This window comes from Periplaneta americana, chromosome 13 (genome assembly GCF_040183065.1).
Source record: "Periplaneta americana isolate PAMFEO1 chromosome 13, P.americana_PAMFEO1_priV1, whole genome shotgun sequence".
NCBI lineage: Eukaryota > Metazoa > Arthropoda > Insecta > Blattodea > Blattidae > Periplaneta > Periplaneta americana.
Genome location: NC_091129.1, coordinates 47,103,846 through 47,175,934, shown reverse-complemented (window position 1 = coordinate 47,175,934; position 72,089 = coordinate 47,103,846). Strand labels below are relative to the sequence as shown.

Below are 72,089 nucleotides of genomic sequence, written 5' to 3'. Positions count from 1 at the left end.
CTGTGTTGATGTAATTTTGCCCACATTAAGCGTTTTTTTTGCACATAATAGGGGTTAGCAGTGGCTTCTTAATAGGCTTACGAGCCCTTCGTCCAGCTTCCAAAAGCCTACGCCGCACTGTTGTGACGTGAATATTCGCCCCATTGGTAGCCATTAACTCGCGGGTTAAGTCGACAGCAGTTAGTCTAGGATCTAATTTATTTTCCTGACAATTAAACGACCATCTGAAGGTAAAGTCTTCCTTTTCCGGCCACAATATCCTTTTATCTGGGGTGTGATGGATCCAGTCTCGCTGTATCGTTTTATGATCGAATTAACAGTAGCCAAACCGATGTGACATTCTGCAGCAATTTGCCTCTGTGTCATAGAAGAATGCTCTGCTAATGTTATAATTTTAGACCGTTTTCGTGGAGTTGTATCCATTTGTGAAGACTACAGAATGTACACAGGATTGCAGTATTAAGTCTTCAACACAACTGAAATGCTTATAACTACAAAACGACAGGCAAAATGTCACATATTATAAAAAAAATAATAACGACAGACCTTCAACACTGGAATTATACGTGCTACAGATGTCAATTAAAGCGGTATGAGCAGCTGTGAGGCAACAATGACAGAAAATGTAAAAATAAGTCGTGTTCGGATTAATTTGCACGCTACTGTAGATTAACAATTAATTACGTAGTGGAATTAACATCCTGAAGTACTATAGGATATTCACTGTTAGATCATGAACAAAACAAATATATTATACAGGAATTAGGCATTTCAAATATAATTTATGTAACACATAACTATATAAATATATGGCACGAACATGTAGAGACAGAGTTCCAAGGAAACTGCACAACTATAGAACCATGGGAAGACGGGATGTAGGAAGACCGAGACGACGATGGAGTGACCAGTTTTAGACTTCAATTAACTATTGGGACGGAACAGACCGGACGGCCTAACCCGTGATGTTTATGATGATGATGATGATGATGATGATGATGATGATGATGATGATGACGTACTATAGGAAAACACGTTTGAGTCCGATCTTGTTCTAGCAAAATTTTGTTTCCAAATTCGTGTTGAAGAACACATAACCACTGCTCCGAGAACATCACAGACACTATCTGCACAAGAACATTTAGACTTCCTTAATTCCTGACCAACTGATGCTTCCTTTGAAGAACTGTCGTCAGTTCCGCTGCTAACACTTGAATCTGGTTTAAGAGAATAAGAAAAGTGCAAGACTCAGATTAATAACGTCTGAAACCTAAAGCAAACAGATGGAGGAGACTAAACAGAGAAAGGAAGTTAGAATTTCTCACAGAAGGAAACCTTCAAATGTTCGACTTGTAGAGGAAGAGAGATAGTTCACCAAACAATCTGGACAATCCAAAGAAAAAATCTGTTGTGAGTATTAGTACGATGTCAATTCTGCAAAACTTTGTATTGAGTGTGCTGGAGATTATCATAAATGGTTGTTTCACGAGGCAAGTTTCAAAATTTTACTGAAAAAAATTCGCATCTGAGGAACGCGAGCAAAAGTGGGCCTACTATAAAATATGTATGTTTTAGGAGCAAAATTTATGTTGTAAGTGTTGGGTGTTAAATTGTTTCGTATGTTTGTAGTACTATGTCGAAATCTCCCCCATTGTGGAAACATACGATACTCGACACATCGGCATCACTTACTATGTTTTCTTAATAGAGTGATATAAATTGATCACATTACAGGCCTACCATATATATATGAAATGTACGGAAAACGTCCACAAATATTAGTGGAAAAATTATAATAAAATAAGCAAAATTGGTTCGAAGATTGCCTTTTTTTGTTAGCGTGTCGAGATGTCCCTAACCGACTCTACAACAAGAGACGGAACTATGACATAATGAGTTAAAATTAAAATCTTTACGTTTACACACATATTTATTACACAAAGAAAACTTTAAATTTACAGCTAACACACCCTTTTCGACAAAATTTGATTTTGGGGAGCAGGCTGTTTGTACAGGAATTCCTTCACTACATCCTTCAAAACCACGAACTGATCTTTCATCTTGTCGATCCGATATCTTGAATAAAAGCTAGAAATTACACACTTTGTGCCCATCATTACAAATCATATTCAGTTACTTCTACAACATCAAGAATATTCTTTGTATCCGTTTTGCTCCTATCCTGGCCCTGGTACCATTACAGTTGAACTTTGAACGATAAACTCAGCCATGATGGTATCTACAAAAGTGAGACACTTCGGAATTCAAAATCATTTCCAGTATAGCAGCGGAATTGTTAATTGTAACTCCCATTAAATGCTACAGTGCCAGCTTTCAAACTATTCTTACATACCGACTTCCTGTAAAAGATTAACCGGACTTAGAAGTACGTCAGATATTATTGAAGAAAAAATCCTCAAAATCTAACTTATTTCCTTCATAAAAATGAACTCACAAATATGGAATCCTATTAACAAGTTACAAGATTAACAAAATTGCGAAGTCAAATTGAGGAGTCACAGAGAAAAACTTCACATATCCATCGGAAAAATAGATATATACACATATCACATTGTTAATGGCTTGCACAAACGAAGAACTGAAAACAATCGGTATGGTATACGACTTCATTTTTCGCAAGTTACACAAAGGTTTTCAAGTTTAATCCGAGGCAAACTATCAAATCTGTGCACTCTCTTTTGGACCAAACTGTCACATATCACGCGCACACAATGACAGTGCTTTATTCGACAACATGGCCGCTCCAACAATACTAACGCGAGGTACTTTCTTACAATAAATACATAATGGTGGAAGAGATGGATGTTTTAGTATCGTCCGTGCATTATGTAACAAGAAAGTAGCAAGTAATAAGGAAGGAGAGAGAATTAGAAAGAAAGGGATAATATGCTTGACATTGCAGTTTTATTTGTACACTTACACTAAATGCAAGTAATGGACTACTGTTTCGATTCCGTACTAATTTCGGAATGTGATAGGCCTACTATCATTCCAATGCCCTTGTACGCATATTAAAATACTTATTAGTCTGCATCAGTAGGCCAAAATGCAAACAATATCTTGGAATATCAGTTATTCTTTATTACCTTAGTTCAAACATTTTTGTATGATCACTATGTACATGATTTAGCTAAACCCTATTATGAAAGAGTGATGGAACGGAGAAAAATTTTCTCCGGCGCAGGGATTTGAACCCGGGTTTTCAGCTCTACGTGCTGATGCTTTATCCACTAATCCACGCCGGATACAACCCCGACGCCGGTCAGAATCGTCTCAGATTAAGCTCCATCTCTTGGGTTCCCTCTAGTGGCCGCCCTCTACACTACGTCATAGATGTCTATGAACGCAGGACCGAAGTCCATACATGTGTTGAGGTGCACTCGAATGAGTGACTGGTTGGCCGGGATCCGACGGTATGGGTGCCGTCTTAAATCACTAAGTGATTTATTACGCATATCATATATATATATATATAAAAAATATATAAAAAAATATATAAACCCTATTAGCAACATCCTTCTCATAACAGAAGCAGTCTCTATGGGAGCTGAAAGCAAACTCCTCTGTACCTTCGGTATCACTGCTTTACTTTAGATTGTTAATGTACAACTTCCGCAAAGGATTACCTTTGGGCCGGTTCTCCTCAAACTTTTCCGCAGTAATGTTGAAAAATCATTGTTTTTTATTTCCCTTACCCCCTGAGTTTTAGTCGGAAACTCAACTGGTTTGAAGTTAGCCTAGCCACGTCGGAACAGTATCGAAATCTGTAACGTAGTGCTTCACTACAGAATATTAGAATATGGGAATTGGAAATTGGCAGGATTATTAATGAAGAAATGCTGATTGTACTCCATGATAGAAGTCACTCCTTCCTTCCTGTAGATCAAGTATTCGGGCACGTCCAGAAGACTGTTAGGAGAACTGAGCAGCTTCTGAAGCTTATCAAAGTATCTACCGAGATGTGGGTACGATTCAGTGTACTGGACAGGACTGGAAACTACTTGGAAAGTATATTCAACTGTCTATAAAATGTTACATATCATCATCATCATTATCATCATCAACTTATATGAATTAAGCTTTGTCCTCTTAGCGTGCCTGGGAAAAACCCAGGAAGGAAAAAAAAAGGATCTTATTGTTCAAGGTTTTTGGTTGCCTTTAACAATAGTACTTATAAGAAAAGCCATCATGAACATAACAATTTAATAAACCACAAACAAAGTAGAGAGAAAAGAAGTTACAAATATTATAGAAGTAAGAGCTGTGAATACATAAGAATAACCCCAAGCAAGAGGGTGAGGATAATAGAAATACATTAAATACTAAAGTCTAATAACGGCATAAATTGCCGAAAGAGAAAGAACTAATAACTAACATGGAATAAGAAGTGAAAAGATGGTAATATACACTAGGAGTGATCAAAAACCCACAAGAAGGGTACAGTTCCCCGTGGCACACGGGCTCTGATAAATCCAATAAAGTTCAACACTCCAACCTTTAGCTGAATGCCGGTGCTGGTCCGTGTAGAATACGCCGTCGCCGACTCAAAAACTATTACCATTAATACCACCACAGCCTCGAAGAAACTTCACTGTCGTATAAAGGATGTTAACCATTACACACTGTCTAGAATATTGTAATTAACAGAGCTGACCAATGCTCTGTTAGAAATGAAGCAGACCGTGAATGGGTCTATGTAACTGCAATATGAAAGCGATGTTCTATCATTGATGCGTCCCAGGCATAATCAGAGTCGTTCCCTTTCAACCATGCGGGTCGACTCAACCCCGACGATGGCGAAGAGCAAACAAGCGACGAATCCTCCAGTGAAGGCTGGAGACTGGTCGTCCTCTCTCTGTCTCGCTGCCAACAAGAGTGCCGTCTCTCGAGGCCGTTCCTAGCTCCTCCAGCAGACAGCGCACCGCTCTCTTCTTCCTCCAATCAGAAGAGGAGAAAATGGGGGTGCGTTCACAAAATAAAAAGGAACAATGTAGCCACCACTATAACATAAAAATCCCCGCAGCATAAACTACACCACAGCTTGTAGTCTGTTCCAGTCTCATCTAGCCATCTCTCCCGATGTCTTTCAAAATTCCTTCGTCCCTTGGCTGATAATTGAGAACTTTCTTTGGAATTCTATTTTCATTCGTTCTTTGAACATGGTTTAACTTGTAATTTTTTATATCAATCATTCTATTACTTTTAATTCATTCCGTTTATCATAGTTTTTATTCCATTTTCTCTAGTGTAGCCTTTCACTGCTCTTGGCATTTCTGCTGCTTGAATATTAATTTATTTATACTTATCGACGTTTTAAAATGCGTTATAGTATTACAGTCATGTTTGTGAGATGTTAATGCGTCTCAAAATGACACTGTCAACCAGAATATCACAAGTTTATCACATTTTTCCCCCCAAGCTGAACATGTAATAGTTTGATATCTTTGATATATCTATTTTGCTCCAATTTACTTCCTCATATAATCCCTAAAGAAGGCATCACTTGCCAAGAATCAAGAGCATCTCATGTAACGTGAATAAAAAAATGTATAATGGAAATTTTCCTCTTCGCATATGTGGTGTTTTGCACCGTTACTCCTCAAATAACCTTTACTAAAGAGAGCAAAAGAACAAGCATTCAGCATCTTCATAAGAAGATATTTTCCAACCGTAATGCTGAATCCTGATTAATCGTTTTTCACGTCTTTCTAGAAATTATTTTATGGCTTCTTGCATTGCTTTTTATTTCACTGTTTTCTAAGTTTCTTGGAAGATTGGATTTTCCCTCCTCCTATAGGCACTAACACTAAGGTAAATAAATGGAATACTAATAAAACTCGTATTTCATATTAATGGCACACTGATGTTGTAAGACATAACCTAAAAAATTTTCATAATTTCAAAACCAAATCAATTAGAAATACATTACTATAAATGTATATCATTTCCCTTTTAGAATGTATGTCATTAATATTATGAATAAAACTGTATATAGGGCTTTCATTTCAAAACTTACCAGTCTAAATAACTACCGGTACTATAATTATGTAAATTGAATTAAATTTAAAAAAACATGTCAATTTATATATTAAGGGAGAAGTCTGAAACCAGTCTTAATTGCTTTTCATATTCCATCCCCACCCCCAGTCACCCCCACTTTGAAATTTCACATGACACCCCTATATTTTTATACTTAAATATGAAAGAGTATTTAATTTTTTTGTTTATACACCTCATTCATTTATTTCATATCTTTTGTTTATTATAGTTGCGTGGCAATCTCGATGTTGTTACTGTTGATAAGAGCTGAAGTTGCATATAAAGCTGAGTATAAACTCCTATTGTATTCAATAACTTCAAACACAATTGCTTTGTTATCGGAGAATCCTGAATGGACGATCTTGACATTATAGAAATTCGACTGTAAACTGGTAAACACATAATATCTAAGCATGAGTCATCTCTGGTTCGTTCAAAAAGAGTTCTATAACCACCATACATCCTAAATAAATTACATAGGCATTTACTTTCATTTGAGTTATTCAAAAAATTATATTAAATTCATTAAAACTCAAAAACTCCCGTTAAACTCAGTTAAATAATTTAAAAGATTGCCTAACTTCTCATAAAATATATCAAATGATCCACTAGATGGTATTATTTACATATTGTTTAGTGTCGATTTTGTTATGCTATTATTTTTTATAATATATTAGTATCCTGTTCGTTAACATTATCTTTAATTTTCAAACATTGGTAATTTCGTGGCAGTGGTTATTTCGTGATACTTTTTCTTTGCTCTTTTGTGAACTAACCAATGGTGTTACGAGATCCAAATTTCCGCCAAGGGATTGCATATGTTGTCCCGTTTCCAGAAACAAACAGCTGCGTTTTGTATGACTATTATAGCTGCTTCAGTGAGCTTTTATGTTTGGAGAGAGCAAGTTTGCGTCGACTTCTCAGGCATACAAATTTTGTGGATGTTTGTAATTACATTAGAACCTTATTACTAAAGGTAAGCATATGATATTTGGTACAAAGATTTATTGTATCTTCATGAATTTTAGGAAATGTTTTTGGAATTTTAGATACAGTTGTAGTCGCCATATAGACTTAGCTTTACTGATAGAAATCTTAGCTGTTTGAGGCGAAATTTTGTTGAGCATTAAGTGTTACATTTTATACTATTTTAAAAATTGTATTACAATAGGAATTTTAGAAATCTGAAGACAAGATGTGATAACAAAAAAGAAAACGGAGACGAAATGGGTTCAGTGTAGCTTCTGTTTGAATTGTTATCATGCTAAGTGTGAATGATAAGTGCTAGATGACTTACTTGCAAGAATTGTGACAGAAGGTGGAACAAGGCTCCACCAATTTGGACCGGAGACAGAGGCATACAATGGAGTGGCATCATAAAAATTCACCAAAGAATAGAAATTCAAAAGTACACCTTCGGCAGGAAAAGTTATGGCTACTGTGTTTTTCGATTCAGAAGGACTCTTGATTGTGGACATCATGCCACACGGAACCACCATTAATTCTGACGGGTATGTTGCAAATCTCAAGACTGAGTCGTGTTCGACGACATCGGGAGAAGCAGGATGTTCTGTTATTGCACGACAACGCACAGCCATAATATGTAAGTCACAAGACCACAGACCACATCAGAAAATTCGGATAGACAACACTGAAACATCCGACTTACAGTCCTGAACTGGCACCGTATGATTACCATCTGTTTGGTAAACTGAAGGATCCCTTCGCGGAACGAGGTTAGAAGATGACTCCCTTGTGCACGATGCTAAAGAGTGGCTCAGACGTGTTGATCCAGACTTTTACAGTGCTGGTCTATAGGCCCTCGTTCCTAGGTTACGCAAGGCAGTTTAAAGGGACGGGGATTATGTGGAAAAGTGACATTTTGTTCCTTAAGGATGCATCTACATTCTGTGAAAATAGCAAAGCTGTAGGATAAAAATATAATTTTTAAATAAACGTTATGCATTACTTTTGGGGTTACCCTAGTAATATAGGCTATAGTAAACTCCGTAATAAAAGTGTTCACCCTTTCAGGGCGAAGAAGATCCCGTTTCAATTTCAATTTTTACTTTGATTTCATTCTTATTATGTGTTGATATGTATTTCTATGTTTTCTTGCTATGAATATTAGACGGAATTACTATGTTTGAAGTCTTGTAACAATAAATGAGAATTACATTTGAATTTAATGAATTTTTCCACAATTCTTCTACCTCTCACGAAATTATCAATGCAATATCACGAAATTACCAAGGTTATCACGAAATAACCAACCTTTCAGCTTAAGTTGTAAAAGTGGTTTTTGGCACATATTCAAGAACGTATCCAATTTTTTATGTCTCCAGATTTGTACAGCAAGTTATCGTCTTTTAGATGAAAAAATCGGAATAAGGATATATTTACACATTTGCATTTTTAATTAGTTTTCATGAAATTATCACGAAATTACCTATGTTTACCCTATACTTTGTCACCTGGTAGTGTGTCAGAGAAGGCCCTATGGTCTTAACTCTGCCAGTATAAAAAATAAATAAATAAATAAATAATAATAATAATAATTATTATTATTATTATTATTATTATTATTATTATTATTATTATTATTATTATTAATATTAGGTGATTTAAAAATATTGATAATAATTAATTCAATATGTTCAACATAACCGCCAAAGACTTCTAAGTGTACTCCCTCACAATAGTCATATAAGCTAATAGCTTTGTGTGATAATTGATTTTTGACAAATATAATAATGTCTTCAAATTATAAAACAGTTATATTACCAGTTGTTTTATATGGTTGTGAAACTAGGACTATCACTTCGAGAGAGGAACAGAGATTAATTGTGTTTGAGAATAGGGTGTTTAGGAAAATATTTAGGGCTAAGAGGGATGAAGTTACAGGAGAATGAAGAAAGTTACACAACGTAGAACTGCACGCATTGTATTTTTCACCTGACATAATTAGGAACATTAAATCCAGACGTTTGAGATGGGCAGGGCATGTAGCACGTATTGGCGAATCCAGAAATGCATATAGTGTGTTAGTTGGGAGGCCGGAGGGAATAAGATCTTTTGGGGAGGCCGAGACGTAGAAGGGAGGATGATATTAAAATGGATTTGAGGGAGGTGTGGTATGATGGTAGGGACTGGATTAATCTTGCACAGGATAGGGACAGATGGCGGGCTTATGTGAGGGCGGCAATGAACTTGCGGGTTCCTTAAAAGCCATTTGTGAGTAATAATGTCTTCATTTTTAATTAAGTTCTTGAGAATGAGTTTGCAACTGTGAAGCCCTCTAAAATAGTAAACTCAATTTCATCCTGTAGAAGCCAGTGTTCACAAAGACAAATTATACTAAAATTTAAGAGATGTAATTAGGCATTTAAAAGCTCCATTTTATTACGCAAACATTGGACATTCATAAAAAATATTTTCAAATCATTACATTTCTGTTCAGTACTATGGTTGTTTACATATTCTAGATCGCTAAGCACTCGTCTGTTTAAAACACTATAATTTAATATAGAATAATGATTTTTTCGTTCTGGGTCCGAACTGTCTTTTGTTTTGTGTTTGAATATATAAAAAAACGTGTTACATAAGTATTTGTCAGGTCAAATCATTGAGTCATGGACAGTTCACTGTCATTAACACAACACTTCACATATTTTCATCAATCCAAGTAACGTCACTAATTAATTTTGCACAACTGATGTGAAAAACATTATCGCAAACACTGCATTTAACACTACTAACAACTCTAGACTTACATCGCTTACATACAGAGAGCAGACGAAGCACTTGCAGAACCAACCATGGAATGACTGTGGCATGAAGCACGGATCACAGAGAGAACACGACCTCTCAGAACGACAAGTACAATTCACATCTCAAATTTTGTGCAGTGCAACTGGTGGCAGCTTTGTTTTTTTAAACATATGCTATGCTACGTATAAAAAAAGAAAGAAATTCACATTCCTGATCAGGGTCTCAAAATTTACAGAATACAATAAGTTTCGTTTAAGTCTCAATTTGTCTGTTCTCCAGTATTATTTTCCACATTTTTATTAATGAGGTAAATATAACTAAGCAGCATGTACTTGATACTTGATGAGAATCAAGCATCTGAACAAGCATTCTTTCGTTCAAAGTTCAGTACTGTAGACCATCTCCAACAATTTATTAATCAGATATTTGAAAAAGCTGAAGAATACAATCTCACACTTTACACAGCATTTGTATAAAATAAAAAATCTTCGAATCCGTAGAACTTGATAGTGTCATTGCAGCACTAAAATATGTAGGAATTGAACATAAATATACGACATATTAGAAATTTAGGTAAAATAAATGGGAAAGTTTTTCTACAGTAAAAATAGAGATTGAAGGCCTAAACTTCAAACTGCAAAGCGTGTAAAGAAAGGGGATCAAATCTCTCCTAAACTGTCTGTATGTCCTTGTTAAAGAACTGCATGGTCAAAGAAGAGGCTATGGCTTAAATATTAATGGACATTTACTGTTACTAATGTTTGCAAAACTGTTGCGGAACTAGAGAAAATTCTCTAGGAACAAAGTTAAAGGAGTAGTGAAGTGAGTCTAACATTGAACCCCAAGTAAACTATTGACAAATTCCGAAGAAAGACCAATGTTTATAGAAAGTGGATGCATAGGATTATGTAAGTGACTATTTATATCTTCATATCCCTATTTATTTCTTAGCAGTAAGTCCCCTGAATCGCACAAATTATTGAGAAAGATTTAAAGTGATCTTGTGAAAGATTTTGAACTTTGAAATGGTCCATATAATATCTTAATGAGGTCTATTACCTGGTATATTCTTCAGCCACGAATTTTTCTCCCTTACACCATTCCTTCCAGTACATCCTTCAGTAGGCAGTTTCTTCTAAGCCAATGACCCAACCAAATCGTCTTCCTCTTCGTGATCCCGAAAAAATATATATATATATATATATATATGTCAATATTTTGAGATCGTCCAAAACATTAGAACTAATATTTTTCAGTTGAAAGCGATATTTTTTTTATTTTGCAGTGATGAGCATGACTTAACAGTAGATCGGAATATTGGCTCTGACCCTACCCCTGAGGATTACAAACAATTCATAGATATAAGTTAAGTAATTTAAGGATAAAAGCTATGTTACACCTCTAGTCAGCATTAAAATCGAGAGTGCTGTTTGCTCATATGGTAAACTGATTGGTACCATCTTACTTCTACCACGTATACAGGGCGATAGACCTGCCTAAACAAAACCCATTTCCCTTCTTATCTTCACTGGATAAAGTTCTCTTGGAGGTAAGGCTATGCATGTAGTTGCATCATGATTTCCAACCAGCATATTACATACATAACGTCAATGCATTCCTGGACATTGTCATTCCAGACTGGTGGATTGGATGTAGCAAACTTGCTCCTTGGCAACCAAGATCTCCTTACGTTATCAGCCCAAAGTTCTTATAGGTTCAAGTGGCTATGTTAGTGTACGCACTTCTGTAAATGATGAAAAACTAAGAAACATGACTCTGGCCGCAGCGGACTCGATAGTGCTATCCCGAATCCTTGAGATTGCGACAAGGCAATGGTTAATCGCTGTGAGCCCTGCTCTAAATTCATTTGTACTCACTTTGAGCACTTCCTCTAATTGTGCACACGGTGAGCTGACAACAGCTCTATCAAGCAGGGTGATGTTCGCTCTTAACTCTAACTCCGTCTATATCAGAAAACCTAAGTGAATATTCAAATTGCGATTGAAAAGAAATTTACAACATTTTATTAAATCAGAACAACTGAAAACGAATATAACATTAAGAGTTGCAGATTTCCTCGTATTATTTAATACAGCATATAGTTTAAATCACATAGTTTTCACCAGCCCCACTATGCAGAACTTGAAAAGAGGACTTCAAACATTCGTAAATAGTAAGTGCCTTACAAATCTCTCATCAGAAAGAGAAAATAAGAACTGTAGATACCAATTCTTAAGTTATTCAGTTCTGTTTGTATTGTTTAACTATGATAGGTAGTTCGTAGTCTAGCGGTTAGAGATTTATTAGGATTCCTTGTTGAAAATTAATATACGTACAGGCCTTTGTTTAAGGTCAAGTGAAATTTTCTAATAAGAACTGTTAACTGTGTTGTAAGATAAGGCCCTACGACTTAATCCTGTCACATTAAATAAATAAATAAATTAATTAATTAAAATAAATAAATAAACAACTAAATAAAGAAATAAATAAATAAAATAAATCAATAAAAATACCGTTAATAACGCCACGTAAATGTGTAAATTGTGACAATTTGTGCTATGTGGTGGTGTGGCGCTGGCTTCACAAATCAAAAGTACTATCCCTATCATAATTCTTGCTTCGACATAGGTTATCATAACACAAACAGAGCGCCGCATATATTCTGCAATACTTCCTAAACTACTTTTGCATTGCCTAAATCATTGGACGCCACCTAAGACTAAGCCATTTGCAATACCAATAATATGGACAAAGCCTACGAAAAACTCTGGCCATTAAGACTCCAGCATAAATCGAGCTAAACAAAATACATTCAGTAAGACAAAGAATACTATCACTTATCCCAATACAGTATCTACCATTTGTGCTGTGCGCCACTGTAATAAACTTCTTGTACTCATACCCCCTGAATCATATTTTCTAGGGACCTAGAGTTAGAAGAATATTAACTCTGTGATTCATCCTAGCAAAAAATCCTCTGAGTCATATAAAGTTATTCAGAATAAGCTATATGACCTAGTTAGAAATCTCGATCTTTCAAAAGCATAGTAGGAGGTAGCAGCCTCCAGATTTCAGCTGTGTAAATCACTACTCCAAAATCTCAATATGTTGTATTTATCAAAAAAACTTTCGGGAAATATTTTTACTTGATGAGGAACTTTTATTTTGATATAGTTTTTGTGATTTTAATGGCAATTCTGAATATTAGAACTAAGCTTATCCCTAACAAGTTGAAATTTTTCAGAGACGCAAGGTAATCTTTGAAATTATGTTCCTCCATAACGGCAATGAGTTGCCGTCAATTTCTCGTCGTTTATTCAGTCTACTTGATGGAATCCTAAGAAATTCTAAAAACGTTCATTACTGTAACACATTATGTTTATTATAAGTGGGAAATATATTTTCAGAATTTAAGATATTGGAAGAATAAGATGACTTTAACAATACTACACATTGCATTGCATTGTTTTTTCCTCTGTGTACGGGGCAGTAATAGAGATAGAATTTCTCACGGCAAAAATAAATGGAATTCACTGTAAGAAATGACACATGGAAGGAATGTTCACCGAGAGCCAGTAGTTGAATCTACAAACATTCTAATCCCTCTCCTTTACATTAAACCTGGTGTTCTGGAAACAAAGAAGTTTTTAAATCTTTGGACCGAAATGGATTAGCGTTTAAGTATCTGCGTAAGAAATGTTCCACGATATGTGAAACAAACATCAAAGAGGATATTTTCATTTCTTTCAATGCAAATTGCATCTACCTACACAGAAGAGCAGCTATCTATGAAGTTCACTAAAGATGTTATTAATTGGGCCAACAGAATAATATCTGACAATTAATATTAATATTTGAGGAGAAAAATTCACTCCGGCGCCGGGGATCGAACCCAGGTCTTTGGTTCTACGTACCAAGCGCTCAGCGTAGCTCAGTGGTCAGAGCACTTGGTACGTAGAACCAAAGACCCGGGTTCGATCCCCGGCGCCGGAGTGAATTTTTCTTCTCAAATATTAATATCTACGAAGTGCTTGTAAGAAGACTTTTGATATGATACCGTAAAATGGGTTGAAACTAATCCCTTAAGTCATACATTTTGGGCTTCCATTTGAACTATTTCCCTGCAAATTGTGGAGCAATGAGTAACAAACATGGCGAACATTTCTACCAAGATATTTCATTCTTTAAAAGAAGTTATCATCAGGAAGTGGATTGCAGCTACTCCTCCAGATCTCTCTTTGATGATCACTAGGAATGTCCCAGAACTAATTTACGAGAAACAAGTAATAATTTTGCGGAGACATTTAACGTAAGTAACTTCTAAATGTAATCTTGTACTTTTGTTTACAAAATAAACGATAGACTAATTGTCCAAATCCTTAAGCAACCTGACATTTACATAATATATTCGCGTTCAGCACAAAAAGTCATTAGGCCTATGTATAGATAAAGTTAATTGTTGTCATAAATAATATTTAATTAAGCTGACCAGTGAAATAAGATTCATATTCTAGAGAGATAAGTCATTCATATATTTATGTTCTTCTGTCCTCAGATAATGATAATTTATTTCCATGTCTCTGATCATGAATATCTATCATTGCAGATTTAGTCATTCTCACAGATACTTCATCAACTCTAAGTGAACGATGTTCCTTTCATTCTACTTTTGCTATTTCATAATTTAACATATTTACTTCTTCATCAATTTCGTTCCTCTTACTCTATAAATCTACCTCTACCTTCCAAATAAATTATCCTATATCGATGGTGTTTCGATAAAGGGAGATAAGTCACAAAATTGCCGAGTAGTTATGAGTTAAATTAAAATTGAACATCGGATCCTTATCCCAATTAATTTTCTACATAAAAAAATCACATCAGTGCTAATATTCTTTTGTTTTTTGCACACCTACTTGTACATAGATTTTGACTTGTGTATTGTCTTGATAACGAAACTCCATTTGCACAAAAAATTACTTAACCCCCTTTACCCGAATACATCGATATCATCTATGTCTTGTGTATCCATAAGTACTTTCGTCTTATTACTCACCACAATGTAAGACTAACGTTCTTTTAGCCGTCATGTTCGTTTCGAATTCTTAGTGTATTTCATCCAGATTCTCTTTAGTTCGAATTACACCATATTGTTACCTACTTCATTTAGCTAGTATTTTCCATTTCTGCCTCTTTTCGTCAATTAAATCTTAAATAAGATTCTCCATGTCTAATTTTGCTCTTTAACTACCAATTTCATACCTTCGTTCTCAGATGGTGTTTGTTCATATCTCTTTCTTTTTCTTGTTGTCGGATAATTTTCCGCAGTTTTCACTAAACATTTCTTGAATCTTTTCCATTCAAAATCAATTGATATAATTCCATCCTTTGGAACGTGACCTCACTTTGTGATTACATTCTTTCCTTCATGATATTGATATTTTATATTAAAAAAACTAGGTATATGTAGCAGTAATTACATCAATCACAATTTTCATACAAGACACAAATCAGATCTCCAGCTGACCTCTGTTAGTCTAAGGTGTTATAAAAAAATGTAGTTCGCTATGACAGTATTACTCTCTTCAATACATAGCCTTATTATCTTAAAGTTTTGAGGGGTCAAGAGAAAAGTTTCAGAACAGAATTTAAAAGAATCCTACATACAATACTTACATAATTTGCACAATTTAAACAATTCATGTTATGTTGAAGATATTTAATACTGAAAGTTGAATGTTGCAGAAATGCCTTCATACTCAGCAAACAATGTCTCAGTTAATTATGACAAACACTGCAGTGTCTTTGAAAAACTGAAGGAGAAGAGACGTGATTTAATGAAAACCAACTGTTTGGCAAATGTTTTTCACAACTGCTGCAGATATGGATATATTATGAAACTGAATATTGATACTTGAACCTTATTCTGAAGATGAGCAAGTATTTTCTATAACATTTTGTGTTCTGTAAATCGCTTGAACACATCAAGCAAGGCTACAATACAAACTGCTGATAATATAAAATAGAAGGAAGTGTAAAATACTGTCAGCGCTATAAACATAGATAGCTGCTGCCATCTCGCATCCGCTGCATAAACAATAATGGTCCATGACTGCTGTTGTTTATGTAAAGAACATGAAAATGAATATACACTGACGTTCCAAGGTATATGATCCTACTAATTGATTGTGATCGATAATTTGTTGGTGTAAGTGTGGCTTCTGAAGTTATTATTTCTATGAATACATGGCGAAGATATAGTCAGTGTTGCCAGTCATATATAAATATACCCGCATTATAGAATTCAATTTTTCATCCCACTCTACTGATTAATAAAACAACACTGGGTTTAGCTGGAAACCGATGATATTTTCAATTATGAGAATATTTTAGACTTAATCTACGTACTCATTTTTCCTGACACATTTTTAACCGCCTCAATAATTGTGCCACTTATTGAGAACTAGCGGAACTCTTTCAAAGTTTGTCAATTCTTTTATATTTTTTATTCTGACTTATTCCGTGGTTGGAAAGTTTGTTTACACGATCATAAAATCGTAGGTCAGATATCTTTGAACGTCAGTGTACAAAGTTATCCATTTGAAATACAAAAACTCATGTTACTTATGCATGAAGACATGCATCTACAACATATGAATGCTGTATCTGCAGCACTTAAATCAATTTCGATAAAAATTGTATTAATGTTGTTTATTCATGCGTTTTACATTATTCCTTAAATTCAAGGTAAACCATATTTTATTTTCCAAACGGCTATAATACAATTACCTTGTTACATTGCTTTCTGTTCATATTACATTTAATTTTATTGCAGTCTCAACAGATTCTAATAAATTGATCACTTATTAAATGGCATATTTACATAGTTATAAGAAAGTTTTTGAAATGTTAACAAATCTTTATCTGATTTTAAATGTAAATAACTCAGGTAAGGTTATAGGTAAGTAAAACTGTGGTATCTTAACTTAATGGACAGAAATCAGAAAACGTCTCACACAAAGACAGGAGGCAATAATTTAAGACCTCCCTCGAATAAGAGTGTAACAAATCTACAATACACATTTCAGGAGAAAAGAAAATAATTTCAGGGGCATGTCTCGTTAGGACCATATTTACTAGCACAACCATTTGATTAGTCAAGGATACAAGTATATGGATGCACTCATTTGTTGTTATAAATGAATTCTTCAAAATTACTTTTCCCATCGAAGACACATATTCAATTGATTTTATGTTATACCCTAGGGGTTCTCAAACTGTTGAAGATTATGAGCACCGTCCACTTGTAATACTAAGTGGGCGAGCACCAGGAAAGAGGATAAGTTTAATACGAGTATATGAATACAAAAATAAAATAAATAAACACAGACATTTTTGAAACACTCACCAGGATAATGACATCCTTGAACATGAATTTTATTCAGAACTTCAATGATATCCAAGGTGAAGTCGCTTATAGCTACACGTGAGCAGGTCTGTATATGTGAATTAGTTAATAGTAATCGTGCTTAGTTCTTGAGGTATTTCATCGTGAGAAAGTTTTTTTTTTTGCATAGGTACTGTACGTTGTCTCAAACATAGCCAGACGTTTGACAGAAACACCCAGCATTATTGTATCTTCTGATTCCCAAAGACTATGATTTCTCCTTTTAAAACAAATATTTCAGATCTGAAGAGGACTGGAAATCTGCAATTTAAGTTCCTCACGTGCAGCCATATTATTCTCTTCAATATCATGGATGAATATATAGTAGGATGCGAAACTGAGGTCAGCACCATCTGGAGGCGGAGGGCTGAAGTAAGACGATCAGCTCCCAACGTCGTAGGTGGTCAACATTAGAACTACGTGTTGGGTACATTACCCACTGTTCTCTATTTATCCATTCGAGATATTGTTCGAGGAGACAAGATGGCAGACAGAAACTTGTTAATAAGTGAACATAAAGTGATACTACGTGTGTGTATAAACAGTGATGTTTATGGATGTTGTAAAAATAGTGTTGTTGAATGTATTGTAAAGTAATAGTAATATAATAAATTGAACTATCTAAGTAGTTCTTGCAGACTTTTCCATTGCGCTGTACAATAAATACCCAAAGAATACAATCCCAATTATCCAATCTTTATTTCTTGTCTCTGTCTGGTTATATTTTAATTGTGTAGTGTGAAGTAGATAGTCTCTTTTATGTTCCTCTTGGCCCTGGTAAGAATTTTCAGTGGAAGATGGTGTGAGAAATAAAGTAAATATTTTATTTTAAATTGGGTTAGTTGGGAATATCGATGACAGTAGGAGGGAATACTTTCTGCACAGTTTAACATTTTCGTCACCAGGTGCGCTGCTAAATGCATGGAATAATTAGTTACTCTTTTCGCTACTTGGTGCGCTGCTAGATGTAATAACGCCTCTCCTCCCAACAGGTGGCAGCAAGATAAATTTCTACAACAGAGCCTCTAGTATGTGTTACGGGAAACTCAGTAAGTTTCGCATCCTATTATATATTCATCCATGTTAATACCCTTGAATTCTCTGTTTAAGTTCACACTGAACTGAAAGGGGCTATACACCATGAATGAGAAGCCCTATCAGGTCTATAAGATATAGGCCTAATGGATGGAGAGAAAAACTATTTATTCCGCTCGTACATCAAGGATAAGCTAAAGAAGGAACTATTATATTATAAAGATTTTATTCGTACAACAAAGTTTGAATTGAAAAAAGAATTTCAGGAGCGTTCGTGCTCGCGAGCACTTTTTTACTCGCATGACGAGAGCATCAAATGCCATTCAAAGAGCACTATCGTGCTCACGATCACCAGGTTGAGAACGCCTGTTATACACTTTTTCGAAGGAGGTCTTCAATTAAAGAAATACATGACTACTATTTCAAAAATAATGCACTATACTATAAGTAACATGAATATGATCAGTGAAGTTATCACAGAACAAGACAATAAATGTATTATTACAACACTCAATTGGGATAAAGCATAGGGCCTATTGTACTTTATTGAGTACTATTAGAGATACAAAATATCATGTTTTATATATCATCATGCCGTTTTGCCTCCTGCCCCAGTAAATATATGTACTACAAAGGAAACTATCGAAGAAATTGCGGAAAAGAAGCCGGCTATTATTCCGATGGGGAGTTTTAGGAGATTTTGTGCAATTGACAGGATTCCTCTAAAAATGTCTCCAACCTGTGAACATAATACAAAAGTTATAAGAGTATTCAAATTGTCACTTTCACAAGTTTATAATATGATTTATATTATTTTCGTGATTGCAGTATTTCATAATTTGTTTAGTAAGTGGTACGAGTGTATAACTTGTTTTCTCGTTTTTTTTTAATATTTTATTTTAGTAGGTTATTTTACGATGTTTTGTCAAGATCTTAGGTTATTTAGCGTCTGGCGTCTGAATGAGATGAAGGTGATAATGCCGGTGAAATGAGTCCGGGGTCCAGCATCGAAAGTTACCCAGCATTTACTCATATTGGGTTGAGAGAAAATCCCGGAAAAAACCTCAACCAGGTAACTTGTAACGACCGGAAATCGAACCCGGGGCATCTGGTTTTGCGGCCAGACGCGATAATCTTACTCCACAGGTGTGGACTTTTTTCTCGCATATTCTCATTCTATGAGTCGCAATCACCATCCCGGAGAACTTCATAACATTTACTAAACTTTGCCTTTATTTCTCTTACAAAATAACAATTCGGCCCTAATGTTTGGCACTTTAAGTATAAAATTAAAAACAGCATGGAAAAGTATTGGAGAAGTAATATAGCTTAACATTTGCATTGTTTTAATACAACACAATACTGTACTACGGTATGAATTTATGGATAACTTATGAAACTTAAGTTCTTTGCAGGTCCTAGTCGAAATTTCTGCATACAATAAATATTTTACTCTCTCATTGAAACAGAAAGCAATAATCTTATTGCAGAATCAGCGATAACAATTTAACTAGTTGAACTGAATTTCCGGCAAATAATTAAAACATTATTTTAAATGTTTATGAAAAGTTAAAAATGATGATTAAGTCTTTAAAAGTAACTTGAAAGGAACAATCACATTCAGAAGAGTAAAAATATAATAAGGCTTGCTTACAGATAATTTGCTGTGGCGTTATAAATTTTCTGAAACTTTACAGGTAAAATTTATACAGGTGTATATTTTTCCACTTAAAAACTAGTATGAACATATTTAACATATTCACATTCAATATAAATTCTGTAGAAATATTTGGGCTTAATTTTTACGAACAATTTTGATGACGGAGTTAGTGAATATATATTAAGTTTTGAAGTGCGATGTCTTTTATTTTTAGGTAGGCACATTTTATATGTTCTAATTTTAGTTAAACGAAATGTGTTGCTCAATTGAAATTAAGCTGCCCAAGCATATTATCTAATGATAACATGTGAAATAAAAAGTTATAATTACTAAAGTACTCAATTTTGATTGGGTGGTAAAAATACTTCACGGATGAGACGTCACGAACTTGCAAATGTCAAGAAACCACATGATTAGTTTTTTTATAACGGAGTAGGTACTAGGTACAGTTGTCAAAAGAAAAAGTGGCCGTTCTCTAGACACAAAGTTCCCTTCGGGTATCTCCGCTACAATTCGAGACAGGCGATGTAACATGTTGTTGGACCACGTGGCCTGATATCTACAGTCAGAATTAAAGTTTTTGCGTGTTGATCTTTAGCGTAATGGAAACATTTCGGCCAAGTATTCGTAAGTCATGCGTTCGAACACAACCTAATGCATTTTTTTAGGAGAGAGAGAAAATATAATTGCTCTTGTTTCTTTTATGACTGTTTTAGTAATTAACATCAGGTTCATGAATGTATTATGCCATGACTTTATCAATAATTATTATGACATTATAGCTGCAAATAGAAAGAAAGATTACATTCTCAACAAAAATATCTTTCGTGGCATAAGCAACACCTTACAGGCGTCTGCCTTAAAAAATTTAAACAATTAGAAGTTCAAAAAACAAAGAAATAAAATCAAGACCAAAAAGCCACGATTCAGAATTTAGTTCATCTTCCTCCCATCTCGATCACATCTTGCAGTCGAGTGGGCATGGAATAGACTACTGTTTCCAAATACAGACTGTTCTCAGCCACAGCATCCCAGGAATCCTGAACGAGATTCTACAAATCATCAGGACGTCTTCGAGGGAGATTGGAGCAATTTTTCCGCATATACTTCTTTACTTGTGCTCACATATTCTCCAAAGGGTTCAAGTCCGAAGAGCGACGAGACCAGTCTATCAATTCGGTATCCTGTCTCCTCGCAAAACCAGTCCCGAATCAATTGAGATGTGTGGACTGGATGATTATTCTGCTGAAATTCAAGAATTCAAGCAGGATATAATAATCTAGCATAAAGAACCATATAGCGTTTCAGCAACCGTTGATATTTGTGCTGGTTAAATTTCCCGCGAATACGATGGATTGTGCCCATTCCATGACGAGAGATCCACCCCCAACACGACACAGATACTCTACCACTGCGGGCACGCATGACAGCATATCTGTGGTCCAATCGGGTACCAGGAGGACGATATACAAGAGTGGGTCCTTCCTTGTAGTAGAAAAAGTGACTTCATCAGAAAAGATTACCCTTTTCCAATCCCGATCACCATTTCCCACTGCAAAGACTAAATGTTCCTCTATATGCCCCTCCTTATGAACTTCCCTAGGAATGGCACATCGAGATCTCAAATTGGCTGCCCTTAAACGATTTCTCACGGTCTGGTCGTGGCCAGGAAAATTAACAACTGCCTTCAAAGTAGCAGCGGTATGAAAGGGATTCCTTTCAACCTCTGCCACTAATCTGGCGTCCTGTTGTGGTGTAAAAATTTTCCTTCTACCACTCCCAGATTTTCGGCCAAAAATTGCCGAACGTTGATAATTTTGCACCCATCTCCGAGCTGTCCTTTCTGAAACGTTGAAACGCCTATCTGCCTCGGATGCCGAAAAACCAAGGTGAATCACAGCCCTTAATACACTTTCTTTCGTTCCTGCACTTCTTTGTGAAGCCATGTCAGTCAAAGTCGCAGGTAGAAATGACGTCATAGTTTCCTCAGAGACTTAGCCTCTAACTAGATCTTAAATTATTCACTATAATAAAAATACGTATATATTCTTCAATAATAGGAAATTGCAAAATAAATACTTGTTAAAGTCTTGTTAATAATTATATAATTTTCAAACATAAAGTCCACAGAGTTAAAAAGAATATAATTCATAATCTCGACCTCAGTGTCGTAATTAGTTTTCGAAAGATCTGCATTGAACTGTATCCACACAATACGTCCTTAATCATTGTTTTGGTTATAGTTACAAATACTACTGCTGCTGTTGTAGCTGATATTACAACTACAAATATTATTGTCATAAAAGTAACCTTTTTATATCATTATTAAATATTCAGAATATAATCTACAGTAAATGAATGTTCACTTGTAGTGTTTGTGAAAATGAGTTGCGTTAATACCAGGTAAATTACATACCTCAGTCGGAAGAACGTAGAAGCGTCGGACGTTGGGAAAGTCGGAATTCAAATATCAACGTATCAGGTTCAAATCCTCTTGACTATTTTTCAATGTATTATGTTACAGGATAGTATAATGTAATAATATAACAAAATAAGAAGAAAAAACTAACACACGTATTAGGCAGTTGTATTGTTCCAAACCTAACATTGAATTTATATTGTTTATATCGCTAAAGAATGATAACAGAATACAAATGATCATTTCAATATTATTTATAAGCAGGGAACGGATTTATATGGACTAAAAATATATGAAATATGTAAATATATATGTAGTTATTTTTACCAAAATATGGAATTAAATATGGATTTTTACCAAAATATGGAATTAAATATGGACTTAAAATTATAAAAAAAATGACTATGTACGTTAAATATTGGTACATTTTAATCAAACTAAACAAAAAATATAATGGACGTACCTTACCTTCCAATGTAGTTTCAACAAAACACAATTTTTATTGTCTGTTACCATAACAATAGGTTACAAACATTTCTTTCAAGTGCTGAAAAGTGAATCTTCTTCTATTGTCTCTGAGGATAGATTTATACTGACTAAAAGAGCGTTCGACGTCACAAGAAGTAACTGGTACATAATTCAATTTCACAATGTCTGCTGGGGATAAGTCCAAGTTAATCTTCACTGTTGATTCACCACTCATCACAGCAACAACCTTTTGTAGTTCTTCATATCCAGGGTTTTTTGAAAGTACAGTGTCCACCTTAGCTCTTACTGCATCTGCAACTTTACCTCTACCACGATTCAGTTGTTCCACAGTACTATTTATAATTTCAAAACTTTCAGATAGTGAAAGGTGCCTATTTTGGAGACTTTTGAGCGTTTTTATGATGCATGAAAATGTATGCTGAATGTGAGCTAAGTCATTCTTCACACTTATGTCACAGGTAACTGTTTTCGCAGTATCAATTGAGACTGCATCTTCAGAGTCCAATGCAAGGAGAACATTGTTAATAGAGTCTATATGTTCGGCATAATATTCAACTGCTTCTAGCCATGTACCCCATCTAGTTAAAATTGGCTTTGGTGGCAATGGAATTTCAGGGTACATTTCTTTCAACACGTTAACTCTACTGGGAGCTTTGAGAAATACTTTTTTCACTGATGAAATCAACAAATCTACTTTAGGGAAATTGTCTCTGACCACTTCTGCCACACGATGAAATGCATGCGCCACACAAGTAAAATGAGTCAATTTAGGATATACAACAGATAATGCTTGTCCAGCTTTGTATATATAAGGGGCAGCATCGCTAATAAAGAATAACACATTATCGTACATAATACCCTTTGGCCACAGGATACCCATAGCTTCGTTGAACAGTTTAACTATAGTTTTGTTATTGCACTTTTCTAGAACATCACAATGTAAAAGAATTCGTTCAGAATATTGTTCACTTAACAAACCGATAACTACATTACCAACAAGTCTACCTTCTTTGTCGGGAGTCTCATCAAACCCAAATTGAACTATCTTTAATTTCATCTCTTATCTTCTGTATTGTCTCATCGTAGATGGATGGAGCATACGTCTTCCTAAGTGTTGACTCATCCGGGATTGTATGTTGAGTATATTTTTCAAGGAATTCCCTGAAGACCTTATTCTTTAGTTTGTAGAGAGGAATATCAGCAGAGATGAGAGAACGGCACAGGTCGATGTTAAACTCAGATCTTACATTCGATGTTGTTGGTTGTGTTAAAAACAATTGTCTCTGCTTGGAATTTAGTTGTTTGTTGGCCTGATGTTTACTAGTTGTAATGTGTTGTTGCACCAGGAACTTTTGTGTAGATGATACTGCACACTGACACAAATTACAAAATAATATTTTATTGTCAGTTGATAAACCATCTTCTTTAAATTCTGAAATGTAACTTGTTAGTTTTGATTTTAAATTGACTGAATGACGTACTTTTGGCATATTTACCGTCTTTATAGTATGATTTACAAAACTGAACCTATGTGTACTCTGACTGGCATTTAACTGTTGAGCTGCACAACTGAAGTCTGTTAAAAATTTTAAATTAAATTAATACAGTTTTGTAACTTACTTTCCCATTGTTGATAGGACTGCTAATTTTCAAATAACTCTGATGTTAAAGGGATTACTGAACATGTGTTTAAATCTCTATTGTTGAAATGTATTTTTAAAAGTTCATGGAATTTTGTTTTGTTTTATTGTTAAACCTAATATAATATGGACTGTTTTATATGAAATATGGAAAATATATGGAAATTAACGAAAATATGTACTAAACTCTAAAATATGGAAAAATATGGAAAATAAAAGTAGGATTTTTCAACCCTACACATTGTGAAACATAAAGATAATGCAAAATATAAATTATATTAGCTTTATAAGTAAATATGTATTTACATATAAATCCTTTCCCTGTTTATAAGGCTAGAGAAAAATAACAGAATATAAATGATAATTTGAATATTATTTATATTGCTAACGAACGATAACAGAGTACAAATGATAATTGGAATATTATTTATATCGCTAACGAACGATTAAAAAATAAAATGAAAACTTGAACAAAGTCCGAACTCACAACCTTCGAATGATTAAGCGAGCACTCTACCGCTGGTCTACGAGACACATATGTGGAAAGATTTCATAGTTCCGGAACTGCTTCTATAAGCAAATGCATCGTGTAAATCTCAGTGATCCGAAGTGGACTTTGAAAATATTCGCTGTTCACGAGTGCGGCCACTTTTTTTTTTTTTTGACAGCTGAATTCAATTTTTCATTGCACTCTACTTATTGTAAAACAACATTAGGTTTAGCTGCAAACCGCTGATATTGTCAATTATGAGAATAATTTATGCTTAATCTACATAACCATTTAACCTGACAATTTTTAACGTCCCCAAAATGATGTCATCTATTGAGAACTAGCTGAATCCTTTCAAAATGTTTTAATTTTTATGTCTTTGGTTCCTACTTATCCCATGGTTAGAAAATTTGCTTACACAATTATGAAATCGTAGTTCAGATATCTTTGAACGTCAGTGTAATATTGTGCCCTGAGCACTTTTGAGATTAAATACGACGAATCTAAAAAGCAACCCTGAAGAAATGTATTATCTATGGGTAAAGAGGGACAGTGCTTTGATGGTTACAGCATCCAGTGTGGCAAACAAGTTATCGTTTTGAAGGTTTTGGAATAAATCATGATGATTAAAGTATTTTTAACGATATATGTTGCGATCTTGATATATATTGTATTTCATGTGTGCTGAATTTTCTTGTTTACTAGAATTTTGGAGACTTGGTTACAATAATTGTTATCGCATTTGCAGGCTACTATGATTGGATCAGAATCGAATATCGCACAGTGTACAGTTAAGATAATTTTATGTTATTTTGAAGTCATATGTATTAGTAATTACAGAGAAGCTGTACTTTCAAAAGGCAACAGAGTTTTGCTATTGCCGTTTTAAATCTATGGCAATATTATTACTTCCAAATGAAGGAGAATAGAATTACTTGAGAATTTACAGTCACATAAGAAAATGAAACTGTATCTTAAAAAAATTCTTTCCAGTTATTTATGAACCTAATGAATCCAAAATACAGATATTTTATACCACACATAAAATATTGCAATACACCGTTACTTTTTGCATCAGTGCTTGCAAATGTTACAATGCAGGGCTTGGAACTTATTGATTTCGTGCGCATGTCAATTACGTTCCACAAACTTATAGACACCCATACAATACAAATGAGGAGAGAAGAAAATTTCCATAGTTCATGTTAGACATTCTTTTGAGTCTTACAAAGAAAGGATGCGTATAATAATCCGTAATGAATAACCAAGATTCCGTTCATACTCAACAGGCTACTTACCAGTTCTAAAATAAATATTACAATGAGTTTTGAACAAACGTTCTTGTTTTAAAATATATTATAGTAATATATAAGAAGACTAGAAGTTTAACCCATTTATACCCACTGGGTCATTTTCGATTCACCGAAAATTTTCAGTTTTACTCCAATTATTAAATATCTTTTATCTTTAATTGTTGAATTAGACTACTAGGGACCATTTTCTCCAGCACAATTTTCTGCTTATATTAGCATTGTCTTATGTGACTTAATTGCACTTTGCATTTAGCACTACAAATAAACTGAAATAATCGGAGATTGGTAACAAACCATTACATTATTTTGTTGAAATTAGTATTCCTTGGCTAAGAATGAAAACCTCGTATCTCAAATTGTTTAAACTGGACTTAACAGTTTTAATAATTATTTCATCATGTGAATGTAAATTTCAACAATAAATGTTTAAAAACATTTTCTAGTACTCCTAGTATATTGCGGTACTAGGTTGATAAGTGCTCTATAACAGAGGCGAGAGAAAGTCTGAAAAAAGAGGTGCTTGCGCGGAGTATTTTTAATTTCCGGGAGTTTGTTATGCACTTAATGTCCATGTATGGAATATTATTTTTGAACAATCATAATTTACATATTTGTCTTATTATATTATGTATTTTAATTATGTATTAATTTTGAACTGAACGTTTGTCATTTTGTTAATGGTAATATGCAATTTTCTAGGTCATCGTGTTTTTATATTATTTCATTTTATTTGCTGAATACGACTGTCTGCATTGTTCAAATTAATTACAAACTATAGCAATATACGAAATTGAAGTGTCTGAATCTTTTTTCATAAATAAAGAGAATGGCAGACTTTATCCCGTAACATTTAATAATTATTCAAATTCACGTTCAATTTTAATGTTAATAAAAAAAAGTTACATTTTGTTCAGTCAGAGTTCTTGTTTCTTTTCAATTTACAAGTGACTCTATGTCAAGTGTGTAGAGGATTTATTTACAACATTGGAGGTGCAAATAATTTACTTACCGCACTGTTATTTTCACCGTTTCCGTAGTAACGATTGAATGTGTTGTATCTTCAAGTTACATGGCATGCAACAATGATGATAAGTATGCCAAAAGAGCAGGATTGAGCAAAAATAATTTTTATTTATGTTCTATTTGTTTCAATTAAAAACCCATTGAATTTAAGTTATTGTTCCTTTATTACACTTCCATAACCATACGAAGTACTTGCTTGTGGGTATACAGAGTGTAAGGTGTGTACTGTAAGTGCCGTTCTTTTCACAGTCGTCGGGGACGGTCTACAGGATCAAAAAATATCCGTACAACATAGGGTCGAAACTTGATAGTTTTCATAGAAAAAAATGTTTCTTTTTATATTTTTTTGCGTTATACTGCTTATATCGTTAGTAAAATTACGAAAGCAATTATTACAGCAGACGGTACAGTATATCTAACAAAGAGTTAATATTAGTTTAAATAAATATTTGTGTGTTCTATTACGTTTTCGTCAAATTAAATAAAAAATGTATGCTTAAATTTGTTAATATTCTGGAGAGACGTAGCAACGTGTTCAGTAGGCAGTACTCTGCACAGACGTAAGTACGAGTCAGCTGAGTTCAAGCTCCCTGTCCATAGCTCTACTCCAGATTGGATGACAGTTCAGTACAAGGTATTCGATAACAACTTACAATGCCATTTACAGTTTAGAAATATCATATGTTATTAATTTATGGAGAAAGTCGTCGTAATTCAAGTCAGACATGAAGGATGTACCGCCAACGTTTCCTTGAAAGAAGATTATCTCATCGGCGAACTTTTGTAGCAGTTTGTCAACGATTTTTAGAAACTAGGAGTCTGTTACACCGTTTCGAAAATCACACAACCAGAAATTTGTTTTAAAATGATACTGCTTAACGGAAGCGGGAGAGACTAAAATTTTGCATTAGAAAAAAGTTCGTGTAATGTTGCGTAGAAAACCATTATCGTTTATTTTTTGACATACAATAAAAAATGGAGTAATATTTTTACATAAAATGTAAATTTACCATAATATTCTATTAATGAGACTGAAAGTTTGTATTTGCTGCTCGTTTTATGTAAACAACAGTATTATCATGATCCCGCTCCTGCATTAGAACAGAGCATTTGTACCGGTATGTCTGTACACGCTTGAGCTGTAATGTGTACTTATAAACCCCCTCTTCCCCATCCAGCAACGTTACAAAACGTCTAATTTTGTAAACCTTAATTAGTTAAAAATATTACAATTAGAAAAAAACTGTAAGGACATTTTTTCTTCATTATGACATGAATAATCATCAGTTAAAATAATGACAGTTTTACTCCATACACCCTGTAGAATCTGAAGAAAGTAATCGCTCTCAACACATTCAGATTTAGATATATTTTTTATTTGGTTATTTATCGACGCTGTATCAACTACGAGGTTATTTAGCGTCAATGATATTGGTGATAGCTAGATGGTATTTGGCGAGATGAGGCCAAGGATTCGCCATAGATTACCTGGCATTCGCCTCACGGTTGGGGAAAACCTCGGAAAAAACCCAACCAGGTAATCAGCCCAAGCGGGATCGAACCCGCGCCCGAGTGCAACTTCAGACCGGCAGGCAAACGCCTTAACCGACTGAGCCAAGCCGGTGGCCAGGTTTAGATATGGTATGACGTCTTTCTTTTAAAGTAAAAAATGTTTATTTGAAATACTATAATTATCTAACATTAGGCCTAAAATGGGAATTTATGAATTGAGTATGAGGATCATTTTGCCACTGTTTTGTATGAAAGAAGCAAAACTCTTATTGCAGTGTGCAGAGACAACTGGAGAAATGGACACACAATTACCTTATGAAGAAAACAGCTTAATTTGCACTATCCTGCCTGGAATCAAATTATAATCGTTTGTATTTCTAACCATATAATTATAGATCGGATGATCGAAATTTAATGTATTAATTTATGTGGTATTGACTTTTGCGCCGGTTTCTCTGACATCTGTATATCACTACGAGAAGTAATTGTAATAAAATTAGATTTATTATCACTTATGTTTTGGTTACCACTCACTATATTCAAAGGGTTGAACGCTGAATTATCCGTCTTCTCTCCAACAAACGTCGTGTGTGCAGCCGCTCCTTCTACTTCAGTGAATCCAACTGCAAGAAAAATAATATTGTTTCAGTTAATCTTCTGAGTTCCTTTCCTTTTCCTATTATATGAAGCGGTGAGAATGAGATAGTGCAAAGCCACACTTTTAACAAAATCATTTTCTGTACGAGTACATTTCCCACATACACGGTGATTCAAAAGATGAGATCAACCGGTGAGGAGATGATTCAGGGCGACATTTACAGCAAGAAAGTCCTTTTTAGTTTTATTTATTTGCAACCGTTTCAGAGTTACAACAGATAAAATTTATTCACAACTAAGGTGACTTACTTATAACAATTACTAATTTACAGTACATGATTGGCGTAGCTGTTCAAAATGTCCTTCGTTTGCATGCAAACATGTCCAGGCGCGTTCTTTTACTACGCCGTCCAAAAGATCTAACAGAGCGTTTCGTAATCTGATGTCTGTTGCAGTTACATTAATTCCTTGGAGCAGAAGATCTCTGTCTGTAATTTCCGTAGCGTACATCTTTTTTTTCATAAAACTCATACAAAGAAGTCCAGAGGGTGTAAGTCAGGGGATCGTGCTGGCCAATCACAACATTTTACCGCGTGTGTTATATTGTCATTCCATCAATGGTGAAAATCATGCTTTGTAAACAAACCTAGTTGAAAACAAATGACGGAAAATTAGTATTTATTGTAAGTATCATGAGATATTGAATTAACAGTTTCACCTGTTGTAAACCTATGAAACTGACAAAGGACTTTCCTGCTCTAAATGTCGCCCTGAATCATCACCTCACCACTTGACCTTACCTTTTGAATCACCCTATATATATGGAGAAACTACTAGTAAAATTTTATAAAATTACTCAAAATATGACGTATTTAAGTGTACGCTGTAGAAATTATGATCTTGCATCTAATAACATTGGATTCTACATCTTTAATACGCTCTCCTGCATAATTTTGTCTCTGTGGCGATATCATTCTCATCCTCTCATACGACAATTGAGTGAATAGCTCTTCTGGACTTCGCTCAGCTTTCTTGATGTATAAAATGTGCACCATGTGCTTTACGTTGCAAGAAGATATAAAACCTGCAAGAAAATCATGGAATAATACGATAATTTAGTCTTCTGCAAGACACAGAGTACGGCAAAATGACGATAAAATATGTTATGAATTTGACATTTAATATTATACATAATTGAAGAGTTTAGAATTGTAAGGGTATTAACTAGGGTGCGTTAATGTTATATTTTTTTTAACGAAGCTCGCAACTGCAGAGGTTATATCAGCGTCGCCGGATGTGCCGGAATTTTGTCCCGCAGGAGTTCTTTTACATGCCAGTATATCTACTGACAGGAGCCTATCGCATTTAAGCACACTTAAATGCCATCGACCTGGTCCGGGATCGAACCCGCAACCTTGGGCATAGAAGGCCAGCGCTATACCAACTCGCCAACCAGACTAGGGTGCGAATTATGATTTCTGATGAGGGGGGATAAAATCCTAGATAGAGAATACCATACATAAAATAGTAATATTAATAATAATAGTAATAATAATAATAATAATAATAATAATAATAATAATAGTAATACCATACTGAACTGTTGTAAGTTAGGTGGAAGCGACGCATTCGCCTTGAATCAAGAGTTGTCATACGAATAGCTTTAGATTGGTCAGTGAGAGAGACATCCAGAAGTGCTGTTGCAGATGGAGTCTGCCGTCTTCTAAGAATTTGGCAACGTATTGTTGACATGGCAGAAGACATTATTATTATTATTATTATTATTATTATTATTATTATTATTATTATTATTATTATTATTATTATTATTATTATTTATATTATATACACTGGCGTTCAAAGATAGCTGATCTAGAACTTTCTGATCGTGTAAGAGAACATTTTACCCACGGGAGAAGTCAGAACCGAAGATATAACAAATTGACAAATTTTGAAATAACCTCGCTAGCTCTCAATAGGTGACACAATAATTATTGGAAGGAATAAAAAAGTGTGGTGGAGGAAAATCATGATGTAGATTAAGTACAAATAATTCTCAAAGTTGACAGTAAGTGGTTTCCCACTATATCAAAAGCTTTTACTCTCTTTAATGGGGAATAAAATTTTAGATTCTATAATGCGGGTATATTTATCTAAAATTGGCGACACCGGCTATTATATTCGCCACCTACTCGAAGAAGTAATAACCAAATAAGTTACATTTACACGAACAAATTATCGATCACTATCCATTAGTAGGGGTCAGGTATCTTGTAATTTTTGTTATTTTAATCTTAGGAAGAACATGAGCTCGAAGAAGATGAGTATTCATCCAGAAACTTATATTTTCAGAACTGTTCACTGTGTTATGTTTCAATTCGTGTTTATTCCATTAAAATAGTAAAATATTTCAATTAATCTACATAATTACCTATATTTGAGTTTCTTTTTGGGAGGGGACAGACCTCGTGAATAATGTTCCGTACAGCAAAAAAAGATGTTCAAAATTAACTAATTTTAATGATTTTTCTATTTATAATATTAATGTTAATTTAGTTTTATGGCCCATTGTATCTGAACACCTACTTATTTTGAATCAGGTCTGAAGGCTATTGAAAGAAGTTTAATTAAAATTTAAAAGAATATTTAATAACATAAATGAGAAATGTGTTTCTCCGTAATATCAATATTTTTTTTTCTGGTAAATAGATCGAGAGAAAATGACAAGGAGTGATCGACTAAATTATTTCATGACAAATCGCTTGATTTCTTTCTCCAGAGTCAATTGAAGTCCAGAGTGTATCGGTGTAGACGAGAATACATTTGAATATGTGAACGAAAGATATAGATATTAGATGCTACAGATCAATCATGTGATGGTGAAAGAGTCACTAAACCGTATTTTTTACGAACTGGAACATTGTGTGATTTGAATTATTCTAATTTAGAGAATATTCTGTACAGATTTTTAAATTATTTTTTCTGAGGCGCTTAGAATGGTACTGACGTATGAGCCGATTTGCCTATATATAGAATTACGAGTAGAATGCAATATAATCTTAACCCTGATCCTTTAAATACTGTAAATGCCGTAGTTTATTACGTTTTCTAAGTAAAAGGAATTGCTTTTCAAAGGATATAATTTATTCAGTCTTACGCAAGGAATTGAGTTTTGCTAGGAAAGAAACGGCATATTTCCCGGTGACGAGTGGAACCGGTTGTACATTTTACAGTGGAGAGAGAAGATATTTAAACAGGAATGTTTCCTTAAAACTTTAACAGTAAATTTTATTACGTTAATTAAATACAGTAGACTGTTTCTAATCTAGTCATTGCACGGAATTGTGCCCGATTAACCAGAATGACGAATTACTGAAAGTGCTTAAAAATGTTACTAAATTTAATGTTACAAGCTTTGCAAACTATTCCACTTGCACTTTTAAATCGAAACTAGGACGTTCCACACATAGCCGACACGTGTAAACGTTATATAAATACATATGTGTATAAGTATATTACAGTAGAACACATGGCACTGGTGCAAATTTCCCAAGAAAAAATATGGTAGGAGTGATAGTGAGTAGGGTACACTACAAAAAGGTCGGATAATTGAGAGGTCCGATTAACGAGAGTCTAGTTTATGTCCAGTCATTTTCACTAAGCCCGTAAAGTTGTTTTCCTTTTCTGTTATTTATTGCCATTCATAATTACTCGGTGGGTGTTTGTTTGTTCCTCTCTATCTGTTTGTCTTCTTTCTTGTTTATCTCTGACGATATAGTCTTTTTTAAGAACTGCACACTAAAAAGAAGTCTTAATGTGGGCTGTTTTATTCTTGGGTTACCTGTTAAGTAACTTGACACGATAACGAGTCCCGTTAGTGTTCCTTCCAATACACATTAGATGTGGTTTTTAATCTCGTCGTCAATCTTTCGACTAATCAGGAAAGTTTAAAATAGTTTACTGTATCATCGTGTCGCAGAAAGTTGCTGCGTAAAAGTTTACATAAATAATACATATTGAATAATTTCAAGGGAAAAATTGTTCCTGGGCCGGGTATCAGCTTCACAATGAGCTATACATGAAAGCTTGAATTGCACAATACACGTTACTGTCCGTTAACACAATTCAAGTCACACAGAGTTTGTGTGCACTCTATGTTGGTTGCTTGACGGTTTTCAGTCCACTTTGAGGTCTGTGGATATATAAGGGAAAAATTGGTTCCGTATCTGGTAAAGTGTCTTTGGCAGCTCAGTTGGTAGACCGTTGGTACGTTTACCTAATGGTACGTTTAACTAAAGGTTTCGGGTTTGATACTTGGTTCCAGAACAATTTTTTCCCTTGAAATTATTCAAATCATTTCACAGAGAGCTATACCTGAAAGCTTGATTTCAATAATACACATTATTTTTTTTTATTATACGGATGTTAATAGTTTCAATTCACTTAAATACAAATAATCCATCATCCCAGTCATTGTAGGAATAGCTCTATCGAAATATCGAAGTGGAAGATAATAGTCTGGATAAACAGAAACAGCCACCGGCGATGCTCAGTCAGCTAAAGTGTTTGCCTGCCGATTCGGAGTTGCGCTCGGATGCTTGAGCTGATTACTTGGTTGAGTTCTCTCCGAGGCGAATGTCAGTTGATTTATGGCTAATCCTCGACCTCATATCGTAAAATACCATCTCTCTATCACCAATCCCATCAACGCTAAATAACCTAGTAGCTGATACACCGTAGTAAAATAACCAATTAAAAATATAAAATTAACAGAAATGAAATCATCGTGTACACTGACGTTTAATAATATGTGTTTTGTGGTAGTGTAAGTGAACTTTATAACCACCGGAGAAGTCAGAACCAAAAACATAACTCATTGACAAACTTTCAAATAGTTCCACTAGATCTCAGTAGATGACACTATTTTTTAACGGGTACAAAAGTGTTTGGGAAGAATGGTAATGTAGATAAGTTTAAATTATTCTAATAATTATTGACAGTAGCAACCGTTTCCCACTAAACCTTGTGCTTTTTACAATTATTATTATAGTAAGATGGAATTTTGAATTCTATAATGAGAGTATATTTATGTGCTATTGGATACTATGACTTTTTACGTAGGTTATTTTACAACGCTTTATCAACATCTTAGGTTATTTAGCGTCTGAATGAGATGAAGGTGATAATGCTGGTGAAATGAGTCCGGAGTCCAGCACCGAAAGTTACCCAGCATTTACTCATATTGGGTTGAGGGAAAACCCCGAAAAAACCTCAACCAGGTAACCTGCCCTAACCGGGAATCGAACCCGGGCCACCTGGTTTCGCGGCCAGACGCGCTAACCGTTACTCCACAGAAGTGGACTATATGACTTTTATCCGTACTATCTATTCATAGAAGTAATAACAAAGGAAGCCACTCTTACAGGAACAAATTAAACGATGAGTATCGATTAGTAGAGGTCAAATATTTTTCAAAGCCAGTGTACCACTATGTAAGTCTGACATTAAAGGCTAGAAAGTAGAATGTTCATACCTGTGTGCTTGCTTTGTTCAGGTGGGAGGAACAAGAATTTATGAGATATTTTCTGATTTCTGGAGATTTACCATTACAAAATACAATAAGGTTATTTAAACAATTTTATGAATAACGTGGAATTTAGGCCTTAACGTAGACTGTGTACTGAAAGCTACCGAGTTCCTAGCACAACAAGGCGTCTCTACGGTACCTCATCCGTATTACAGTCCCGACTTGGTTTCGTGTGACTTTTTCTCAACCTCATGGCCAAAAAAGTCCTTAAGGGACGTCGGTTCGACACCGACACCCAGGCAGTACAAGCTTTAGAGGCGACCCTGAAGAGGATGTCAAGGAATGGCTTCCTGCACGTCTTTCAGGAATGGCAAAGGATCCGGGACCAGTGCATTGCATTGGGGGGGGGGGGGAAGTATTTTGAGGGGAACAAAAGTCTATATGAGTAATCTTTGACAATAAATTTTTATATGAGCATTATTGCCAGTCTTAATTGAACACTCCTCGTATCTTTAAGTCGCGGACTTTTTACCTACAGAATATCTTAAACTTTTAGGGTCAAATTTCTACAGATGGTAGAGAACTATAAACTAAGTATTTTGAGATATTATGGGACCAATTGTCGTAAATGCATATTTATGAATGGTAAGATCTCTTGCTAGTAATAAAATAATAGTAATGATAATAATAATATATTTCTACAATATTTATACTATAGACTATTATTAAAGTAACAATGTCTAATTTCTAAATAGATTCATGAGTCGCGCAAGTATGGACTTGGCAAGAAAGGTTGAGATATCCAGCTTTAGTTCTTCTCAGTAACAGTGGAGCCGTTGGCAGGAAATAAGCCATGTTTGGATTTTAACCCAGATAAGCCTGAAATATTTTTTTGCAATTTTTGTGTATTTTTCAAATGTCATTTAATGCAGTATATAGCTGAAGTATTTGTATGGTGTCGAAACATTCTAGTTGTAACTGGTTGAGCTAGAAACAGGTGTCCTTTTAAAAGGACAGTAGGCATATGAGCATACATTTTGAGGAATAATTGTATACTATGCTTACATGAAAGGAAACAATGGAGTTGTTGTAATTTACAATTATCATTGTTGTTATTATTATTATTAATGTTATTATTATTATTATTATTATTATCATTATTATCATTATTATTATTATTAACAAATTATTACGTTGTTATTTTATTATAGTTTCTTTATTATTACTACTAATATTATTCTGAAGAATGATGCATTGTGGCTAAATTCGTTTTAACTCTGGAATGCTTTCGTCATTGAATAGTACCGTATTGCTATTGATACGTAAAAATTAGTAATAGGCGAAAAGAGTGTTGAAGTTTCGAGGAGGAGGTTATATTGGGAGAGAAGTGACGGTACATATAATGAAGCAATTGCTGTGGCAATGTTGAAAGACAGGTTTCAGTTCATTTTCTAAAATCTATATTGTTATGACAATGACAATTTAGATAGAAAATAAGACCTCTTCCAAAAATACTAAATGAAAAACAATAGAAACTTACGTCCGTTCAATACCTCCCTCCAGAACGTCACCAGTCCTCCAAATGTAAACAGATCTTGCTGTGCAAATCTGGCTTTCAGGTATATCTCCCTGTGAAGCAGACTTGAATAATTTCAAAGGAAAAATTGTTCCGGAGCCGGGAATAGTTCCCAGGACCTTTAGTTTAGCGCACCAACGCTCTGCCGACTAGCTACCCTGCAACTACACCCGGCACTGTCTCAACTTTTCCCTTCATATCCACACGCCTCAGTGGGTTGACAAGGAACCCAATTTTGAGTGAACACGAACTCTGTGTGGCATTTTTAGGCTGCATTAGAGTGATATGTCTGTATTTGAGATGAAATTTCGCCCGTAGCATAATTTTCAAACGTAGATAGCATTTCATGCAGGGAAAATCCACTAAAATTGAAAAAGCGAAACAATTTCAAAATATATGGGAATATGCCTACTGTCCTTCTAAAAGGACACATAAGTTTTTTTCATTGTCATGTGGCAATGAATAGATATTTCGAACGCATTGTGGTTTCACGTTATATTTATGTTCATTAGGAGTCATTTGATCTACAACAATTTGTGAAATAATTCCGAACTGTAAAAATATTTAACATTCTTATCTGATTTGCGTCTCGGACGCCATAGCTGAAATAAACGAACGATTCTCACGTCCACACCTCAAACTCAACGATGATCAGAACTCTAATTACCAGTCTTAACACACCTAGCAAGCCTCTAATTAAGACCAGTAATAGTGACACCTGTGAAAAAGTAAATGCTTTGACTGTAGAGAGGGTAATTTGAAACATTGACAACTCACCATTTAATAGGACAGTAGGCATATCTGGGTTAATTACAGTTGATTATTACCGGTTGGAATTCCTATTGACGAAATGCTTAATATATTAGAAAAGAGATTATTGAGACTTTGATCAATAATCCTGGAAAGGAGAGTAAACAACATGTCAGAGAACAACGATAAAGGAGATCTAAACGAACCACGGAAAGTTATAGGAAATTAAGAGTGAGAATAAATTTTCAAATAGTTTAGATTTTAATTCCCTTATTAAAGTTGCAAAAAAATTTTGATTTTCGCTTACTGGTTTTAGTTCTCGGATGTTTCAAACTCATTGATTTGTGGAAGTAGGTCGAGCTCAGTTGATTTTCATATTTCTGTCACTGAGACAAAACAACGCAAATCAACTGGAAAAGAAAGGGATCTAGGTAATGTCTGCATAAAAAGTAGCTGTTCACTAGTTCATAAAGGACCGACTGTACGTGATCGCATACCATATCAGCTATACTCGAGGTTACCCCGAAATCCACTGGCAATGCTGACGGAAACTGAGAATAATATATTATAACTTTTGTATTTACATATTTCGTTATAACTAATTTTTTGCACGATAGTGAATTTTGTTGCATTAAGTACAACTAGTATTGTTAGGCTTTGAAATTTAGAATTCCCAATCAGAAACTTGTTGCTAGGGAAACCATTCTTAATAACATAAAACTGAAATAGACCTATTACAGTGCACTTATTGTTACTTAGTTACCATTACCATTACCCGGGCAAAACGAATAACCCGGGCAAAGAAAATAATGCCAATTTCTTAGAAACGCCAACAGGTAGCGATTTCTGCTATGTTGGGGAAGAATCCCTACTAGATTTTGCTGCTGGAACTGACATTCTAGCTAGTAAGAGAAGAAGTCAGCGTGTGTTTAAAGAAAATTGACTGTTTTCGAAAAATATTTCAAGGTAAATATGTACAACAAACAGTACCGCAGAAACTCTTTGTTATGTGATAGCAATATATAGGCGATAGAATTAGTTCTAAAATACCGTACTTACGAAGAAGATTATTGACGTTTATGTTTGTATAACATTGAATGAAAAGCGAAGTGGCGTCTGCGGGCAAAGTGAATAGGGCAAAGTGGATAACTTATCCCTTTGCCCTGCGACCTTGTCAACTGTATTTTTTGTATGTATTTGTCCATTGTAATAACGCATGTTAGATCATTTTACATAGTGGAGGCATTAAGTCACAAAAATTAAATTATAAATCAGCAACACTGATCTTAATTTTTACTTAAAAAGGTCGTAATATGTTTTCAGATGGTTTAATTTTCAAGAGAAAGACGAAGCAAGCCAAATTGTCTGAAGAATCCATGAAGAAAGCACTTGAAGAAATAAAATCTCCCAATCAGTGGTTCTGCTATCTGACCATAAACCATAATGTGTTTGTTGTTGAAGAATTTGCTCCTGATGAACTTACAGATCGCCCACTTGAGACAGAAATCAGCGAAAACACAGCTTGCTCAGGTTTAACAAATTCTGCTGTGCCTGCTTCTTCAGCGGCTGAAGAAACAGTTAATGCTCACTCAGAATCAACCACATCTGTGATGTCGGCATCTTCAGAGATTGACGAAATATTTAATACATCAATTACACTCTGATTTTCAGTTTCAACATCGTCAGCAGGAAAACCCAAGTCAGTTCTTTTGATTTAGACCAGTGCCAAAAGTGGATGCTCGAAAGCTACGAGTTCAACGAAGAAAATGTCAGCACTCTGAAGCTCTTACATCTATACAGATTAAAAACGTTGAAGAAGTAACTCATGGGCAGGAGGAAAAGCAGAAGAAATCCAAGTCTTCAGTGCCAGTGAAACGTCGACTTGTTCAAATTTGTATTTTGTACTAATCTAACATGCTGTAAAGGGCTGTAATAACATTTCTTATAGTCTCATACGCCTCATTAACATCGTGTTTATGTGTTGACTAAATTTTATTATCAATTAATATAAATTAAACAGAAAGGTAAAAATGTTATAGGGATATTCACTTTTCCCGTGTACCCGGCAAAGCGAATAATTAACTATATTTTCTTTCTCAAATCATATCACTCTCCGTAGGTACGAGAAACGAATTGCTGTTTCGTAGATATGTGGACAACATATGTCATAACCAAAGTCATGAAATTTTTATTTCGGGAGCATCAAAATATAGCCTGTGACATTGTTTATTCTTAGCTTATCCGCTTTGCCCGGGTTTCCCTTATAGTTTTACGAAGGCTTTGGAATAATATTGCTCTATATTTTCAATCCAAAATACATTATATTTGCAAGTTTATAAATATGATCGTGCAAAAAATGTTGTCCAATAGACGGAAATTGAAAAACTATCTCTGCTCGTTTTTCAAACCTATACTCGATTTTGTAAAAAAAAAAAAGCACTTCACAACGTTGTATCGTAATATACTATTTAAGTTCAAAATATAACTGAATACTACTTAGGCCCTTAAATGACATCCTTTCAGCTGCCCTAAAATACGCTTGATAAATGCACTTAAAATGCCTCACTTCGATTACTGCGACTTTCCCTTCACAGACCTAATCACCTCTTTCACCCAACGTACCCATAAGTAATGTACCATAATGTTTGTGTGTATTTTGTCTGTAAAACTCGCCAGCGAAACCGTATTATATCACGCTTAAAAATGTTATCGTTGTTGCGCTTAAAGGAGTGTCGTTAGGTACATGGTCTATCAATATTACTCGTAATTCCACATTCCTCTACTTCCCATTATCTTGCTTCACGTTTCCAAAGGTAGTCAATTTCAATAGTAAGTAATTTAGTCTACTTCTAGACCCTTAACGTAGAAACTGCATATTCTTCATCATTGAATGCTGCACTGTTTCGACATTGGTATCTTCTATTGCGGAAACACAGTCCGGAAACCATATAAAAATCTTCATATCTTCATTAAATTTCAGCAGTTTTATCTATTATAAAAAAGATACAGGAGTGTTTACACCATTCTTAAAACCATGTACAGTGGACTCTCCTAAGTTCGACTGAACAGAATTGAAAGTTCAGTCCAATAAGATTTGTGGGTGTGACAGGTGAAATGAATACAAATTCTTATTGGTTATCCCTCAACGAATACAGTAGCGGTAATGTACTTGCATTTTCTGCCCGCCCCGAGACTTGTGTATGCGCTTCTACTACCACAGTGGGTTTCGACAGTTCCGTTTCACAAACGGCACATTTCTCAAATAGAAAAAGAAGAGTTCGTTAATTTAAAATCAGTGATTAATATGGATGTCCTAATCAATGAAATTTTCTGTTATCCTTTAACTAAAGTATTACTACAAGACACAGAACCAATTCCCATTCAAATGACAAACCCATTTCTTAGTGCCCTTACAGGAGCGTGGCTAATTCTCCTACGTAAGCAGTCGAACTATAGGATGTCGAACTTGATTTCTGTCTAAGTTAAGAGCCTCCACTGTACTTTATACTTTCTTTCTTTATTTATTTTAGTTTAACCTCTCTCTTTTAGATTCATTTATACGACCCACGCCACAAGGGCGTTACAGGGCCGCGACCTGTCAGGAGAGGAATTAGGCTATCAGATCACATACTCTTTTGACTACACAAGGACATGGAGGGTCTCCCCGGATGAGGGATCAGCTCAATGCCAGGGCCACCTCCGATACAACACAAACATTTAAGACATTACACAGCATTCACTCACACATGTGAAAGGATTAAGGGAAAGTTCGTCGTCCGTGGCCGGACATTCAAGAGGTACAATCCCGGCATTTGCCTGGAAATAACTGAGGAAACCATGAAAAACCTCAGTTAGGATTGCCAGCCCCTGGTATCGAACCCCATACATCCAGAATGCAAGGCTAGTCCTCTACCGCTAGATAGTTCGGTGCATTTTATGCACCTGGTAAAAATGCCCAATTGCGTAGGTAAATTGCCATCTGCGTACAAGACATTTGACAACAGGACGCGTTGAGTCAATGTAGACGTTTTCGTGTTGTATCGATTGCCTATCACGGCGTGTTGTACCTATAGCGATGTGACGTGTTGCATTTACATTTCGAGGGGGAACAATAACGTCTGTTATAGCGATAATCACTGTGATCTTGCTCGGTGGAGGGTTAAAAATATTTCTGAAAATATTCTTCCAAATTACTTCAGTTTTGGATAATATTATTAACTACAGATCTATGGAGACAGGATTTTGTCAATTTGTTATCTTTTGTTCTGACTTATCCCGTGGTTAGAAAGTTCACTTGCATCATCAGAAAATTGGAAGTGAGATAAATATCTCATTCACAATGTTTTAAAAGATGGAACGTCCATTTGTTCTTTAGAAGATACATATTATAGATTCAATGCTCGCACAGTTTCCTTTTTTTCAGATCATAAATCATAAAAGACAATTATCCTTTTGAAGTTAGTGGGAGCAATATCTTTATACTGAACGAAGTATGTAGTCCTGTCATTTGAATTAATTTTAATTTACTGAAATTGAAATAAAAAATACCACATTATACATATTTAAATTATAGAATTCGCACCCGAAAAAGCAAATTCTCCTTTTGGTACAGTTCCATTTACAAAACATAATATCACTCATCCCAGAGGAAAACAATATAAGTAAAAAAATCACATTTTTCAGGAGGAGCATTTTTTTTTTAATTCCAGTAATTCTAGGTATCTCATTTAGTTAGGGAACCATATAATTGTTTTGTTTGAAATCAGAAGTCAACAGGTTAGTGAAATATGACAGTAAAACAGCCATTTTCCGATATTCATGAGTAGGCTTCGTATTCCAGCTACCTATAAACTGGAATGAGGTTGTCTGATTCGAAGTATTTGTGACGTCACATCGCTGGTACACGTACGTTCGTATACAAAATAGTCACGCATCCTCTGCCCTCTTCCTCTAGAAAATCAAAACCGGACGCAGTCATAGTGAGTAGCGTTATCGATCACTGCTCTTACTAGTCGTATTATTTAAATAACTACATCTTTGTGGCCGATTGAAGGCTCATTGCAGAGGTAAAATGCCTTTGTCAAGACGCTCAGGCGTGTAATATTGCAGGGCATAGTTGAGGATATTTTTTAACTAATATTTTCAATGTAAATATAGACATCATTACATATAAATTGTGTAAAATAAACGTAAAAGTGACAAAAACTGTGCATTCAAAGACGCTGCAATACCAAAAGGCACAAAAAGTGTGTTGAGCATAATCCAAAAGAACCAGTACCATCAAAATCTGAAAATTATGAAGATATTAACTCGACGTTAGCATGGATTTGTGTAGCCTACCATGATGTTCAGTGCCAACATCCCAATTAATAAATTATAGGCCTATAATCTACATTTTAGGGAATTTCTAGAAAAGTACATGAAAATTAGAGGATTTTCAGTGATGAGTGACATATGCAATATCCTAATGAAACACGAAAAAATATACAAAATAGGAATATCTTGTACTACATCATGCACCAATAACGTCATGTGCTATTGAAATAATTTCTTGGAATATAAAATAATTTCAAGTGACATCTGCATATGTTCAAGTTCCGTAACTTACGAATGCAAGTTATTATTCACTGCAAAGATCACGACGAAAATGAATATTATGGATCAAGCATGTGTTTGCTAGTATAGCTTCAGAATGTTGGGAGTTGACTGTATTCCACGAACACGCAGCGACGACTTTTATATCCTTATCCGTTGCATTACCTGTGTTTGACGTACTAGATACCCAATGTTTCTTTAACTTCCGTCTTTAGGTAGCTGGATTACGAAGCATATTCATAACTTATCTGTTTCTGGCCTCTATCAGAATTGTCTTCTCTCTTGAGATCCAGGGGTATTCATGACTTACTCTTTCTGGCCGCTATCAAAGTTGACTTATTCTCTAAATATTAAGTGTATGCGTGACTTACCTCTTCCTGACAGCTATCTGATCAAATTATTCCCTTCATGTTAGGTGTATAACATATTATTACATTATGATTATTTTGGAATCAAATTTCTTGTATATGAAGTATTGTGTGTTTAAATGATACACTGTGATATTTACATTAATATTTATTTATAATTGCAATACTCTGTTCACATTATGGTAAAAATAAGGAATTAAAAGCTGTAAATCTACCGGTATCTATAACTTCCCTAGTTTAGCTAATATTAGTGTTATCCATATCTAAATAACATTTCTTTGCATTTCAATTATTATTCTTAACTTAAATTAATCATATTAATAAGAAATATACTTCAATTTAGATCACTGCTTTAGAAACCTAAAATGTTATTTAAAATAGAACCTGACCGAAGAGGTACTATGCAAGGAATATAGGAAGGTATAGTAAAAAAAATGTAATAATTGTGTGCATAATATCAAGAATAAATAATTTGAGAAATGTGTAAAACTGTTCCTTGTTAGTAAAAATTAATATATGTGTTTCATTGATTAGACACAGAAGAAAACTTAACATCAATATTCCAATATTAATAATAATAATAATAATAATAATAATAATAATAATAATATTATTATTATTATTATTATTATTATTGTTACTATTATTCACAATTCTTCGTCGCTTGAAATTAAATCTGGGTGCATATCCTGAATATTACGATTTGTTTTCTAATTCGCATAGATATTGTGACAATCTGGATCATGCACTTGAGTGAATGGAAGAGAACTTTCTTTCTTATGCGATATTAAATTATGTCCTTCATGATATTCTCGGTTCAATCAATGCAGTAGTTCCATGTCAATTTGTCAAAATTTTAGCTCTCATAAAGTTTTCTTTCTTGGAGGCATTTTTATCATCCAGTTTTACAGTATATGCCTTTTCTTCTTCTTCTTTGTGATTTATACACGCATTATGTACAGCTATAGTGCCATTCGTATATCATTCTGAAGAATTTTTAATCTCATCTGTAACAGTCACACTTATGATAAGTATCAGTCTTTGTTTTATAAAGGAAAGAATAAATGAATGAAATATTGCTTCATAGATTGTTCTGCTTAATGGTTGAACTCTTTTCACAGTACGACTTGTACATTATTGATATTATTAAATGTGCGGAATGTATTTATTACTTTGTATGGAGTAATGACTCTCATGCAATGGGGAAGACAAAATATGATTTCGAACTTCAGTCTTATCTACTTCTGACTACTTTTTTCATCGTGATTTTTCCCCCTCTTTTGTCTGTGTTTGGTATATCTTATGTATTACCTAATTTCTTTTCTAGTATCACTTCAATGAATGAATTAGTTTCACCTGATTCTTCTAAGAAGTAGCCTTTGCATAACTCAAAATTTTCACCAGATGTATTTAAAGTGTTCTCATGAGTAAGAAAACTGTATTTTTTTCATTCCTCAACATTTATTAATCTGCATGTCGCTTTTTTATCAATTGCTCAGATTTTCGTGGAATGATTGAGAAGGCACTTGATGAACTCCTACTAGAGTCTTGCAAAACCGGTTCTCAATAATTTTAATTTTACAGCAATACTGAGCGCTTAGCGCTGTAGGCAGTATGCAAAGCTCTTCCACCATGCGGACTGCCTTAACGTCAATATGTATCCCACTGTGTTGTTTTTTCATTATTAATCAATTTTTGTGTACATTTTATTCAATTGTCGGTTTCTGGTTTAATTATGTAAATCCTACTTAATTGTAATCTAATACTAATATGTATACCAATGTGTTTATTTTTATTTTTTCTGTGTACATTTTTATTGAATTATCAGCTTCTGTTTTTATGTGATTCGTATTTGATTCTAACAACATTAATATGTATTCCACTATGTTTATTTTTAATTTATGAGGTAAATTTTATGTAACTACCTCTTTTGATCTCATTATGTACCTAAATTGTATCAGTATGTAATTATTTAATTCCGATCCAGTTTTATGTTCAACTGTGTAAGCAAGTTTTAATCCTGGTTGAGTGTAAGAGAAGGCCTTACGGCCTTAACTCTGCCAGGTTAAATAAAGCCATTATTATTATTATTATTATTATTATTATTATTATTATTATTATTATTATTATTCGGTTTACCGAAGGCTCAATTTGTTTCGCTCTCTTTGTGGGAGAACGGCTGCGGCTTTTAGATACAACAGGCAGATCACGTCACTGAGCCATCTAGATATTAAGATTACCTATCTTCAATAACAACAACATGAAGCGTAAAACTACAGCCATCAGGAATTAAATTCTTTCTTAAAACTTACATTCTATCTTCTTAGAAATGAATTCTTAACGAAATAATAATAATGTATGTGTACTTACAGTAGTTAAAAAGAATTATATATGAATAACAACTTCTTTTTAGGTATACATTTTCATTTTGCTAATAAACTATGCATGTATAAAGGTTATACAGGACTTTTACACCGTTGGAACGTAAAACGTGACTAATAAACAGCGTATAAGCTGTTGTATATATAAAAGTTGTACAGGGACGTCATTTTATTGTTACTGACATTTTTAATATTAACCTGGCTATACCTTTGGATTAACGGTTGAGAACCGGAAACACCGTTTGCTACCCCCTTCCACGACTAAAGTTCGATGATACTGGCGTAAAATACAAACAAAAAGAAGGAAAGAAAAGTAGTTCATTCGATTACGTAAACTAGGAAATATCGAAATTTTGAGTTTGAAAATTTTCATTAAGTTTTTGTTTAATCAAAATACAGTACAGCATTAACAATAAGTATTTTTACTCACGAACTGAGTTATCCATTATGCAGTGTATATTACTCGTATACTGTCTACAACACATTAGCGTAAAATATAGAGAATGAAGTTAAATTGAAAAATAATCATTATATGGATATTTAAACATATTTTTGAAAATGGTGACCGTTCATTTCGATATAGGCTTCAGTTCTTTTGTTCATATTATCGCACTATAGACTATTGCATTTAATTCCAATTACCAGTTTCGTCCTTTGTACTAGTAACTCATGTTGAAATAATTCTGTACCTACTCTATAAAAGAGTACCTTACGTACTGTAAATTCAATTTTTACTTCTGCCCGACCCGCACAGATAAAATTACTCAGACATGCTATCTACTGTCCGTGCAAGTGATTATGTTGCAGGATCGTAGAAAGGGAGGAAATCACTTGACAGTTAATTACTTAACGAAGCCCCTTTATTTATGTTATTTTAAACAGTTGTATAATATTACTTAGATGTCTAATTCCCAACAGAAATTAATGTTTTCAAAAGAGAGCTAAGACAGCCCAGCCACTAGGCTTTACAGGGGGGCGAGCAGAAGCAGGTGGGGGAAATCGGGATGTGACGGATGCAAACGGACGAGAGTACCTGTGCGAAAATATGGTACAATATTTAAAGCTCTTTCATTACTTGAAAACGCGAACATATTTCTGAAACATACTATACTCACTAACTCAGTATTGTTTACTATATGCGGCCTTGGTTGTGTGTGGGGGACAATTTTCATTAGTAGAAGGGGTGGGAGTGAAGTACATTCAAAAACTCAGGTACAATAAAAATTAAAGTGAAAATAAATTGATGTCAATGTACAATTTATTACACATGATAATCGTTACACAACCTATCACCCTAGTATAAGCCGTAAACAGCTGATCGTTTGTTTCCTGACATTTTCTCGAAAACTGAGCTAAATATCTCCTTTAAAAGAAGTTAAACAACCCAAATGGAAGATTTAAACGATTATTTAATAAGTACAGAGGACATTGAAGACATTGATGGTATAAATAATTTTGGCAATAGAAAAATAAAGCAGTACAAACTCGTTTTAATCCATTTAAATTTACCGACGAGAATTTTAAAGGGAAATATAGATTCACCGAGCAATATAATATGAATAATGTTGCTGCTATTGTAAAAAAGAAGATTTGAAGCAGGTGAACCTATAAGTTATGAAGTGCAAATTTTAATATCACGTCTAAGTATTCGCACATGGGGAAGAAATGAAGTATTGACTCCATTTTATGCAGGTCTATATCTATCATTACGGTTACTACAGCCTGTTATATATTCTATGTCCGAATTCGGGAAAATGAATGGGCCGTGCCTTTTTTTAATATATCCTTCCCTGTCCTTTTGGGTTAGAGAATGGATAAAAGCACGCTTGATTTTCATTACTGAATGCATTAGCCTCTAATTGAATAATTAAAAATAATAATCACAGATAATTTGAATCAAATTTTTTCATAATTCTCTGCAAAAGCTACACCAAAGACGTCACAAGATGGTGTCAAGTTTTCATTAATATAAGAAGGTAGAGCTCTGGCGCGAGTCGAAATCTAAGTGCTTGTAACTGTAAATTTAGGAGTTGAATATTACAAGTGGTTAAATCTTGTTTTCTTCAGTATAAAGGAAACAAACTTTCTATATTTGCAATAAATTAATGACAGAAAACTTGTCCTTTCAGTAACATTATTTAGACATTTATATCTGAAGTTGGATTAGTGTAATATGTAGCTAGTCGGCGATATATAAAATGGAGGGGAAAAGAAACTGGTCATCCTACCCCATTATCTCCTGATTTGGTTGCCTTATAAATGGTGCCTTCTTGTATCATTGTGAGGTTCAGACCTGTCTTCGGACTGTTGACTATAATCGCCCGACAATCGAATATTTGGTATGATGTTCAACCTAGCCGGTTGTAACTCCGACCTGTCGAATTTAAACCGATTGTAAGCGCTATTTTCCAGCTCTCTGACTCCTACAAAGCTATGTAACGATTCCCAGCAATCAACGAGACTTCAACGGTGCACCCACTACTTATGTGTAGTGTTCAGTGTGGAATTTTATTGAATATCCGAAAAAAGCTTACCAAGATTTCGAATTCTATTCTTCAACTTTATAGTGATTGACTGATAGTGAAATAGAGAAAGAAGGTTGCTACATTTAACAGGTTCCGTACCATAATCCAGTGATTTTCTCGAGCGTAAAAGTAATGAGCGGGATGTCCAAGTCCAACGATAAAATTTACAGGTGTATTATTCGCTATCCCGCGTACCCGATAATCAATAACATGGAAGAGAAAAAATTGTGAAAATCTTCATTATTTTCTATACAGAAGTTAGTGTGTTACTTTAACTTCTACATTGACAATGTCGAAGCTCTAAGGATGATCCAATTTTAAGACTAGCAATGAAAATTGAAGTGCTTTCTTTCATAGGTAAGTTAATTTGTGTGTAGATTAGTGTTTGTGAGGTAAATGAAACTACACATTCATTATTAATTACCGTAATTTCCCATAACTATGGTCCAGGCACCCAACTATGGTCCAAAAAGCATTATGTACTACTTAGTCCCCCAAGAGTTCGGTGTTTGCCATTTAAGGCACCACTGTGATGGAATTATGTTCCCCATAAATGCTTCTATCTACCATTACACGTGGCAATGATATGGATGCTTAACAAGGTCAGTGTGCATCGTTCTATTGAATGTGTGAAGACACGAAATCATTGAGTTTGTGTTTGACTGTTTTATTAAGCTCTCCTCTGTACAATTAAACCTGGCTATATAGTGTTTACTTTCACGTAATAATTAGACTGGCAGAGGTTAAGGACTCTGCGTGAAAAATGTTTAACCTCAAGGCTAGAAGTCAGTCCTCAACTATGTACCACAATTTTTCTTGGACCATAGTTGTATTTCATTTTGAAATATTTGTTTTAATGAAATGTGAACAATTTGATTATTTACTTCTGCAAATACGGTACCTCAGTATATTCTTAAACACCATTTTAACATTATAGACCAGTACATAAAGAAACACGCTGTTCCAGCATCAATGGTACTAGCACGAATAATGGTCCGGTGAAACGAAAACGTCAGGGTAGAAGGATCACAACCGTCCCTGTAAGTGACTATGAGAGCGATGAAATTGAATTGGATACAGATTATGTTTCCGGTGTACTCTCCATATTTACAGACAGTGAGTCAGATGTGGAAAAGAAGACGAAATCTGTTAAAATAATGTTAAAGGCACATAGTTATATGGTAGTTACTTATGAGGAGGAATTGTGGCCAGGGAAAATTTTGGAAGTAAAGAACAATGGAACTGTTGTTTCATGTATAGTAAGAAGCGGCAATTACTGAGGTGGCGAGAAATGGAAGACATTTTATCCTACAGAAAGGAAAACATAATAAAACAAATTGAAAACCCTATATGCATCTCGAAAAAGAGAAATCTATTTTCAATTTCAGAATTACAAGAGAAGTGGAGATTCAAAGGATAGAAATAAGCCTACTGAATATAGTTCTCAATGTCGTAAAAAAACATTATCAGTGAATTTATTTGCATAATATTTTGCTAAGAATGTGTTAGTTTATTTTGATACCGTACTTTTGTTCTTTAATATACACTCACCAGCAAAAAACTGGGCCAAATATATTTTCTTTAAAATTTTAAAAAATTGTAGGATTTTTTAAATAAATGTAGGTGTGCTGAGGTTCATTTAGTTATTAATTTATTTTGTGATACGTAACAATGTTATACTGAATACGTAATAGCCAACAATGATCTGAAAAGGAGATTCGTTCTCCTTGCAATATTGTGTCTAAACTTCTCGTACTCATTTCAAGCTATGCTGAAGAACTACAAACTGGTAAGCTCTCTTGAGGCAGTATTGGAGCACTTCATTGTACACAAATGTCACTAAGTCCTACCGATTCAGCAAAATGGTTGCATTGATAGAAGATGAGAATAGTCAGCGTTATGTGGCTGCAGTTCTTGGGACCAGAAGAGCCTTCCAGAAAATGAGACAAGTTAACGTGAGTGAGAGAACTGTAAGCAGACGTCTGGATGAATGTGGGCTGAATTCCAGAAGACCAGCTAAAGGCCCAGAATTGCTCCAACAACATTGTGTTGAACGATTACGTTTTGCTCACAATCAAGCTAATTGGAACCTGGGGCAGTGGCGACGAGTGCGCTTCACAGATGAATCGAGATTTAGTTTACAGATGGACGTGAAAGAGTATGGAGAAGAGAAGGAGAACGTTTTCCTTCATGTACCTTCAGTTCACGTGTGAGTTTCCAAGGTGGATCAGTAATGGTATGGGATGGAATTTCGTATGAAGTTCACATAGAACTTGTTTTCATTAATGGAGGTGCTTTCACTGCTCCAAGATACATCGAAGAAGGTCTAATTTAACATGTGGTACCATATGCACCACTTATTGGTGAAAAGTTCCTGTTAATGAATGACAATGCTCGCCCTCATGCTACAAGAATCGTGGATGAGTTCCTTCACGACGTTGGATTGAATAGGATGGCATGGCCAGCAAGAAGTCCTGATATAAACCCTATTGAACATGTGCGGGAGTCGACTATCTCCTCACAGCAACTTACAGCAGCTCCGAAATGTTTTAAGTAAAGAATGGAATAGTATCGACCAGACTGACATCCAGAATCTGATCGAAAGGATGAATCGGCGAATAGTAACAGTCATACAGTCACGGGGAGGCAATATCCGCTATTAGTAACATCTGGGTGACCACAAAATCAGTTGAACATTTGGAAAAAAATTGAAACAATTTGTAAGTTTTTACACCTTTTAATTATATCCATTATTTGCGTTGAAAATAATAGCGCAAGTGATAATGAAAAAGTTATTTTTTTCTGGTAGGCAATGTTTTCTTCATTTCATAATGGGTTTTCTGATTCTCACCTCATAAAAAAAAAATTGAGAAACTTTAGGTGGCCCGGTATTTTTGCCGGTGAGTGTAGTTGTTCATTATTGCAGGAAAATGATTCAGATTTCATTTGTTTATTGTGTGTTTATGCAATCTGTACTAATAAAAAGAATCCATGTACTTTTCATTTATTTTTAATATTTCTGTGCTAGATTATGTTTCTACCTTTAAATTAGAAACTCAGTGTATTAATTTACGAATAATTACAGCTCCAGCTATAGTCCATTCATGCTTTCAAGCATGAATATATGAGTGGACCATAGTTGGGCAACTCAGAATACAAATATGTACCAATGCTTATTATTTTTTTAACACTTGCAATTAAATAATTTCAAACACATATGTCAATATTTATTTAATATACACTTACAAGAGTCAGAAGCCAAAATTTCACTTAATTTGGATGAATAGTATTGAATATACAAAGAAAAATGTGACAAATGTGGGCCATAGTTAGGGGAATCTACGGTACTGTATGCGAGTATATAATAACTTACTTTTATCCATGACTGGTATGTAAACTGATATTTATTTAAGTGTCCTTTGAAGCCTAAACAATGGCTTTATTCTCTGCAGCGAATTAAAAATTTAACTCACAGCAGTGAATTAAATTTTTTAAATCACTCTCTCCATGACAAGCAACACATTAGTAAAAATAAAGTCCATACATTCATTCATTTATAACTTCTTCACAAAGAACAGATTACAAAGAAGAGATTTACTATTTAAAATCAAATTCAGATACCAGTAATGGATAAAATATTTTATAACACACTAGAGTAAGAGATTTAATGCGCGAGTGAGAATTATCACCTTCGGCTTCGCCTCGGACGCTAAACATTCCACTCGTGAATAAAACTAAATATCATTTTACTCTTTTATGCCATAATTTACTGTTATTGATATCAATTTAAAAAGTGTTGTTTAACTCCAAATTTCAATAATTCGATTTATTTACTGCTTTAGAGTATGAAAGAGAAAGATTCCACTTCCTAATAATAATGTATTGTAATATATTGTTATTATTATTCCTATATATATATTAGTTATTGCATATAATTGTATATTTATTTTTGTTTGAAACCTGCTTATATAATTTTTCATTTTAAATTTTATTGTGAGCTATTCTGTGTCGCAAGGCAAACGCAAAATACTGGGTCAGATTAATAAATTAAATTATACAATAGCATGTAGTCTTAAATATTTTGTTATAGAGCATGCTGAATTCAATAAAGTTAATTAAAGAAGCTTACCTGTACATATGAAGAAAAGTGCATAAGCAAGTAGAAAAGCAGCAATGGATATCTTCAACATTTTTTATGGTCGGTGTTATAGTTTTCAACGCGAGACCAGAATGTGAACTATATGTACCATGAGCACATTTTTATAACTCTATGTCAGTTTACCTTCACTTGTAACTATAAAACTGTTGACGTTGTAAGGTATTTTATCTCTTCTTTCCCTTTAAAATGCTGGGCATTTAAAATTGCTTAAATATTATAATTTTTTGTAATAAACACACATTTGAAAGATAATATTCCAGAAAGAGATATGTAATTATTGCTTCACAAAGTGTAACTACCATACTTGTCAAAGTTCGGAGGCCAGCCTTTCATATTAGGGGTTTTTTGGCCTAAAATCGGTAAGATTAATGGAATATGTTCCATGTAGAAAAAAGATGAATATCAAATTAGAAGTCACTGAGATTAAGGCCATGTATTATCTAAAATGTTATTTGAAGAAATTCGTTCTTTAACTTGTGTTATTGTCCACCGCTGTGGACTAACGGATTGCCTGTCTGACCGTGAAACGACCCGGATTTGAATCCTGGTTGGGATAAATTATCTGGTTGAGGTTTTTTTCCGGGTTTTCCCTCAACCTATTAAGAGCAAATGCTGGGTAACTTTCGGCGCTAAACTGGACTCATTTCGCCTGCATTATCACCTTTATATCGTTCAGACTCTACATACTCACAATAGTTGAAAAAATGTCGTAAAATAATCCACTAAAATTTGTGTTATTATTATTCTGCTGTATAGATTAGGCGTCAAGGCCTGTTCCAACTCATATAATTTTCCCAGCGAATTCTGGGTCGTCCCATTGTTCTTCAACCTCTTGATTGAAATACCACAAGAGTTTTTGCCGGGTATTGTTCACTCTTCTTATATTCTGAAACCAGATTCCCTTAAAGCTATCTTCCCTAACTGTTATATTTTGATTCTTCTTGTATTGCAGAACTTGATTTATGATCTCTTAAAGGCACGTTTAGACGGTGTATCTTTTCGTGCCTCTACGCATGAAACATTGCATAACTCAAGTTCAAATAGTTGCATGTATGTTACCTCATTTCTCTTTGTGTTTACATGAACCAAAGAGAGGGGCATGTAGTAATGTTCTTCGCTTCATTGCGCGACTGTCGCTGTAGCTACTATCATAATTATTGTATTATTGAATGCAAAAAAAAAAAAAAACGTAATCGAAAGAGTTTGATGCCAGATTTCCTAAGAAATCTGAGTAAGAAAGAATTAATAGCTCTTATATTTTATTCAGTAATATTGCTCAGAATTAATAGCTCTTATATTTTATTCAGTAATATTGCTCAGAATTAATAGCTCTTATATTTTATTCAGTAATATTGCTAGTAAGTTATTTTGAGCTACTGTTGCAATTGATGGAAACAAACAGAACAAGATACTTAATATGAAGGAAGTTATTTCATTAAGCACGCGATTAGCTGTGGTTTTAAGTTCTTTAAATGACGATGATCCTTATTTCACTCTGCGGCTATTCTATGAAAGACAGTAGCAATTATAACAAAATCTTTGTAGGCCCTAACTGAATATAATACTAATTTTTTGTGCATTGTGTATTGTTGAATGAAAGTATGCCTAGATCTTTATACTTACCCAAATGACAAGCAAAGCTAGTGTTGCATGAAATGAAGCAAGAGGATCCCCGTTCATTATAGGGAGCACTTGGAACTATTTGCTCCTACCCGTGCGCACAAGAGTGATGCATGCGTCGCTTTATGGTTCATTGTGGCTGTAATTGTAAGAAAAGATGCACAGTTTAAATATTGCTTAAGAAATATCCCGAAACTTCTTTTATTAGAAAACGTATTTCAGTTGTTTCTAGTCTTCTTCTCTCTCCTCTTTTCAGAGCCCAGTTTTTTCCGCAATATGTTAAGGGTGGAGCTAATACATTGTAGAATGTAATAATAATAATAATAGTAATAATAATAATAATAATAATAATAATAATAATAATAATAATAATAATAATCGAAACAATTCTTAATTCCTTCTTCATTTCTCTCTCTATAGTTTCACACATAAAATGGAGTCGTTTTATTTTTTGGTATCTGTCTTTCTCCAGTTGGTATGATGCGATGCAGCCAAGGTAAATGAAATACCGTATTATAACGTTATTTACTACTACTACATTGTGGATCTAGCCATCTTCAGAAAATTCGAGAATGACTTGGTCATTACAGATATTATTGTGTTCAATTGGAGATAATGGGCAGCAATTGCCACGTCTTTTATCTACTAACATATTTGTGATTAATTCACTAAGCTACATCACTATACACACATATGATTTTTCTTTTCTGAAGCCGTTTGGATTTTACAAATTATTTTGTGAATATAAGATTAATAATTAATTATTCCTAACGTTAATCATTCATATACATAATACATCCTAATTAAGGAGACATTCTTTCATGTTTGCCCTCTCAAATCTTCTATTACATGTCTTAAAGAGTGACTTTACTATTGCCATTGTCCATTCTACAGGAATTTTTCAAGCACATAATAATGATGATTTATAGTAGACTTGGAGTAAGTATAATTCCTCCATGTTTAATTAACCTCTTAGTAACCTTACATTATTCCTGTAGCCTGTAACTTTTTTTTCTTCTTAGTCCTTAATAATTCATATAATTTCTCTTTATAATTAAGTCTTCTTCATTGTTCTCAGTAATTTGTTGGTTTAGTTGGCAGTTTAAATTCTGTATGATTTTACATTTACACTGTTGTTAATAATAATAATAATAATAATAATAATAATAATAATAATAATTTTATTCATTCTGACGAAGTTGAAACCATTAGGCCTTCTCTTCCACTTAGTCAGAAGCAAGACAAAGTGATAAAATTTATAATTATACAAGTTAATAATAATTAATAATAATTACAAATTAATATTTAAAGAACACTAAAAAGTTTATGTACTTATATAAGCACAAGTCAAATAATACAAATATACTAAATAATAATTACAGAATAACATAAGGCTTAGAAGTTACACACAATTAATATAAAAGTGGTAAATGTACCAATGTTACAAATAGCAAGAATTACAAATTGAGACGTAATTTATAACTACAGGCTACAATACTGAGGAATTCTATATACACACATACACACAAGAGAGAATTAAACATGAATGAAGAAGAAGAGAAACATATTTTCAGAAATAGTGAATAAAATGTGTACTAAAAATCAGTAAGATAAAAAGAAATTTATAATTTTAATGATAAAAGTACGTAAAACAGCCATGATAAAATCAAGTAATGTATACGAGAAAAGTAAATCTGAAGTTAAGAGCTATGTGGCTTACAACTGGTCGCATGTTTGAATAATTTACTTTTAAATTGCAATATCGTTCGACGGTTCCTGAGAAAGTAGGGAATCCCAGAAACGAATTGCTGGTGTTGTAAAAGAGGAAGAATAGTGAGCTGTTTTGTGGTTAGGCATAGATAATAAAGGGTCATTTTTAGAACGAGTACTCGGGCTGTGATATGAGGACAAGAAATTAAAATGCACTGAGAGATAGTTAGGCGAAGAGGTATTTATGATGCGATATAGGAGAATTATTGAATGGATATATCTCCAGTCCTATAATGTTATTCATTTGAAGCGTTTCAAGGGAAGCTGTAATGTTGTCGTATTTCTGGATGTTGCAAATGAAACTTATGCAGGCATTATGAGCTCGTTGTAATCTTTGGGCTAAATTAGAATTTAAATCTGTTAATAGAATGTCGCAGTAGTCAAAATGTGGCATCATCAATGTTTGTATGTGAATTCTTTTTAGTTGAAAGGGTCGAAAATTGTTCAGGCAAATTCCTCATCTATGTAAACACCTAGATATTTAATAGAGGGATTGAATGGGATTACAGATTCATTTAAGTTTATAGAATTTATAATAGCTGATTTTAAAATACGTAAGAGCCGTTGTTGCCCGATTAGAATTGCCTGTGACTTATTTGGATTCAAAGTTAAATCGAATTTTGTGGACCATGCTGATATTGAGTTCAATTTGTCTATTGTATCATATTTTAGATTTTCAGGTCATGTAAGTATGTACATATATAACGACATCATCAGCAAAGAGCACGTATTTACTGTATTTTAGAGTCTGAGATGTGTCATTTATATGGATTGCAAATAGAATAGGCCTCGGTACGAATTCCTGGAGTATCCCCGTTTTTACTGCCCGCCATGTTGAATATTGGTCATTAAAAATTACACACTGCTGGTTGTCATAAAGATAGGAGGAGAACCAGTTAACTGCGTTGTCAGAGAGGGGGGACTAGTACTAAAAAATTCCGCAGGACAACAGCTCATTAAGAGTCAGTAAATACCTGTATATTTCATGATTTCAATTCTGCAGTATACCTCTTACCTCTCTCATTGTTATTAATGCGTCATGATCTTGTATGCATATTCTTTGTTCCCAATACATAATCTCTGACACAGCTGATCACTCATTCTAAGGTATCGCTATGAGTTTTTGGAATTTCTCATTTCGGTATTTCATAACTTGCTTTATAATTTAGTGAAGAACTGTTTTCAGAACATGAGAGGAGAAATAGTAGAAGGAAGAAAAATAAAATGCGTAAGATTTGCTAATAATATGACGTTAGCAGAAGAGAAGATGATACTAAAGGATATCAATTGCACCCAGCTATAACGTTCACTTTTGATTCAGCCGCAATTTTTTTCTTTTGGACTTAAGAATTTTCATAAAGAATTCTAAAATAAATTTAGACACTCTTAGGAAACCTACATCCAGCGACCATTCTATCCACAGTACTTTCAGTCATCCTGAGGTACACAAATTCAGTAAATTTGGGTTCCTCATTTATAGAACATTAACAGTCCACTTAAGTAAAGTCTGTTACGAAAACGAATATAAATACACAGACAAACTAGCAGAAATCAACGGTCTCAGTAAATATGCAATAGATCATGTGCCTAAGGAACGTAAGAATAAGCTCTCACACATTAAATATACTACACTTACACCAAATCCATCCACACCTAAGAAAACGTGGGTTAGCATGACATATTTTGTTAGAGTATCGAACCAATATAGTAAATTTGAAAAATGAAAAAAAAAAAAAAAACAAGATACAATTGTAGCATAATTTGCAGCTGTGAGTACTATGAGATGAAAATAAATGCAAACAAGACGAAGGCCATGGTTGTCGACAGAAAAATAAAGAACGTAAACTTGCGAATTGTATATGAGGCAGCAGAACAAGTTGTCAGCTTGAAATACTTGCGTGTATTATAAGCAGTAACATGAGGCGCTGCCTGGAAGTAAAAAAGGATAGCAATGGCGAAGAAAGCTTTAATAGAAAAAGGACCATTTTCTGCTGACATCTGCAGAAAGAACTATGGAATAGACTAGTGAAATGCTTTATACGGAGTGTGGTATTATATGGGGCAGAAACATGGACAGTACAACGAAATGAAGAGAAACGAATAGAAGCATTTGAAATGTGAATATTTTCGTAGAGAAGAATGGAATGTGTGAAGTGGACAGACATAATAAGAAATGAACCTGTGTTAGAAAGAGTGGATGAAGATAGAATGGTGCTGAAACTGATTAGGAAGATGAAAAGGAATTGGTTGGGTCAGTGGTTGAGAAAAAACTGCTTACCGAAGGATGCACTGGGAGGAATGGTGAACGGAAGAAGAGATCGGAGCAGAAGAAGTTATCAGATGATAGACGACATTAACATATATGGATCATATGAGGAGAAAAATAGGAAGGCAGAAAATAAGAAAGGCTGGAGAAAGCTGGGTTTCCAGTGAAAGACCTGGCTTTGGGCAAAAAACTGAATGAATTATTCCTCATTAACACTTTTTAATATCTATTCCATAATTTAACTTCTTCCCTTCTGTAATAAAATTCGTGTATCTTTTTCCTAAAACTTCAAGTGGTCCCTCTGTAATAGATTGTATTATAATACAATATACACGTTCTGTTTTATCAAAATGATATTTTCATCCTTTTTGGCATATAGCTCTCATACGTTCCAAGTGAATAAGTTGAGATTATCTTTTAAACCAAATCGAATGCCCCTTTTCATGCTTTTGTTATTATCACAACGTTCGTCGGGGAACAATTTGAATTTATGTAGTATTGAAACGCAATCAAGAAGCGGCACCGAATTTTATGAAATAAAATGGAGAAAGAGTTGTTCAAGGTTTTCCATTGAAGCTATAACCTGCATTAACCTCGTAGGAAAGAGGGCTCTTTCGTCATGATGTAATTCTGGGAACTTCTCAATAATCGACAAATTTAGATACAAAACAAGTTTAATAATTCTGAAGACATATTTAGCCTACTGTTTTGTCTGCATTTGAGTATCTGTCTCTTTACACATACATACATACATACATACATACATACATACATACATACATACATACATACATACATACATACATACATACATACATACATACATACATACATACATACATTATTTTAAAGTTATTTAACTCTTTCCGTCTTATTTCATAATAATAAATTGTAAGCTGTGAATATTTGTTATTTCTACAGTACGCGGCATATCGTTGTTAATTTTATGACATTTCCTATCTGACAATACCGAAAATAATTGTTCAGGAGGAAGAAAAAATTAATTGAATATCAATAGGGCTAGACTGATCCCTGATGATGTTGTATATCTATATTCACCATATTCACCAACATTTTCTACAGAATTCTTCATGTTCTTATGTAGTCATATTGATTTTAAGGAACTTTTTCTGTCTCCAGAACAGAATATATATATATATTTTTTAGTACTACAACATTTCATAAAAATCAACAACGATATACAACTTACTGACATTACAACCGTTCTTAACGCATGTGTTTAGTAGGGAGATTCAAGCCACGTGATTCAATCTAGTATAAGAGGAAAATAAATTGGCGGTGAATGGCTATAATTTCGGTCTACTTTCCCGTACAAATGATGCGCGGTAAGAGGTAATAAGACATTGATCTTACATTTTGTTAAGTCGTATTATGTTTAAAATGGTTCCGCCCTTCTGGATGAAAGAATGACATGGATGTAGAAAATTCTTAAAAACTTCTGCAATTCTCTGTTTGTAATTTCACTCAGCACTCGCCTGAATTTATTATCGAGCCCTTCAAGAGCATGCACATTTTTCACATTGTTCGCATCAAGTTTATAATTTAAATTACCCCACTGAAAAAATAATAAACAGTTAAATCGGGGGAACGAGATGGCGAAAACTAGCTATTATATACGTGAGCATCAAACTATATTTCTCATGAAGACTATACGACGGCTGTATGTGAAGTACTGTTATCCTGCTAGAAATAAACACACTATTTTCCATCTCCAATCAATATTGATCAAAGATGAGCTGCAGTCTCGTATATAACGTTATACGTTGGTTATCGTAAAAGCATTCCTTACGTATTTCTTTAAAACTTTATTTTAGAAGTACTTGTCGAGTACAGAACTTCGTGGAGGGGAGAAGCAACGTCTTTCCTCTCTTTCATTACATTACATACTCTTCTCCATGTGCTTCTTGGAACTTTGAAGTGCAATTGTCTATTGTTGTGCCGCCATTTACCTCATTAATGAGTAAGGGAACATTTTTCACTGGTGAAATGTCAACGCCTTCTAAATTTTCATTATTTTTAATTAGCACTTCTTCATTTTCACTACTTTTATGTTGCACTTCTTCATTTCCTATACATTATTCACTCTCAGCAGCGCTTCAATTATACACACCAATAAGGGCCTTTAAAATGTTATTGTATTCTGATCATTCGTTCATTCTCTTAATTCTATATCTCCTAAGTAAGGAACTTCCACTATTGCCACAAATCATTGATATAAAAAATACTCTCTCGATTCATGTGGTTCAGGTTGCAGTTTCTTACCAAGACACTTTGAAAAATCAATGTCATTAGAATTTTAACCGTACAGATCGCTTTGAACCATCCGACAAGAGCAAAAAACATTTTGTCAACATTTGGTCAGGGTTATGCCTGTGTCATTCTAATACTGCAGTCCTCCAGGATATCTTGAGTGACTGAATACAGCTAAATCTACTGTCCGAATAATTCTTGTGGATATAGGGTTTTAAGAGGATTTTCAACTCTGAGGATAATGCTGTAATTCTTGGAGCTGTCTTTTTTATATTCCATCATGAATGCCATTAAGGGCTGCAGTGTCAATAACTTTCTTATCCTATCATAGGTACTCACACCAATGTCAATTATTGTTAGTTTTGAATAAAAATTCATAGGGAAAAAATTATGTATATAATGAACAATAATGATTACATGGTATTGAAAAGATCATAATATTTCAAAATTATTCTCATCGCAGATATTGACATTGGGTGCCAACAACTGAAAAGTTATTATTTTTTCATTGTAGTACTTGCACCTAAGTTATTCGTGACAACAACGGTTGGATAGTATGATTGTTAACTCTAAAGCGTGAGATACACATGCATTGCGTTATTAATGTGTACTAAAATCTTGTATGATATTTTTAATAGAGCCTAGAAAATGAAAAGTCAAACCAATTCCTTTACACTCATCTTAAGAAATAAGATATCATATCAAAGTCTGACACATTGAAGGCTACGAAGTCACCATGCCAGGAAACAGAGCGTTGCAGGCGAGTTGCTATACTCCTACGTCTTACTATTTGAGTCACTCCACGTCAAATCATACAAAATATACAAATTTTGATCTTCATATTTCTGATTGCGTTTATATTTTTTTTTTACCAAGTCTATGTGTCTAATAAACCAGCAAGTTTACTTTCATTTCCTCCTACGTCCACATGTTTTTAAAACATTGGATGTTAAAATTCCTTAAAAATGTCACACACTGCAACAGTTAAAGCGTCATATTTCTGAGCATATTGATGTTAAAAATTTTTTGAAAAAAAAATGCATTTAAAAGCTTAAAGTACTGTCTTTAGTTAAATATTTAATAACTAATTTTAATATAATTATTACAAATATTGTTTTATGATTCAATTATTAAAAGTTAGATATCAATGTGAAATAGCCGTATGAAAAATCTAAAATAATGCCTACTATGCGCACTGAAGTATTCTTAATAATTCCAGAAAAAATCACAATGGCATCTCCAATAGTTTAATGTAAATTTAATTACTTACGACACAATGTGTAGCGGTCGGTGCAGCAGCACTGGACGGGAAGCGTTGAAGCGCGCTGGGAGGTTTATCGACGCTGGACGTTGCAACATTAAACCGAGTACGGATCAAGTCACTCGAGGAAACACTGCTAATTTACTTATTATGATATCTTCAAATATTACATTATGCTTTTTAAACGTTTGTTTTCATTCACACTACATTTTAAATTTTCATTCGCCCGCTTTCTTTCTTGAAAGAAAATTGTTTTACTAAATCTTCAGTTTTTTACAACGGAATGAAAGAATATAATTTTAATGTACCAGATATTGGTTTTAGAGTGTTCTATCTGGAATGCAAATTTTCAGTGTGGTTTTTGTGCTTATTCAATGGACAAAATTGCTGTAGGTGTTATTATAGGATCTTGTATAGGCTGGCTCTCGTGGCAAGTCTTTTAACAGTTTCTCCAATGCCATCACATGGACCTTTATCATGCGACGTTGCAAAGAAGTGTCATTCAGCACTAATTCAATATTTTTGTTTTTGTATTGTGAACTTGATCCATCGGAAAAGTAGATGATTTTTTTTCATATCATTGTTGAATTCTTGATTTAAGAAATTGATTGCTTCGGACTGAAAAAAGCGAAAGGAATTGGTGTCATGTTTCATGCTTTCTGAGTTGACAAGAATACTTTTTGTGCCAAATTTCTGTTCCTTCTTTGAAATATACTACGAAAGGATGTATTGTGGCTTGGCAATTGTTCCAATGCACACCTTGTACTGAATCTTGTATTACAAATGAATAATTTCCAGAAAAGTCTGTAATAACTATGTAATTTTCAGGTTGTACATTTTCTTTGCATTCCGTCAAAAATAAAATATGGCTGACTTTTAAAAGGATGACGATGCATCTTCTACATGAAAAACTTTACTTGCTAGGGAGTCTTTTACTTTTTGAAACTTTTCATAGGGCTATAGTTTTTTTTTTTTTTTGCAGCTTTCTTTTCTTGATAGGTGATTCTATTGACATCAAACTCTTGTTTAATTCCTCATTATTAGTGAGATCTCGCATTGTATCCATAGAACTGCTAGAAGAAGAACTGGGATAATCACTTTCTCTATCCGCACTTTGTGCATTTGATTCATGTTTATTAATATCACAAGAACTATCGGCTTCACATATAATTTCACCTGACCTATCCGGAAGTTGATTGATTTTTACGGAAGGAATCACATATTCGCACATTCAGAGACACCTTTAAATTGACCTTTATCAATAAATCGCGATTTGTAGTGTGGTGACATCAGTTATTATATGCAACGGGGGATTTCGTAAAACTTTCCGCGGGCAGCCCTCTAGCCTACGGATGCAAGCAGTTCATTAGCTGGGAATCGCGAGCGCGTGCATGCCTCCGGAAAATAAGTTGTTACAAATGTATGTGTGCAGATCGCACATTTCTAAATACAGTAGATTGCAGATAAGTAGGAGTAGGGTTTAAAAAAGGGCGTGTCAGCTACTATGGCTATTTGCGTCCTTATCTAAAATTTCTCATAAAACAAAGACATAAATACGGGTAATATAACAATCAGAGTGTTAAAGAAACTAAAGAACTTTGTCACGGTAAAACGAGGTACACAAATGCAGTATATACATGGTGATTTGTACAGAATCATAAATGTGTGCAATTTCAGGACCCTAGGTGACATAGAAGACCAACAAATAAAATGGTAATAATAAAACTAAGGCCACCAAAGGTAAAATGTGTAAGTTTGCAGATAATCCATCCAGGAAAAAGTATATATAATTTCTTCAGATTTTAACAAGTCTATTTAATATAGTAATTTTGCTTTGAAAAAAAAAATGATTAAAAAATAGGCCAAATTTTTAATTTATTTGTGATAGGCCTAAAGTAATAAAAAGATTTGGATTTAGTCGTAGGAAAATCCACGTCTTTCCCTTGTCTTTCACATATTGCATTTCTCCACTCCTGTCTATCTTGTGTCTCGTTTTCAAAATTTATCCACCCATCATAACCTAGACACACGATCACAACACTCCTCAATATTATCCATTCCCTCCCACCGAACATCATCATATTCATCTTCTTTCACTGTGGCTGTTCCTCGGCTTTGGAATTCCCTAACGAGTAATTTCGAGGGAAAAATTGTTCCGGAGCCGGGTATCGAACCCGGGACCTTTGGTTTAACGTACCAACGCTCTACCACTGAGCTACTCGGGAACTCTAACCGACACCGATCCAATTTTTCCCTCTATATCCACAGACCTCAAAGTGGGCTGACAACCGTCAAGCAACCAACTTCGAGTGCACACTAACTCCGTGTGACTTAAATTGTGGTTTTCTGTTAACGAACAGTAACGTGTATTATGCAAATCAAGATTTTCAGGTATAACTCCCTGTAAAGTTGATTTGAATAATTTCGAGGGAAAAATTGTTCCGGAGCCGGGTATCGAACCCGGGACCTTTGGTTTAACGTACCAACGCTCTGCCACTGTGCTACTCGGGAACTCTAACCGACACCGATCCAAGTTCCCGAGTAGCTCAGTGGTAGAGCGTTGGTACGTTAAACCAAAGGTCCCGGGTTCGATACCCGGCTCCGGAACAATTTTTCCCTCGAAATTATTCAAATCAACTTTACAGGGAGTTATACCTGAAAATCTTGATTTGCATAATACACGTTACTGTTCGTTAACAGAAAACCACAATTTAAGTCACACGGAGTTAGTGTGCACTCGAAGTTGGTTGCTTGACGGTTGTCAGCCCACTTTGAGGTCTGTGGATAGAGAGGGAAAAATTGGATCGGTGTCGGTTAGAGTTCCCGAGTAGCTCAGTGGTAGAGCGTTGGTACGTTAAACCAAAGGTCCCGGGTTCGATACCCGGCTCCGGAACAATTTTTCCCTCGAAATTATTCAAATCAACTTTACAGGGAGTTATACCTGAAAATCTTGATTTGCATAATACACGTTACTGTTCGTTAACAGAAAACCACAATTTAAGTCACACGGAGTTAGTGTGCACTCGAAGTTGGTTGCTTGACGGTTGTCAGCCCACTTTGAGGTCTCTGGATATAGAGGGAAAAATTGGATCGGTGTCGGTTAGAGTTCCCGAGTAGCTCAGTGGTAGAGCGTTGGTACGTTAAACCAAAGGTCCCGGGTTCGATACCCGGCTCCGGAACAATTTTTCCCTCGAAATTATTCAAATCAACTTTACAGGGAGTTATACCTGAAAATCTTGATTTGCATAATACACGTTGCTGTTCGTTAACAGAAAACCACAATTTAAGTCACACGGAGTTAGTGTGCACTCGAAGTTGTTTGCTTGACGGATGTCAGCCCACTTTGAGGTCTGTGGATATAGAGGGAAAAATTGGATCGGTGTCGGTTAGAGTTCCCGAGTAGCTCAGTGGTAGAGCGTTGGTACGTTAAACCAAAGGTCCCGGGTTCGATACCCGGCTCCGGAACAATTTTTCCCTCGAAATTATTCAAATCAACTTTACAGGGAGTTATATCTGAAAATCTTGATTTCCCTAACGAGTAATATCAGGGACTATCAGACATCAAACCAATTTAAGAATAGGCTAACGAAATATTTTTCGAACAATTCTTGTTAACAATACTAGCTTTTTCAGGTTTCTCAATGTTTAATAGTTATATATATCACAGATAAATATCTAAATTATCTCATTATTATTATTATTATTATTATTATTATTATTATTATTATTATTATTATTATCATTATTTATTTCCTACCAATGTTTATTATTGTCACACCAACATTACTTATCCAATTTTCATTATTTACTTTCTTGTTGTTTTATGGTCTAGATATTAATGTAATAACTATGTAAGCAACTGTATTCAATTAGAATTAGAGTCTGACTGGGCGGAAGAGAAAGCCTACTGGCCTTAGCTCTGCGAGATTAAATAAATTTATTACTATTATTATTATTATTATTATTGTTATTATGTTGAAAATGTTTTTAATGTTATGGCAAAACATATTATGTCTCCTCCCACTATTGGTTAATACAGATACTAATAAAAATATATTCTTTCTAATTTATCCCTGATTTTTCCTGAAAGAGAACTTTAAAAACTGCTTTTCTGTAAAATAAGGAAAATCAATGTATGTTTCACCTCATGCTATAACACAACAGATTAATGACACGCAATCACTGAAATTTTCCTCAAATCCCCTGTCACGATTTATTTCGGCGTGAATTCGTCAAATTTGAGTAGTACACGAATTTGAGAAGAACTGGCCAAAATTACATTTCTTTCAGTGAAAGTCTCATTTAGCCACTTTTAATTTTTCTCAATTTTAGGTTATTAGAATTGACCCAGTCAGATTCAGACGCACGAAACAGGAAGATACGTTGAAATAGTCTAATTTAGAATCAAGGAAATGTAGGCTGAAACCTAAATACGCGGATCTTAATTATTGTAAGTACCACTCGCAACGATTTAGGGGAAGAATTTGGATGGCCTCTGTGCTTCTCATCTATTACTTCTCATGAAAAATTTGTTCGGATAATATTCAACATGGTTCGAGTAAAATTCATAATATCCCAACAATCGAAACGGTCCAATTTGTAACCGTACATAACAGGTATACTGATCTTGAACGATTATTGTACAGAACATTGAACTTTCTCTTTTAGAAATAATGTAGAGTAAGAATATCTATCTTCATATACTGTGACAATCAAGATACAGAACTAAATAATTGTCCAACATTTAAGAACGTATGAAAAGATTCGTTGAGTACCTCTGTTGAAATCTTAAATAATAAAATTATATCATTAATTATAATTTAGTAATGCCTAATATTGCAATAATGCAAAGTATTTATTTAACATTGTTGTTTATTATTGTTTATTGTTAGTAAAATAACATGTACAAAAATACAATCTTAGTTCATCCCTAAAGGAGTAAACAATCGTGCTCAGGGAGATATCTGAACACAAAGATAAACACAAACAAAGATAATTATTTGACACAAACTGGGTCAAAACAATTACAGGAATAAATTGAATTTAAAATACAATTTCAATTTTAACAATTTAACTCATACAAATACATATACATATTAAATCAATATATATTCTTTAAAAATTAAATTCCTAACGCTATTTTTTTTAATTTCTGATACTAATATTTTCCAAATTTGGATATTTATCAATTATTTTATTGTATAACTTTGGACCAAAGTAGGTACCATGCCTCAGAGCTGTGCTTGTGAAACACTTTGGTTCCTCTAGTCGTATAAAATCGGATCTTTAATTCCGTATTTATGATGATACAATTTGAATTCATTACGATTTTTATGCATGAAGATTAATAAGGCAATATAATAAATCTGTTTAATTTTCAAAACATTAAAATCAGTGAACAAAACCTCGGATGAGTAACCAATTGGTTTATTAAGGCATATTTTAATTATTATTTTCTCAGTAAGTATTAGTGGAGTGAGATTAGAAATACATGCATGTCCCCACCCTAAAATTCTATACTAGAGAATGGATTGAAATAAAGCTAAATAAATGAGACGTAAAATATTAATTGGTAAATATGACCGAAGTATAACAAAGATATAAATTGTTTTACGTAATCTATTGCATAAATATCCAAATAAATTCACTTTTAATGTTAGACAACTCTAGTTCTGGTAACCAGATCTAAGTTGATGTGCACTTGTGTGAAGGAGTGCCTGAAATTTTTAATATTTAAACTGTTACAGTTAAAAAATTCTTTTTATTTAAATTCGGCTGTTGACTGCTTCCTTACCGTTGATGTCATTCCTTGTTTGCGATGTTTATGTGTATTTTAATGACCGTTTTAGAAGGCAACAAATGCGATAAGTACACAGCTAATCGTACTCAACAGAAACGAGGAAAGTCCTAAAAGCTGTACAGTCCCTATTTCCTTGTAAATGCTCTTGTAATGTGCATATTCTAGTTGGAATAACCGGCATAATTAGGTTATTTTATCGCAAAAACTTAGAAAATGTTGACTGACATGACCAATGATATACATACGGGTATTAATTAGTAATATAATCATGCCAGAACTCACGTTACGAAATAAGGGCTAGTAAGAGTACTCATAGGGAAGGAGTTTTCTCATTAAATTTCGACCTGTGTATGGGATCGGTGCCCACCCAGCATCTTGATAAAGTCCAGGATTTACGATAGAAGCAAAATCCCGTTAAAAACCCAATTAATACTCTCTGGCGATAACAGAGTGCTGAACACGCATTGAGCCTACTCTGACTAGAGTATTGTCCACACCTCCTGAGGCATAACTCTTCATGGGTTGTCGCGCCACGAGTTATTTACTGAAAGAAGGTAGCAGGTAAGAATTGACTCTCTTCACACGACATTGTGGTCCTGAGGATAGCATTCGTTAAGGGTTGGGTGGATTTCGCTTTTTGAAGGCTGGAGCCGGAACGGATCCTTGTATTTACGCAGATGGAACTGAAAAATTCTGGAGCATCTTCCATACTCCCAAATATAAGTCCAAGTGATTTTGACCTTTCCGCGAAAATGAAATTACTACTTAGAGGAGTTCGCTTTAGAACGAGACAGGCAATTATAGCAGCAGTAGAGCAGTCTTTTCGAAGATTAGCACAACAAGACGCTGTGGATGGCATCCGTCGTCTCCCTGAGGTGTGGAGGCGGGTTCTTGATGTTGGAGCAGATTACTTCTGGGCACTCCAACAATATAACTGTTCTAAAATGTTTTCTTCGTGTTTAATTAAAATATTGCCATTAATTATTGAGTGACCCATGTATTTTTAAATACTTGATAGTGTTTACTATACCAAATACCGGCAGAAAGTATAATTACATTGTTCACATAGTATCGAAATAAATCACAGTTGCTCGGCAACAATATCTGGTGATCAAAATATAACATGGACATATAATATGAAATAGCCTAACACTAAATAAAAGAAAAAAATTGAGTGAAATAAGTTATTTCTAATTCACATTTTAGCGCTTAATTTAAAGGTGCAATTTATTTTCCTCTGACATCCTAAGTTTATTTTTAAGTCTCGTTTTGTTTTTTGGGTGGGCTATAAATGCTAATATTTCTTTGATACTAAATGTTACAATAATGAAAAAGTAATAGCGGTAATTTAATTCATTAATTTTATTAATTTACTGCTTTAGTGGAAAAGGACACCGGTGTGATGATATTTTTGCACCAAATAACTTTATTTCCTTTCACAGCCCCTTAAAATTCAGTAAAGATAACATTTTCAAAGGGTCTAGTTTGTTTCCTTTTCCAAACCCTCACATTTCTTTCATGATGCAAAACTCCCTCATGAATATCCTTTAAATTTATATATCTCCACTTCTTATCTTTTTTTTATTGGGTTATTTTACGACGCTGTATCAACATCTAGGTTATTTAGCGTCTGACTGATATGAAGGTGATAATGCCGGTGAAATGAGTCCGGGGTCCAGCACCGAAAGACTTCGTATCTTGTTTATTGCACCGGTCTAATGGTGAAAACCACCCCAGAGAAATTTCTTCAGTCCCTTGATAGCAAACTTAGTCGCTTATAAGTTTTACTGCTGTAAAAAAGTGTATGGTTGATAGAAAGTTATCATTTAGCTTTGTGTGTAGTGTAGTGCATATATTATGTTCGTTTTTATATTGATCTATTAAATTAAAGTATTAGGACACAGAGCTAAATATGTCACGCAAGCGTATTAGTGATGCTAACAATTCCTGCTGTGTGTGTGGTGAATATAAAATTAAATATAATAGACACCACTATCAGAAAAGACTTTATTTTGGTTGTAAACTAGGTGATTAAAATAGGATGTGGGCTCCCCATGTGTGTTCTGGTAATTATGCTATCCGTCTAAATGGGTAGTTAAAGAACAAAGGAATTCCGGTGATATGGAGGGAACCAACCATATTGATGACCATTATTTTTGTATGACTAAAATAGGGTGACATAAAGGAAAAGATAGAAAGAAAATTGAATATCCAAATATTCCATCAGTCATTAGACCTGTTAATCACAGTCATGACATACCGACTCCTATTCCTCCTGACTCTTGGATACTAGAAGACGAGACTGAAAGATGTGATAACCCAGAACAGATTTCATCAAGCTCTGGTTCAGTATTTGAAGGCACAGATCCGAATGTGCGTTATCAGGTAACTCAGGGAAAGTTAAATGATCTGGTCTGAGATTTAAATCTTTCAAAAACACAAGCAGAACTTTTGGGTCCTAGGTTAAAAGAATTGAATTTCTTACACAGAGATACAAACATGTTTGTATTTCCAAAACGAAAGGAACAGGTGGTTTAATACCTCAAAATGGAGGATTCCCTGTGTCATTGTTGTGATATTGATGGTATAATGAATGCTGTTGGTAAAAAAAGTCACAACCCAGATGAATGGTAACTCTTCACAAACGCATCAAAGTTAAGCGTGAAAGTTGTGCTCTTACATAATTGAAACATACAACTATATGTACCCATTGGTCATGCAGTGCAAATGAAAGAAGTTTATGACAGTATGAAATTACTCTTAAAATGTGTAGTATGACAAGTACAACTAGTTTATTTATGGATATTTTATGTTTGCTCCCAAAAAAGATAAAAATGTGATTTACTAACAAACGGAGGATGCTATATATTTGCACTCAGCACTTCAAAATACATAATAAATGACATATGAATGCTCCAGATTCAAAATCTCCTACAGACCATTTTGTTCAGAATTGAGTTATGCCCATATATTGTTTCTAATAATGAATTCTAATTATTTACATAGTTTGAAATAAAAAAGCTACTAAGTTTGAAGCAAAAGGTTTACTAAAAACCACTGTTTAGGTTGAAAAGTCCCTCTATTTCCCACCAGTTACTGCCAAAATTATTTAATTTGTGAAATTGGATGTAAGGGATTTTGAACCTATAGATTTCATATATTGTGCAAAATAATGTTTTGAAGGTCAATTTTGTTGTTGAGTGTAATTATTGTTATTAGAGTCGTCTAGATTCAAAATTCCCTAAACACAGTTTTGCACATTTTCATGTTTTATACCATTTGAATCAGTATAATGAATTCTAATACGGTGGTGGAACTAGGCTTAAAATAACATACCTTAAGGATATCTTGAAAAAACTATGTATTCTTACCAAATATGTTATGTTCAATTATATATAACTAATACTACAACATTAACACGTATATTAAGGTCAACAGAAAGTGAAAAATATTGACAATCTTTAACTGAAAGGTGTATTTGGAAATAGACAAACTATGTTATTTTACCCAAGTTACTAGGGTAAAATGATACACTTAAGTTAATTTTTACATAGTTCAAAAAAAATTGTTCTCTTAGATACACTTGCACATTCATTGAGTGCCCATGAGAAACATTTCTTGCACTGTACCCATGTTTCTTCTGGTTTATGTTGGCTGTAAAATTTATTGCAGTACAGACAAGTTGCATCGTTCTCAACATCACCATCGAAGTCAATCTCTTCATCTTGGTCCCCATTGCTTAGATCAAACTGAAGTTGTGTTTTTCCTCTGTTTGCTGAACACCTTTCTTCTACAGTTCTTCTTTCAGCTTTCTTTAATTTTAATTGGTCATTAAAAGAGATGCTAGATTTGGGACCCTTCATGTATTCTCTTTCTTCTCGCCACAGATCTAGTGCCAGAGGGAATCGGGGAGATCTGTTGCTGTGTCACATGAGGTGAAGGCCTCGTTTGTGACGTTTCCGCTGCTGGAACAGTTGTTGGTGATGGCTGTATCATATGTTCTTTTGCATTTCTTGATGTTGAACTTCTCTTCTGTGTTGCACCTTTTGGCCCGTCTACAGGGACTGCATTCGTTAGAGATCTGTCTGTAGGCGCTGCAGGACTAAATAAGTGATCAGGAAATATCTCCGAATTGAGTGGACAAATTCTTGTTGAAGAAAATCCACCCAATGCATTGGTGATGGTTGCAGCTTTTCCATAGACTTCAGAAAATAAGTCCGCGATTTGAAACTGTGTTATCAGCCATCCAGGATAGTTCCTCAGCCACTTTGTAACGGCCTGATCATATGTTTTCAAAGGCCCGAAGAAAGAGACATCAAGTGGCTGGAGTCGGTGGGTACAGTGACGAGGGAAGGCTAACATGACGTGTAATCACTGTTGCCAACTTCTGTGCACTATAGAGCTGTAAATTCAAAGTCATCTTACAATGTTTTCAACAAAATCGCTTTTTGGTGAAGTAGGTGCAAGTAAACTTCAGACTCGCCAAGCCTAGCTCATTCATAAGAGGATAAATCAAAGTAACAAATTTCAGTGCATATAAATATTGAAAATATATTTATTTTAGAAACTTTAGGGTTTTATATATTTTAAAGAAATCCCCATCTCACCTATTTTAAAATCAGTTAGCTTTACGAAAAATTCAGTCGAGCAATCAGAGAGATCCCACTATATATTACATAATTTCACAGAAGTAATCACTAATCAGCCATTGTAAACAAATTTGACACGAATTTTGCAAATAGCTATCACCCATAATATATGGCT

The 72,089-nt window shown here is 34.2% G+C and overlaps 1 long non-coding RNA gene across 1 annotated transcript; it reads right to left on the bottom strand.

The window, feature by feature from the left end:
• Positions 1-16,529: 16,529 nt before the first annotated feature.
• LOC138711857 (uncharacterized) lies at positions 16,530-52,455 on the bottom strand. The gene is made up of 3 exons (XR_011335504.1): positions 52,308-52,455; positions 29,394-29,482; positions 16,530-19,052 (listed from the first exon to the last, which is right to left on the bottom strand). It is a non-coding gene; the product is annotated as an uncharacterized lncRNA (long non-coding RNA).
• Between the last annotated feature and the right edge of the window lie 19,634 nt (positions 52,456-72,089).